General features: G+C 35.6%; 3 protein-coding genes across 4 annotated transcripts; all 3 read left to right on the top strand.

Moving 5' to 3' along the window:
- The first annotated feature begins 2,781 nt into the window (after window positions 1-2,781).
- Window positions 2,782-14,300, top strand: LOC106066887 (hydroxymethylglutaryl-CoA lyase, mitochondrial-like). Its single transcript, XM_013225989.2, has 10 exons — window positions 2,782-2,925; window positions 4,162-4,230; window positions 6,273-6,380; window positions 7,099-7,194; window positions 7,507-7,565; window positions 8,509-8,598; window positions 9,448-9,511; window positions 9,999-10,187; window positions 11,098-11,223; window positions 12,189-14,300. The coding sequence occupies exons 1-10, from the start codon at window positions 2,803-2,805 to the stop codon at window positions 12,291-12,293; spliced, it is 1,029 nt and encodes a 342-aa protein (XP_013081443.2). The 5' UTR covers window positions 2,782-2,802; the 3' UTR covers window positions 12,294-14,300.
- A 2,591-nt stretch (window positions 14,301-16,891) lies between these two features.
- Window positions 16,892-25,147, top strand: LOC106066888 (peptidyl-prolyl cis-trans isomerase G-like). Its single transcript, XM_056015909.1, has 3 exons — window positions 16,892-17,204; window positions 18,234-18,401; window positions 19,558-25,147. The coding sequence occupies exons 1-3, from the start codon at window positions 16,940-16,942 to the stop codon at window positions 20,925-20,927; spliced, it is 1,803 nt and encodes a 600-aa protein (XP_055871884.1). The 5' UTR covers window positions 16,892-16,939; the 3' UTR covers window positions 20,928-25,147.
- Window positions 25,148-27,364: 2,217 nt separating this feature from the next.
- Window positions 27,365-56,900, top strand: LOC106058583 (cadherin EGF LAG seven-pass G-type receptor 2-like). Of its 2 annotated transcripts, none has more exons than XM_056015912.1 (17): window positions 27,365-27,523; window positions 32,758-32,966; window positions 36,003-36,180; window positions 37,114-37,290; window positions 39,413-39,553; window positions 40,597-40,725; window positions 42,258-42,431; window positions 44,506-44,696; window positions 45,373-45,445; window positions 45,748-45,866; window positions 48,196-48,372; window positions 49,618-49,818; window positions 50,751-50,910; window positions 53,978-54,110; window positions 54,250-54,294; window positions 55,804-55,844; window positions 56,164-56,900. In XM_056015912.1, exons 2-17 carry the CDS (start codon window positions 32,892-32,894, stop codon window positions 56,442-56,444), a joined length of 2,295 nt encoding a protein of 764 aa, XP_055871887.1. In that variant the 5' UTR covers window positions 27,365-27,523; window positions 32,758-32,891; the 3' UTR covers window positions 56,445-56,900. The 2 variants fall into 2 exon arrangements, with proteins under 2 accessions (XP_055871887.1, XP_055871888.1); XM_056015913.1 differs by lacking the exon at window positions 27,365-27,523 and adding an exon at window positions 27,844-27,963.
- Window positions 56,901-57,713: the final 813 nt, after the last annotated feature.

Genomic DNA, 57,713 nt, shown 5'->3' with positions numbered 1-57,713 from the left:
TCTGTATAAGATTTAGAAAACACTTGTTTTAACGATGGAATCAGGTGGTTAAAAAATCTTGGCATTTTCAAAACTTTAACTTTGTTATTTTAGCAAGCAGAAAACAAAATATCTTATTTTAAAAATAAAGCTTATCTAAGTGGATATATATCTGTCAGTAATGTATCAGTTAGTTTCCTTAGTCGATATAAAAAAAAATTACCAATAATTAATTGAATAATTGGTAATTATTTTTTTTTGTTTTGTTAGCTATAACCAATAATTACTTAAAGTATAAACTTTGATCAGAGAATGCGTGTGAAGGAAACAGTGTTATGTACTATACAAGGGGACTAAACCCTACACATGTAGCCATTTATGTGAATGCTGAAAGATTAATTTGCCTTGCCGATATCAAACTAAATAATTAATTAATTTAATTATAAAAAAATAATTAAACAGTAATTAATTGACTAGCTGACTTTTATTTTATTTTTTTTTTTTGGTATTGATTCATGTCTTGTCTACGCCAATGAATAATTATGCAAAGTTTCAACATGATCTGAAAATGGGTGTGGAAGAAATAACGTGTACACACTTTGTACGAGACAGACGGATGAGATGATTTGATATAAACTTTGTAAAAAAAAACAATGTCCGATAACCCAGATTTTATCGTTTTGCCAGACATAGGCTACTTGTTTGAGTGAAGAAAAATAATAGAAGTACTGTATGAACGTAGGCCTACATTTAATCCATCCGTTGAGATCATGTAACATTTTGAACACACATTATAGACACACAATATATTCCCCTGTATGATTATGGGCCCTGTCTTACAATACCTTCTCCAACATAATCAAAAGATCGAGCAACTTATTTTTAGTTTTCATATACATTCATAATATATTCTACTATGGACAATTTATCTGGCTATAATTAGTACTGTGAGAACTTGTTTAAACTTTTCGTGGAACCTTGCCGTGCACCGTAGGCCTACATTGCGTGACACTTGTTTACAAAGATAATCTGCCTTCTTTTTTTTTTTCCTGACGAAAATATTTGTGTTGCTTTACATTTTTTCGGATGTTCTTTCATGATTAAGGATTATTACATCCCTAAGCCCAGGACGACGGTTGGGTTGGGATCATTGAAACCATCGATCGAGACGACAATCCGGAGCGCATACAACACGACCACGCAGGGATGTAGAGGGAGAGAGAGAGAGAAATTCATCACGCATAATAAAGTAAAATCTGCTGTACGGATACCGAGTGGTAATTTTTTTCTATCATGAAAAACAAAAATTATTAATAAAAAAATAGCTTTCACTTATGTGAATAGTGAAAACAAATAATTCACTGAATAAACAATTTAAAAAATGCAGTTTCCAGGCAAAGAGGATAGTCATTAGCAGAATTAGCCTACCAGGCACCAGCACGCCCATGGGATGCCAAAAAGGAAGACAAAGCTATCACAAAGGAGAAACCTTTAAAATGTCAGGGCTGTGTAAAACGTATAGGGCCTACTAAGTATCGTGGTTAATAGATGAAGTGACTCTCAAACTAAGTCCTGAACAGACTATTTCTGTGACATTATGTCCCAGAATTGCAAAAGAAAAAAAAATGCAAATCTTAAAGGCAAAGTAATATGTATTGTTGTTGTTTTTTTTCTACTTTTTAAAGAGCCTTGAACATACAAGCACTTTTTCACAATAAAGACACAATACACATCTTTATACTAGGCCTACTTTTGAGTTTGTGTGTTTAAATGAGACCATAGAAAGGGATTACTTCGATTGTTGGACTAATGCAATACTAATAAATAGCTAACCATGGAACTATACTAACCCTGAAGACACCAGAGGAAAACTTTTTTTTTCACTTAAAAGTCGCCAACATTACGATGTATTAAAGTCGGGAGAAATTCGACCACAAGAAGAATTAAGTTAACAAAGACGTTTTCAAATATCTTTATCAAAAAAAATTGTAGAGTCGACGTGACTTCAAAAAAAAAAAAAACAACATAATAACGTTTTACGCAGGGCCGGTCTTAGGCCACTGCAACCTATTCGGCCGCAGTGGGCCCCGCACTTTCATAGGCCCCGCGCGAATTCTAGGTGTAAATTTTTAAATGAAACCGTTTCAACTTATTACTTAAAGGGTGCCTGAATTTTCCTAAAGTTGCAAAATATACGAAAAAGTCATGAAAATCTCCTGAAATTATAAAAATCTCCTTTGAAAACTCATGCAAATCTCCTTAAAAACAGACAAAAATGTCATTTCGGGGTGATTTTGTACTTAGTAAAGAATAAACAAAATGGAAAGACGAATTTATTTTCTATTGCAAAATCTTTAATTTCGCGTATTATCCTTATCCTTACCCAGATTGGGCCCCGCGCAATCCATTTCGCATAGGGCCCCGCAATCTGTAGGACCGGCCCTGGTCTTACGCATTTCATGTCACTCATGTGTCAATCTGATCATGCATGTTCATCTGCTAAGTCGTTGGTTTTCTTTGCTGATTCGGGAAACCCTTTCCATTCTTGACATATATTTACTGCATTGCCTTCAGCTTATGGGATGGGCTGCCTGAATCAGCCGGAAAACTAATGGGTCACTTGGCAGATTATAATTTAAATCTCTATATAACGTGTACACATGGATTATTAGAATATATATATATATATATATATATATATATATATATATATATATATATATATATATATATATATATATATATATATAGTCTAGTAAATAGATATATCATTATCTTCATTTTGCAAGTAACGTCTTTTTTTTTTAAAGATTAAAAAAAAAGATGAGTTACCTACCTTTAAAAACAATGGCGACAGCCATATCATTTCTGTTAGGAAGACAACTTTCTAATTTTGGTTTAAAACGACTTTCTGCCAGATCTGGATCTACTTATGCTCAGGTTGCCGTAAGTAGGCCTAGACTAATATTTTAGAGACACTTCAGTACAGTAGAATAAAAAGTAAAGTATCTAGACTAGATCTACACTAGACTCTAGAGTAGAAGTGAGTCTACAGTTCTACAGTGACTACAGTAGTACATTGTCAGTGACAGTCCAGACAGTAACTTCAGACACTTCAGTAACAGTTTACTCATTACTGAGACTCACACTCACAGTGACTAACTCAGTCTCAGTAACTTGAGTAACTGTGACTAGTGTGACTTAGACTTAGTTAAAATTGAGTCTCACTAACTTAGACACTGTGACATACTAAACTAAACTTACTTCACTTAGACTTAGTGACTAGATCTAGACCTAGATCTATTCATCTAAGTTTAAGTACACTTAAGTCTAGTAACTAGATCTAGTCACTAGTAGTAGTTAGTCACACTAGTGACTAGTGTGAGTCACTGTGACTACAGATTCTCAGACAATTAAGACAGATAAAAACAATTGCCACCAGACACAAAGGGGAGCCAGACACACGCTGGAGACTCGACTCTCTGTTCGTCCTTAACTGACCCAATTTTGTTTTGCCAACCCAGACGCCCGTTGCGAGGGCCGGGTTTCTACAAGACCAACTATCAAGCTCTCCATGCCGCACGGAACTCTTTCCTTCGTACAACACGCTTAATGCGACCAACTATGGTCACCACACGTGCCCGCGGCCCCAAGAGCAAGGGGAGCCAACGAGCTACCATCTCTAGTGTCGATCCAAGTTATAGTATAGGTATAGGTCTAGAGTATACTAGAGATTCTAGTCCGACTGTCTAGATCAGTAGATGTAGTAATGTACTGTAGATCTAGACTATGATTAGTATGATATAATAAATAATAATACTAATATTACTATATAGTCTAGGACTCTAGATAGATGTACTCTGATCTAGATCTAATTCAACAATTCTGTCTAGAGGTGGGTTTTACAAGTATGAGGCCAGCTAGGGGATGATATATTATAATAATTATATTATCTGGGTTCTCCACCACGGCAGGCTAAAATGTGTTATATTAAATTTAAATAATGACAGCAAACCCAAATTACATTATAAATAAATAAACAAACTGTAAATGAATATATATACATGTGTATTTTTTATCCTGTAACAGTAGTTACTAACACATTTCTGGTTTTAAATTACTTTTCGAACTTTAGATTTTGGCAACTTGACCACGGTTTCTAAAAGATTTTTATTTCCTCAGTTTGCTGGTCTTCCAAGTTTTGTCAAAGTTGTAGAAGTAGGGCCAAGGGATGGACTTCAAAATGAGCAGGTAGGCACTTGATCTTTATGTGACAATGACGTACTTGTAGACTGAAGAGATAAAATCTCTACTTAGATCTAGTTGCCTTTAACCAATCATATATGTTTGTGTGTGCAGTCTTCTAGAAAAAATTTTTGTGGGCTATGCCAGTGCTGCCAACATTTTTCCATCTAGGGGCAATGTAAAATAACTGTATTGCCTCTATAAGCACTCGTCAGGTTCAGTGGAATCTATCTTCTGCTGTTTCTCTATCCAATGTGACCAGAAATTTGAAGGTGCTTTAAATTTAAAGCACCACAGGCCATAGTTTGGGCATCCCTTGGCATCGCATTCTTTAAAAAATTTATGAAACTTTATAAATCTATATATTAGAAATTAAACACAAAAAAAGGAGGCCTTTATTCAGTCATCCTTAAAAGAAAAAAAAAGCATTTTTGTATTCAGTAGTAGAGATCAAATCTTTTGGCAGGGTCTTTTTACACAATCCTACCTTTATAATAGCCTGCAATCTTCCAATATCTTCAGACTTGAAAATACACATTTATTAATTTTACTTTGAGATCAAATATTAAATTAAGCTTTGAAAAATTATAGAAAAATGAATATTATAAAAAACAAGTACTTACTTAGGTCCTCCCGCGCCGTTCGGCGCATTGGGCGGCAAGCTGTCTCCATAATGATCTGTCACTGGCAATGTCTGAAGCCTCTTCCCATCTGGTGTCCACTGTTCTGAGGTCCTCCATGAAGGTGTGTCGCCAGGTAATACGAGGACGTCCCTGTTTGCGCTTTCCTCGTTTTGGCTTCCATGTTATCGCAACTCTTGGTGTGCGTAATTCATTTTGACGTAGAACATGTCCCGCAAACCTCATGCGACGCTCAGTCACAACCTCACTAAGTGTTCGACTCCCAGTTCGGCAAAGGATTTCCTTGTTTGAGATCCGGTCTGTGTAACTGACTCCCAAAATCCGTCTCAGCCATCTCTGTTGAGCCACATTTAGTCTTTTCTCAATTTTGACAGATGACTTCCATGTCTCACATGCATATGTAGCAGTTGGAATGACGATTGTGTTGAGAAGGTGTATTTTTGTCTCGAGTCCAATGGCTTGGCTAGTCCAAATAGGCTGCAGCCTTTGGAAAATGCTCCCTGCCTTTCCTATTCGGCACGCTACATCATGGTAAGCATCTCCATCATTTGTTATGATGCTGCCAAGGTACGTGAACTTGTCCAGCTCTTCAAGCTTTGACTCGCCAAGTCTGACGGGGACACCCTTTGCCTTATATCCCACTCGCATAATTTTAGTCTTATCCAAGTTTATGCGGAGGCCAATTTTGGGTGCCTCTCTGTCTAGGCTCTCCGTCATTTCTTGAATGCATTTATTTGTAGCCCCGAGTAGTGCAACATCATCAGCAAAGTCCAAGTCCGTCAATTGGAGTTGTTCATGCCATGGAATACCAAAGGCAGTCTGGTTCATTGCTCTCCTCATTATGTAGTCGATGGCTAGGAGGAAAAGGAAGGGAGATAAGATGCACCCCTGTCTAACACCTGTCTCGATTGTAAAAAACTCTGTTGTTCCCTCTTCTGTTTTAATGCAGCAACTAGACTGACTGTAAAGGTGTCGTAGGATCTGGACGAATTTTTCTGGTATACCGTATTCTCTAACTATTTTCCATAGGACCACTAAATTCTGGCCATTCTATTAACTTGTAAAAGTTAAAGTAATGTTCCCAAGGCAGATTTTAACAATCTATTGGGCAGAGGATGTAAAGCTCATCTGTTTCTATGGATAGCAGTTAATGAAGGTGTCATATGGCCAGCACAATGCAAGTATCAATTAGATTTGGGTGGACTTATTGGGAGTTCTAAAAATCCCAAAGTTTAAAATCCTAGTCTTCCCTGGGTTTTGAACTGTAGACCCTTTAGTTTGATAGCCAAGTGCTTTACCACTTGTTACCACCCCATTTTGTATTAACTTAGGTCATTAAAAAAAATTCTCATGTATTTCATGTAAACTTAACCATCAGATTTCTCATTAATTTTATTTTCCTTCTAGAAAATAGTTCCGACAGAAGTCAAGGTAGAATTCATCAACAAGTTGGCTGATGCTGGGCTCAAGACTATCGAGGCCACTAGCTTTGTATCACCCAAATGGGTTCCACAGGTGAAATAGGTTCTTACCCTAAACAAAGCAGCCAAATTATTTTCTGATACAAATTATGGAAGATCACTTTAGGTGCATGTGTCCAGATTTAGATGTAATAGCCCAGCTTCCTGAATCACTAGACTCATTTTAATTACTTAGTTTTTGCAAATAGAAAAATTAAAGGTTTAATCTTTGTATGGAAATAATATCAATGAGTATAGGATACACTAAGATGTAATGTAATATGCTTTTTTTTTATTATGGCATAGTTCTTGAAGATTGAATTGTATATATCCCCGTGAAGGCTCAGAGCTTAGCTGGATGACTCTGTTTCTTGAGATTCATTTAGATAACATGAAAGACTAGAATTGGACTTGACCTTATTTTTCTACATTGTTGTATTTGGTAGCGTAATTAAGTCTAGCATGAGAAGATTATGAAAAGTTCCTTATGATGTTTTGTTGTGTTGTTTTTCTATATACTTATTAAAGTTCTGGTAAGTTTAGTTTCAGGCCTGACTGGTCGGTGCATCTATTGTTAAATAGGATGTTTATATGACCATCTCTATTTCTCCCCCCCCCCCTTTTTTTTTTTTCCTAAATAGATATCTTGTAAGAAAGGACGTAAGCGATGAATGGATACTCTGTCTTTACAACCCATTCTAGTTTTTTAACACTTTTTTTTTATGTTAAACAATTGACTAATCTTGTTTATTTTATTAAATTTTTTTTTTTAGATGGCTGACCATAATGAAGTCATGAGAAAAATAACCCGTAAGCCTGGAATTGTGTTTTCTGCACTGACTCCAAACTTGAGAGGCTTTCAATCTGCAGTGAGTTACTGTTGATATTTTGGGGAAAACAAAAATTATTTATTCACTCTTCACTTGTTTTGTGACACTTTCTTATTTTATAATTAATATAATATTATCTTTTTGAAATATTTGTTTTCTATTTGACAAATTGTAACATAGTCAAAAGATGTTAAAAGAATTGGATTTTTTGCATTAGAACTCTTAAAAATAATTATGCGAATGGATATTCATAAACATTCTGTGTATAAAAATAAAGCAGCAACTTTGTAGCACTGATTGTTATTCGCTAGTTTATTTATAAATCAAAGAAATGTTTTAAATTCTTTCTAGTTGGCAGCTGGTGCTCAAGAAGTTGCCATATTTGGCGCTGCATCTGAAACTTTTAGCAAGTAAGTTCTTGTGTTGTTGTTTTTTTTTCAATGTGCTAATTTCTTGCTCCTAAAATCTATTCATTTTGATGCAATATTAACAGCACTTAATTCCTGTCCCAAACATCAGATCTGAGTTCAGTGTTACACACTTTTATCTAGTGTACACAATTTATTTTCACTTTTTTTTTTTTTTTTTTTTTTTACTTCAATTTTTTTTTTCAATATATATTTTAATGTATTTTATTAAATTTAATCTTACTGGAATTAGCTAAAAGTATCATAATTAGCGATAGGAGAAGAGTTTACTTGGTTTGTTTTAAATCCTACTGTTGCCTAAAAATTAGTTTAAACATTTTAAACCAGACCGGACAGACAGGATGACACTGACAGGCAAAAATGTGAAAATTGTCAATAAGGCAAAGGTTGACTATGAAATGTTGGGATAAGCAGGCTAGATTGTTTATCAGGCTCACCATTTGACTTGTGTCATATTTCGTTGCATTTCTTGATAAGAGATTAAAGGTAACTTTTTCAGACCTTGTGATCTATGACGGGCAGATGATGTGAATGTAAAGTTCATCTGTTTCTATGACTGATAGTTGTATGGATGTCATGTGGCCAGTATAATGACAATCGCCTTTACTTCCCTTATGTAAGCCAGGTGCCCATTAGAATTGGGTGTCCTAAACATTCTGGATTGAATTATTGTCTTCACCAGGATTTGCACTTGAGACATCTTGGTTCAGAAGCCAAGTATTTTACCACTCTGCCACCACCACTTTTTACCACTTTTAATTAGTAGGGAGAAGCTGACCTCTAAGGCTCTACTTCTCAATTGTCATACTCTTAAATCTTTTTCTCTTATTTTGTATAATGTTAGTAAAATATTTAAACCTTGAAATTTCAACTATGTATAAATTATCAACTTTGACTTGTTTTATTTTGATGTAAACCTCAACAGAAAGAACATCAATTGTTCTATTCAAGAAAGCGTAGAAAGATTCCAAGAAGTTACTAAAGCCGCAAAAGAAGCAAAAATTCCAGTTAGAGGGTAAGGATTTTTTTTTTTCTGTCTAAACGGAAGCTTTCTTTAGTTTTAAACATAACCATGCCAAAGACTGGATAATTACAGTTACAGAAACTATTTTCATACTCCAAGTGTAACACATAATAAGTTGAACGTTTCAATACTTGAATACAAGTTATGTAACCATACCAATGTTGCATGATGAATCTAAATATACTGAATATAATCCAGTAATAACTCATAGGTTGTGATATTCACAGTGAGATGTCACTTTTTACTTTACAACTTCAAAATCATCATTTTTACTGACTTCTTTAATTACATTTCTCAGTCTACAATGCACATCATAATTTTACAAATAATATTTTCACTTCTGTAGATAAAGCTTCTCTTAGTTACATTTTACATAACTCTGTACTCAATACTCCTTCGGTAGACCATATACTAATTACTAGCTTGACTGCCTTCTAACTACTTCTTAACTCTATCTCTCCTTACAGACGATACCAAGGTTGATTCCACCAGAATGTGGTAAATAATTAGGGAGAGAAAGAGTTAAGCTTGACTTTTTTCCTATATGGCTCCTTAGTCAACTGACTAAAATCAATTACATCCTTTCTCTCATTCATCCTGTCATCTGATAACTAATGTCGATATATCCCATGCTTTTATGCTCTATTATGTTCAATAAATTATTATCAAATATAATGAAGTACAATAAGGTTACTATTTTAGCTGTGACAATTATATGTATGGATTCCTTCAGTCATGAAGCAACTATGGATCATCTCATATAAATGAGATGATTTTGTAATCCTATTTTAAATGATTATAATGTTATATTTAAAACTATTTTTCCCTTCATGTGTTCAGGTATGTGTCCTGTGTGTTGGGCTGTCCCTATGAAGGAAATGTCAAGCCTGAGAAAGTGGCTGAAGTAAGTGTTTTTACTAAAACATTTATTTTTTTTGAAAGCTAGTGAAACTTTCATAGTCTTTGGCATAGGAGGATGTTGTGTAGCCAGTACAATGACACAAGCTCTTCAACATTTTCATACAATTTTAGGTACTGGGCCAGCAGTATGGTGGCTGACTGGTTAAGCAGAACTGATGATTTTTCAATGTGAATCTTATCTCTATAACTAAGGATTTTATTTGTGTGGATGTATTAAGACATCCATCAAAACACAGAACTCTTCACAGCTTATTTTACTTTACCTAGCTAACTCAGATCATAGATGAGCAATACAAGAGATTGAAACTTGGACAGTCCCAGAATCCCTTTGACTTGCACTTGGTCTGTTTGCTGGTGACACACTCTCCATATCACCTTTCAACTCTTACTTCACTTGACCACAAACTTTTCAGATAGACTTCATAGAAATGACAACGATATAATCAAATAACATTTTCTTTGTTTGGCAGGTGGCCAAGATGTTACTGGATATAGGATGCTATGAGATCTCATTGGGCGACACAATAGGCGTAGGGACACCAGGTGCTATGAAAAATTTGATTGCAGTAGTGTCTAAAGTTGTACCGCTGGATAAGATAGCAGTTCACTGCCATGACACTTATGGTCAGGCGCTATCCAATATTTTAGCAGCTCTTCAGGTGATTCATTGATTTATTTGTTATCCAAATGAATGCTTCTTTTAAGTATAATACTCAGGACCATGATATTTTTTTCGATTAAATCAAAATCCTTGACAATAGGGTTAGGTGCAGACTATTTAGACCTTTCTTAAATTTTTAGTATTAAGCTCTAAAATGATATAAATAATTCAAGGATTTAGGTACTAAATATTATACCTATTTTTGTTCTAGAAGAAAGCTTTCATTGAGATTTAATAGCTTCTTTATATTGTATTCTCTGAAGTTTTATTAATCTTGTATTTCTCCAAAATTATTCACAAATTAGACTAAATGAAACATTAATTGCTTTAAATTTGGATTTTTTTTTATTTGAAGAAATACACATTGGCTGAAAATCAGATTTTAAAATATATATATTTTTTTTAGTGTTTATTAGTGATTATCAAAATGCTGCACAATTATTTTTTTTTATTTTTAGTTCATCTGTAAATATATAATTTTCCATGCATTTCAAAATGCACTGATTAGACAATGGCTACATTTGCCATATTTCTCATGGACATTACATAAAATACACAGTAGCAAAGTAGTCACATCCAGAAAATTGTTTGTCCTCTATAGTTTAGTGTTTAACCATTTGATGACTCAGTACAATAAGATACTACTTTCATACTACTTTCAGGCTTTCATACTCAACCTGGGATTATAAGTTAATAGGTTTTTTTGTAAATGGTTATTCGCTCTTAATAGCTACCATAAAGGAACAAAGTGAGGACATTGATTTTTCTATTATAGAAATCATATTTATTAATAATAAACTAAAACAATTAGTGAACCTACAGTCATATATAACATATTTAGTATTGCAAACCCTTAAGTTCTGATTCCAGTGTATTTAATTATTCATGCTGTGTTTGTCCTCCGACAGATGGGTGTACACATTTTTGACAGCTCCTCTGCTGGGCTTGGGGGTTGTCCATACGCTAAAGGTGCCAGTGGAAATGTGTCTACTGAGGATCTAGTTTACATGATGAATGGTCTAGCAATAAAGACTGTAAGTGTTAACTGTTGTCCTGATTATATAAATTAAATTAAGAATTATTATTTATAATTAAAAATTATCTGGTCTGTTAAATATGTGTTGTTTTTGGTATTTATAAGTTTATATATTTGAATAAAATACTCATAAAATAATGTTGTTCCGAAATTCTCCATTGTTAATTGGGGGGTCCTAGAACTAATGAAATGTAAGAATAGCCTACTGCCTGTCCTAAAATTACCCTTCCTTATGTGCTAAGATAAATACAATGAATAGTCCTGAATAGATTAGTCACGTTTTAGAAAGTTCTGTTAATTGCCAGAAATAAATCCTAGGCTATTACTTCATTATAACAAAATATAGCTAATAGCACTGCTTCTGGTTAATTTTTGCCCTGGAGGATTGCATGGCCAATAAAAAAGTTGCTTCACAATTGAGGGGGGGGGGGGGGGGAACCTTTGAAAAACATCCAGTTTATTCTATTGAAAATCCACAGTTTATGCTGTTAAAAACCATCAGCGGCACTGGCTTCTGGGTAGAGTATTTATGAGAAAAACAGAATTTCAAAATTTAGTATATAAAAGTATTCTTATTGAATTGTAAAATATGTGCAATAGTTTATTGAGATTCCAACTATCTCGCATTGTCTGTTATTGAGTCAGAGCTAACATTTACTAAATAATTTTTTTTCATTATTGGCATGAGCTTCCTTTTATTTTGAAGACTTAGAACATTTGTTTTTTAAAGTCTTCAATGTTGTTCATTTACTGTTGTCCAAGTCAGTGTCGGGACTATTGTTTGATTTCTGCTGGAAATGATATATATAATTTATTTTTAAATAGAAAATTAAATAGTATTTGGTCATTGTGCTGGCCTGTCAACTGTTGGACCACTAAGCTAAGAACCTCAAGAGTCTTACTGTAGTAATTTTAAGTATATTTTTAAGAATATTTAACAACAGAAACTTCTTTCCTTTCCAGGGTGTTGATATACACAAGCTAATTGAAGCAGGTCATTACATCTCCACACACCTAGGTAGGAAATCTGGCTCAAAAGTGGCTCAGGCCACAAAGTCATCACTGTAACAGACACATTATGCAAGAGCTCATTTCTGAACAGGAATGTTTTGCTTTTCAAGCTGTTTCAGAATTATATTGAAATCCAGAATATATTCAATGTACACAGAGTCCATAGCCAAAAACTAAAGTATTCACTTAAATATTATTGTTACTCAACCGATAGGCTCATATTATTTTATTTTTTTTATTAGTTGGCAAGCAAGATTGTTGCCAACTTTTTATCTAGAAAAAAAAAAAGAATTGATTGTCTTAAGGCAAACAAATTGAACCCAAGGAATTATTTTTTTTTGAAACAATAATTTGAAGTAAGTTTTGTCTGAACCATATATGATCCTGGATTGTTTATTGTATTTATTGGGCAACATTGTCATTATGAACATCACAAACTTTTTAACAAATCTTGACATGTTAACTCAATTCTCATCCTTTATATTTTGTTTGCTTGACTGTACTAATTGTAGTATTATTGATGAAATGGATGTACATTTAATATTTACTGCCGATCTCTTGATTTGTTTGAGATTTGAATATTTCTTAATTTTAATTTATTGATGTTATTTACATTTCTGATGATGGCTCATGGAATTAAATTTGGCTAAATAACATATTTTACGAGAGGCTTTTTATAAGTAAAGCATAGTGGTCAAGTGGTAAATCACTTGGCATCCTGTGTCCACCCAACTCCAATGGATAGCTGACCTTTGTTGGAGAAGTAAAGGCGGTAGATTATTGTGCCTCATGACAGCCGTGTTAACCATTGGTCAGAAACAATGAGCTTTACGTTATCCCTCATGGATCACAAGGTCTGAATGGGAAGGGGTTACTTTTGTTTTTTCTAGGAATGTCAATATAGTTTCTGAAGATATGATTACTAAAAATTCTCTTGCTAAGGAATAATTAAAGTTGCTTGAAGTTTATTCCTAACAAACATTGAATTTTGAACTTTAAATAGATCTTAAGAGAGAAATCAGTTTTTCCGACCTAAATGTTATTCCATAGGCTTTCATCCACTTTGTTGAGTTAGAGACTTTTACTGTGATAATATCTGTTATGTTGGATGCTAGAATTTTGGAACTCTTCAAGTTTGACTCATTAGGGTGTCAATTTATACTAATTCATCCATCAGGCTTTCATTGTCTGTACAAGTAAAATGTTATTGGGCTCAAGAGAAATGGTTATAGTGTTTAAGGAACTGTAGATTTAAAAAGAAGTAAACTTAGCTACATTGAATTGGACAGTCTTTTTTTTTCTTCGTCTAAGTGTTGCTTATTGACTTGTTCAAAGTTTTGGTAGATGTTAGATATAGAGCTCTTTAATTGTTTTGCTAGAAAATGAATTACCGGGTATGTGATATTATTTTTATGTACTGATTGTTTGATGTGTAAATATTTGTATTTGACTTTATTTTAATACACCATTTAGGGATGAGAGTTTTGCCAAGTCACATTATTACAGACTACAAGGCTACTTAATAACATCTGCTTTTTTTTTTTTTATTATTATTATAGAAGCAAAAATTATTATTCATTTTTTGCAAGAGCAATCATCAAAATAGTATCTACTAATGTTTAGATGAATCCAGAGTCATGTAGAAGTCTAAATGTGTGATCAAAACTCCCTATTTAAAAATAATTTTATAAAGTGTTTTAATTGTATGAGTTAGGCTTAGTAAAGGCCGGTGATGTTGCTATGGTCAAATGCAATGACCAACAGCCTTTACTTTACATATGTCAGGTACTGTAAGAGTTGATTCATCTTAAGGGCAGCTGAAAATTTAATTTTCAAAATTTAATTAACGTCTTGGTCATGAAACAAAAGCACTTTATAACCTGGCTAATACAAGCAACCTTATAATCCAATATAGTCTTGCGTTGGGTAACATAGAAAGACTTCAAAAACAAATTTCATATTCTTTTCAATATTTTATTGTTCTGAGATGAATCTGAGAAGATTGCATTGGACAAAGAACTTGTGATTTTTAAAACCTATAACAATGTCTCTGTAAAAACAAAAGGGTAATACTCATTTTGTGTTTTTATTTCTAAAATTAGAAAGTTTGTTGTATTGGGTTTTTTTTTTTTTTCACAGTCCTACCATGGAAACTCGGATATACTTTTTCTCCTTGTTTGTCTTCAGTTCCATCAATATTGTATTCTTCTTAGATAATGGCCTTGTGGAAGAATGCTTGATGGACTTTGTGGACTATTGTATTTCCAATTGTATTCTGAAGGTTGTTTTTTGTTTCACTTTGTTCTGTATGGAATGAAGGGCTGATGCTAGCCTGTTGGAGCTAGAGATTGATAGTCTCGCTAGCATGTTGTTTTATTGTTGTTATAATTGAGTAGTTATTATTCAGCTGTGTTATAGTTATTAATTGATCTATTTCCCTGTTGGGCTGTTGCAATCTCCCATGTTGGGAGTCACTGATTCTTGAAGCTATAAAAGACCACCATTGTTTTAATCAGCAATAAATGTTATCAGTTAGTTGACTATTTGAATGTTGTGTTTATTGATTTGAAACTTGCCCCCCCCCCCCTCTTTTGCAAACATGTGTTTATTTGTGTGTTTGTTGTTTTATGGGTAGTTGGTTTTAAAAAAGAAATTCTGTTCTACAATTCATTATTAATCAACCTAAATCAGCCCCAGGAAAACCAATGACTTAGAAGAGCTTAAGTCTCTAAGTATGAGCTCATAATTATTTTCTCTTTAGAAGGAACATATGTGATTTACTAAAATAAGATTTATTGTTAAGGACTTTAAAGTCCATTATGTATATATTATATGAAATAAGAAATGTGGCATTATCTTAGTATTAGAAGGCTCTGGTTGGCATGGCTGAATCTGTTAAACGCCTCCAGTAAAGATACTGTAGAAGTTTTCGACACAAGTGTTTCTTAATAAAACATTTGCATTTTCAATGTAAAACATTTGAGGTTCTAACAGTTTAAACATAACTAAAGCCACCAAAACTAAATGAAAGTACCTTCTAAATATCTCATTATTCCAAAAGTCGGCTAGTAAGGCACATGTTCTTGATTGTTTTTAGATTAGGCCTTCCCATCCACGTACAACGCAGGTAAAGTTGACATTTGTTTTGGTGGTAGAGGAACCAGCAATATTTCGTTTGGTTTGCTTCTCTCCCAGAGCAGAGGTCATTGCTTTTTCACTGTCCATTGCTTTCTTTGTCACCATCTCTCCCAACAAATGGGGTCAAGAGATATGTCTTCCATGTAATCAACATCAATGTCCACTGCATATCTGATGAAGGGGCGACCAGTTTTTCTATTGCAAGTTGTCCGTAGCTCATCAACCATGCGGCGGACATGACCAAGCCAACGCAGGCGGACGTGACCAAACCATCGCAGGCGGACGTGACAAGCCAACGCAGGCGGACGTGACAAGCCAACGCAGGCGGACGTGACAAGCCAACGCAGGCGGCGTTGCCTGTATGTGGAGATTACTGGGGGAGATTTAAGCAAGTAACTAGTGCTGCTTATTCTGTCTCGACATGTGCTCCTCAGGATATGGGGGACGCAACATAAGCGGAACACGTTTAATTTGCGCTCTAGCTTCTCATATGAGGTCCGTGTTACTCTACCATTTTAGTAAGGGTACTCGGGTGCCCTCTCTACCCATAAGAAATGATTTAGAATAAATGAGAATTGGACCAGCTCACATCCCAATTACATGAAAAAAAGGACGCCTATTATAAGCTATCTCGACATGACCAACGCATTATTTTTCGACTCAGAACCGGACACAACAGAATGAGATAACATATGTTCCGGAAGCTTAAAGTCGGGGCGAGAGAAACCTGCCCTTGTGGAGCATCACTAGAGAATGCTGACCATGTCACTCAAAGCTGCATACGAACAAGACTCTGGCCCAAAACCCTCCTATAGAACAAAAACTGCCTGGTCGTGCGTTTTGCGCGCTGGACTGTCGTTCGGACTTATCGATGGTCCCGGGTTCAAACCCTGCCCGCTCCCTTCCCCCGTCGTCCTGCGGGAGGTTTGGACTAGAAAGTAAACTATCTTCAACTCTGAAGGAACATCCGAAACATGGAAAACATCTTACAAACAAACTATACTGAGAACTGCCTGATTTGGAAACCACTGCGCGGTTCATCTCGGATTACTGATATGAACTCTTCAACATGTAAAATGAGAAAGAAGAAGATGCCTTTATATATGAAGAATGATACTAGGGTGGATCCGATATGGAAATACACGTTTACACGTGATTTGAGTGAAGAGGGAAGACTTTGGCCAAAACTATTATAAGATTTAAGTTTAAAGCCGTAAACAGAAAACAGATCACGGTTAGTTTAAAAAGAAAATGGCTGGGTCTATTTTTCATTTCTGTCAGTTCTCAGAAGTTATACCGGTACTTTGGAGATGCAACTTTAAAGCCTTACATAATATGCACTGATACTCAGTGATACGGTAGTTGCTGAAAATGATGCTGAATTCATCTATATTTACACATGCGAGCTAAGTAGGTCAGCAAAGGTATAATTCACACATGACCTGGTCGGGACTCAGGTAACTTTGACCCGGTCACAATTATGCCGACCAATCAAAATTCTGTTCAGTACAGGTTTCAGGCCAATCATGGGATGTCAACCTGTGTGACGCTGTCATGTCGCCAAGATGGCGATCAAAACGAAAACATTCACTCTGTGCGGTCTTATGTGCACGATCGCATGTCTGGTGTCAGTCATTGTTTCCTTCGCATCAGACAGATGGGTCGTCTCCACGGAAAAAGAGGTGTCTGGTTTTCAGAACCTTGGCCTGTGGTCAGCCTGCTTTTCGCGCTACAGGCCCCCCGCTTGGGCTCTTGTGGATAAATTTTATGATGGATGTTGGTGGCTGCTCGATAGAGAAATGGACGACTTGAGAGTTTTCCTTACACCAGGTAGAACTTTCTAGATTTAGATCTAGATATCAATAACAAAGGTGTAGAGATGAGCTGCGTTTTTTTTTTTGTGTCTGATGTATCCATTCAGTTTAAATAGACGTGTTTCAGTCAAGCGCCACTATCAAACTATTGCATGTTGTGTATCATTCTATCATGAATCATGCAAAATTATCGAACCAGGAAATGACTAGATCTATATCTATAAGTATAGTATAAATCTATAACTATACTAAAGACTATAGTCTAGTAATTAATATTATATCAATATAATAATCTGTTCTAGATCTAGTATTAGTAGAATCGTTATAGACCTATATAAAGTAAAGGTTAAGACAATTGATCAAATGGGTTAATCTTATCCATTCAATAGACAATGGTAACTTTATGGAATTGTGTTGTGAAGTAGATCTAGTTGAAATTATTTCACATCCCCTGACCTATATAAAATATACCAAGGATCACAATTATACATACAGACATGTATACATATATATCACGTATGTTTGCATATTTTAGATTTAAACTTAGATAAATATGGCTAGGAGAGGTGATCTCATGTGCTGATAGAACCAGGGCTGATGTGCATATTTTCAGCTTAAGGTCAGTTAATAAGCATTTCCATTAGATATGAGATGATAAAGGGAGGCAAGTCTAAAGTAAGCACAATCATTCTTGTTGGAAATTTTGTCTTCTTTATTTAGTTGGCGAAGAAAATTACAGTCTTGGAGTCTGTGTCAAGTGTAGGCATATTATACCTCATAGCCTTTGGGTGGGTGCCTGGTCGTGTGGTATTGTCATTACAATAGCCCAGACAGCCAGGGTTTGAACCCTTCCCACTTCCATTCTAGTCTAGTTTGTAGTAATCTTCCTTTCTGAAGGAGCATACACATTAGCAAACAAAAAGGAGAAGGATAGGATTGTTATCTAAAACACAGCAACCACAACAACCCAAACTGTAGTTTCACACATAAATTATGTTTCATAGTTTTCAGACATTGTATAAATTGTGTTTTCTTCTTTCCTCAGGATGGTTTGTAGGCACTCAGATTCTGGTGGCTATAGCACTCACTCTGCAGCTGTTGACAGTTATCCTCCTGATAGTCAATGCTATCAACTGTTTCCCATACCATCGTCTCAAGGAGATGATAACACGAGGCATATCACTATCAGCAGCCATTATGCATGGGCTCACAGGTAGATGTCTGGATGCTGTAGATACCATTGCAACTTGCTCAGCTGCTTTTTGTTGTATTGCTTTGACTGTCTTGACTCTCCACTTATCAGATGTTTTGACTGTCTTCATACTTTTCAGATGTCTTGACTGTCTTCACACTTATCAGATGTCTTGACTGCACACTTATCAGATGTTTTAACTCTACACTTAGCTGAAGTCTAAAACTCTGTCTATAGGCCTACTATCAAATATCTTGTATCCTGTCTCTATTGTTATCAGATATCTTGAATGTCTATACATTTATCAGACTCTTTACCACTATTAAACCTTTTCTATTTAAATATACATAAAACTTAACCACTACTGCAGCATTAAAATAAATAATGCATATTCTGACAGTCATATGTACCAAGAATTTTTTCCTGCTGCATGTATGTATGTTATGGATACACGAAAAGGAATGAGTGTTACAATGGATATTTTTGTGAAGTTAAATCTGATGCTTCAAATTCCAAAATAGGCCAGGGATGTGTGAAAAAATAGCAGCCAAATTCATCTAGTAGAAATCACAAAAAGATTAAATAGACATTATTTTAACACAAAATAAATTAATTTCAATAATTGGTTCACTAAGAAGACATAATTTGAAACTTGTTTATTGTCTCCCCTCTAAAATTAGATTTTTACAAGGAAAAAAAACACCTCATTTCTCAGTTTTGATTATGTGCAATTTTGTTTCTCTTGAACAGGCCAAAAAACTTTGTTGGTGGCAAAACGTGGGCAACTACATTCTAATCCATACATTTGCAAATTTTGTGTGTTTGTTTGTGTGTGTAATATTAGTTGTGAATTTGGTGTTCCCTTGTTAGAATGCATAGCATCATTTAACAAATGTTTTTAAAAGTGTGGGATAATGCTCTTGAGACATCAAATTCGTTCATTGGAGAATGTGATTGTTTCAGGCCATTTGGTACATGCTTCAAATTGTTAGCTAAAATTAAGTTTGCTGCCAAGTGTTGTCAATGTGTTAAATTGTTAGGTTTATGTGTAGACGTGAATCAGTATTTGATTTTTCAGGTATAGATTTTTAAAAATTTAATATTTTACTTAATATTATATTTTATATAATTTAATATTAAATTTAATATATTGCTTAATATTTGTTTCATTTTTCAGCTATTCTTCTCTCTGTGGCAGTCATCATGTTTGGGTCAAGAGCAGATAACTCTAGAACGTGGCTGGAAAAACCTGATCAGAATTACTTGTCCTGGTCCTTTGGGATTTGTGTGTTGGCAGATTTTCTTGCAATCATTGCAATGATGTTTCAGTTCCTTGAATTTTTCCGCCTTCGACAAATGCATGGCAAAGGAGGTGAAGGTCCTGTAGTCCTTTTGACTAACCAGCCTCCTCCACCCAGCAACTATGCCTACAGCCGCAACCCTCAAGTACAAAGCAGCAACCCTAGTTTTAAACAGCCTGCTTATGCAGACAGATATTCCACTAAGGGGTCTCAGTCCTCACTCAATGCTAGACCACCAACAACTCCCTTCGCTGTCAGTGGTGCTGGAGAAGTCTACATTAATGGTCTTGCTGACTTTGATGAAAACCGACCCCAGCGGGTCACTTCCAGACCCCCACCTTACCAAGAAAAAAGACCTGCAGATACTCTAGATTCACGGCGTGTGAATTACAACAATTCTTTTAAATCAGCAGTCAAAACAGAGCAAAATGATTATGAAGATTCAAAGAAAGTCAATCATCCTGTTTTACCAGAGTATAAGCCAAAAGCTAAAGATGACGTCAAAAAGAAACCACCTAGTACTACATCAGAAAGCTCTGATGAAGATAGTGATGCTCGCTCTGTTGAGAAACTGAAAAATGAAAAGTCTCAAACCAAAACATCATCAAAAACTAAAACGAGATCTAGCTCCGAAAAGCAAAGAAAGGGCAAAAACTCTGATGATAATAAAAAATCTGAATCTCGCAGTTCCAAGCGACGCTCAGATTCGAAGAAACGAAACAATAAAGATGAGGATTCTGATGACAGCAGAAGTCGGAGTAAAAGACGGTCTAGTTCCAAAAAGGGAAGCTCGTCTGGTTCTAAAAGACGAACTTCTCATTCCAGGGATCGAAGTCATTCCAGAGGTCGCAGCCACTCTCGAGATCGCAGTCATTCCAGAGACCGTAGCAGGTCAAAGGATTTAAATTCCTCCGACTCTGACACTGGTTCAGTTCATAGCAGGTCCAGAAAGAGACGTGAAAAAAACAGCACGCTATCTCGAAAAGATACTAACAGGCGATCAGCATCCGAAGACAAATCGCATAGCAAACATAAAAGTTCACATAGGACCAAATCAAGTGGGAACCGCAGTGACGACAATATCTCAGGCTCAGAATACAGCAGTAAACCTAAAACTAGATCAAGTGACTCTGTGAAGAAATCAAGGTCACGTGACTATTCAGACAATGAGAGCATCAAAAGTAAACAAAGCAAAAAGGGAGGGAATAAACCCAAAGGCACTTACTCAAGTTATTATGAATATTAATGTTGTTTTTTTCATAATGTTGTAATATAGTTTAAATTTAGAATACTTAATTATTTTTTACGTTTAAAAGCTGTATTTGCTATATGTATATATAAATACGTTACATATCTGTAAAATATTATTGACAAGAGGATTTACTTAGAGTGCCTTTAGGATGGAAGGCATAAATATTAATTTATTAAGACAACTCCTAAATGAAATTTTCTTAGGTCAAGGCCCAGATCATACCAACATATTAGAATTTGTTAGAAATTAAATGTTTGCAAAGGTTTATCATATTTTTGATAAGGAATGTTGTTTTTCTTTTTAAGGAATTTTTTAATGTATATTTTTTTAAATAAGGAATGTTTATATGTTTATGTTTTTTAAATTTATGATAAAAAATTTGGTTGTTAAAAAGTAATTTGTTGCCTTCCTCTTGATATTACTCACAATCCCTTGATGCCAGTATGACAAGACAATGACATGTTGGAAAGAATTTATTCTCAAGAAATTCACATGTTGTAAAGCTAATTTTCTTGTCTTGTTCTGAAATAAATTGTATTCAATATTTCATCTAGCTGTACAGAACAGATAATGTCATAATGTGTAACTGTTTGTGTTATGACTTTGAGTTTCATACATCGATGAGAGTTTTTTTTTTTGTTGAAGTATTTATTAGCAACATCTTAGTTCATTTTTTGTATATATACAATGTCTATAAACTTAACTCTTTCTCTCTGTAATTATTCTCCACGTTCTGACGGAATTATTCATTTTGTTCATATATATTTCACTACCCTGTTATGATTTAACTTTAATAACTTTTTTGTTTGTTATCAGAAAATGTTTTATTTGGTATACAATTAAAGGAGAATGCACACCCTTTTAGATAATTTAAATTGATGTTTATAAAAGTTTATTTGGCGAATGGAACTTAGACATGACTGTGGATAATTCTCCCTTAAAACTATATCTAGGCAATGTTTCATTATCCAAATTGATTAAAAAATCATTTTTATGATAGTTATTTAAATTTTTACAAAACTTTATAAATAATATATATAAAACATTTATGTTAATTGTCATAAAAGTCCCTATCCCATGTCACACCCCTATAAAAAAAAAATTAATATAGAAATATAGAGCCTTTTTTGGCCCCCACTCTTTAAAAACATCAGGTTGTTTTTTTTTGTAAAAACACAATGAAAATTGATCATTGATTAGATCATGATGATATTGATTAGGAGAGAAAGAGTAAAGTGAAACTATTTAGAAATTTCAAATTAGAAATACAATTTCTTTTTTCTTTAAATTCAGCGATACAATTCTTGTTACTAACTAACAAGTTATTCTCTTTACTTCTAAGAAGTATTGCTATAAACACCTCAGGAGTTTCTTTTAGTAATAGTTTATTTGATATGAAATAAAGTCTGCACAAACCTTTCTAGAATTATCTTGATTTGGTCGTGTCTGATGTGGTGAGTAAAATTTGAGACATTGAACTTTTTTAGTCTTCATTCTGAGTCGTCTGAAAATTGTACAACTTGGTCTCCTTATCACTTTAGCCTTGGCTCTCTTTGGATGCATGGTGGCTTGAGGGTTAAAGCCCTTGACTTCCATACCAAAATGTCTCCAGGTGAAGACTGGGATGTTGAACTTAGTATTTCGTTACCAACTCTAATGGGTAACTGACAGAATTTGTTGAAGTAAAGGCTCTTGAGCATTGTGCTGGCCTCATGAAATCCTATTTAAATCTCAGCCATAGAAACATAAGCATCTTCTATTCCCATAGATTGAAAGAGAAAACTTTTCTTTTTTGTTATTTTAGGATTTTCTTAACAATGGACAATGCTCATCACATCATTTGATAACAGAATAGTTTTCCTTATGAAGTGTCAATTGACTAGACTAAGAAGTAGATGTATATTACTGTCTATAAATTAAACTATTAATACTATTAGTGGTGCTATTGTGTTATCATTAGGTTAGAAAATCTAAATCGACCACCTGCGGACAATGGTCATGCTTGCCCTGGATGTGGTAAAAGATGTAGGCCACAGCTGGGGCTGTGCAGCCACGGGAAATACTGCATTCCTCACTAACCTTTGGACTCGAAGACAAGCCTTATTATTATTTGGTTAGACTATGTAGAATATTGGTATGTCTCAACCAGTGTTTCCCTGTGTTCAGTGGAATACTAAGACCTGAATAGCGGTTCCATGAACTACTGAAATAATTAGGTAGTAGGCCACAAGGCAAATTAATTTCTCTTTACAAAATAAGCAACGTGTTCTGCTAAATACTCAAATGTATGAAGTGTTCCATCAAGTAAAAAAATGGTCTAGACTGTTTACAATCACTGCAAACTTAATAAGTGAGATTTTTTTAAATTTAATTTTTTTACATTGCTTAGTTATCCAAAGTTTCTAAGTATAAATTTTTTCTTTGTGTATTCTTCTTTCAACCAATAGTTTAAAGTGAGTTAAGTTCTCACTATCACCATAGCTGAAATGATTTTTTCTAACAACATGTCAGGATTATAAACTGCTAGTCCTTTGACAGCAAAGGTTGAAATGGCACTGGAGTCAGTTCAGGAAATCTTTTTTATTATGGTCTTTTTTTGTACATCTACACTAGCAGATAATAACCTTGTTTATAATTATGATTACTTATAGTTTTTCTGTTATTTCCTCCTCAAAATCTGCTTTGTTGGTATTGTCAGACAGTGTCTCTATTATAATTATTATTGGGTTGTTGTTTTTTTTATAGCTATGGAACAAATATAATGAAATGTGTTTACGAAAGTTTGTATGACATATTAACAGTGTATTGTTTGATTGGTATTTATGATTAGAGAGTGAAATTGTTGTCAAAAAGTTGGTTTTATTTTTATTTTTTTATAAATGTGTAAATATGTTTCTATTTTTAAAACACATTTCAACGGTGTATCTAAATAAAAAACTATGCCTCATCTACATGTTTTTCATTTTGTAAGTAATTTAAATTTTTTTTTTTTTGCAAGACAGCAATAAGGTATGCTTAAACATAAACTTTTGTCAAAGTCATTCCATTCAACACATTCCCAGACAGCCCATATTTGACATGCCTAAGACACATTCAAATCATTTCAAAAGATTGTTCAATGACCTCCTGTACTATAGTTCATCCCATTCAACAGATTGTTTAATGTAAATAATCATTTATTATCATCTACACTTTGAAATATATATTTTGTAAGATAAATAAAAGTTTTTCTTTAAGAATATATTTATAAGCAATGTCATATACATAATTCTTTGAAGTTTGAAACTTGAAATTTTGTATATTTTTTCTTACTTATTTATCATTAGTGTCCCAGTCTCATGGAGTGATGCATTGCTTTTATTTTTATGTGACCGATTCTGTACTGGTGCACAGGTGTCTAAATGCTGGATAGTAAGTTACCTATTTCTCGAAGGAAAAGCTTTCACAAACTTGTTTGAACTCTTAATGAAAGTGTTCAGCCTGGGTCTGATGGAATGATCTGATAAATGTACAGTTTGATGGATTGTTTATTTCTACAGAATTTAATGCACTTGTGGGTGGCAGAAGTGAGTGTAAGGTGACTTATGGCCATACATTTTCTTGTATTGCTGATTGTGTATGTATCTATCAGATAATGTAGCTTAGGTTTGATAATGGAAATGATGTTAAATGGTATTACTAATATTTGTGAACAGTTTTACATGATTGGGGATAGATTATAATTTTGTTAAGTTAAAATTAATACAAATAAATCCAGCATATTTTAAGAATTTTAATTAGAAAAATTGTTTCTGCATCAAGAAATACTTCTGTCAGACAAGAAATTGAGCCAGAAATCTAAAAATTAAGTAAATATATTTTGACATACATTACCATTGTGATTTTCTTTTTAGTTTCAATGTAACACTTTCTTATTTACAAATTGCTGACATTTAGGTCTGTAGTTTTGAAATCTCTAGGTGTATATGTCTCATTTTGAAGGCTGACAGTAAAAGTTGGTACCCATAATTCATTGGTACCCTAAGTTTGATATATATTACTAGGGTCTGGAGACAAGGTAAGGAATCAACTTTCACTTTCCTATGTTATATAAAATCACTCTTTCATTATCATGTGCTCAATTTTTTATTGTATATTTTCATATTGTGAAAATTATGAATTTTGTGAATAATTGATTTTTTTTTTACTACTGAAATAAATTTTGAACTATTTCATTGTTTGTTATATTTTTTTTTTGTTCTTATAAATTTTCTTTTTTTATGAAAAGCTCTTTATAAAAAAAAGTTAAATAAAGGGAGACTACATCTCATTGCGTGTAATTTACAAAGAGAATGTATATTTAACAAATTGTTCCCCCTTTGAGTGGTAATTATTATTTAAACAATTATGATAGATAGATGTCCTCTTTTTCTTTGGTAATGGTGCATCCTGTGGGATACAGAGCTAGTTAGATCATACACGTCATTTCATACGACATTGGTTCCAAAAAAACTCATTTTCTCCTTTACCTCCTCGTTTCATTTCTGCCAGCTTCTCCTTCAGAGTGTGCTCCCTTGGACTTTCATCACCGAAGACATTTGGCGTCATCTGCTTGGGCTTAGAGTTAGGGTGTGGTTGTTTTTTTTTTTTATTTATTTCCCTGGACATCCTCCATACTTTTTTTTCTACATACTTCGTTACCATAAACCAGTTAGTCTGTTTATTTAAGGTCTAGTTTTTAGACCAATCACATTTATATGCTCCGATGGTTGGACTCATCTCAGTGTTTACAGTAGGGGGGCCTACAATACAGTATGTTTGAGATTGAAGCTATTCCTCTATGACCAACGCACGGTACTCCGCCTCCTCACGAGATACGGCAAGATGAAATACATGTTTTCAAAAAGATATAAACTTTGTGGAGTAGCGTTGTAATCTTTGCAGAATGCTGACCACTTCTGCTTAGCTTGACGTCTGTATCAACAGGTCAGTTTGGGTTACCGGTTCCAAAATAACCTTCTCAGTCATAAGATAAACTCTGCGAAAAGCTTTCTGATCTGGAAACAACTGCCCAGTTCATTTCAGATATTAAAGAATTATTTGACCTCACAGAGTTAGAACTAATTATTTGAACTCTCCAATGATAGAAATAAAGACGAAATCAAAGTCAATTTTACAATATTACATAGATGTATAAAGATGGTTAATCTCTCTCTCTCTCTCTCTCCTTTTCTTACTCTCCTAAAATAAGGAAACGCAATTTCATAAGTAAATGAATTATTTAAAGGATGATTTTATATCTGATATATGCATCTAATATATGGGCTACTTACATTCTGGATGAGTATATTTTATGCTTCATTTTATTCTTCTGAATGTGTATGTTTTATGCTCTACTTTGTTCTTCTAAATGTGTATGTTTTATGCTCTACTTTGTTCTTCTGAATGTGTATGTTTTATGCTCTACTTTGTTCTTCTGAATGTGTATGTTTTATGCTCTACGCCTATCTTCTACAAGGGGTTTAGTGAGAGCTCTCCAACTGTCTCTTTCAGAGGCCATCTACTGCCAGCTACTTTCCTCTATGCCAGTGGGGGGGGGGGGGGGGCGAAATGAAGGCTGCGGGTAAGGGGGGGAGGGGGGCACTGTAAATTTTGCAATGAATTTTAAAATACAGTTTACGTTCAATTCTGATGTTTAAACTATGCGTTCCACTCCAGACATATCGTTTTCTTTCAATAGACGTGTTCTAAATAAAGTTAGGCCAATAGATAAACGTAGACAAAACGTAGTCGCTGAATATATATATAGATAAATATATAAAGTAAGGCAATCGTGACAGACATTTCTACGCGTCCTTCGCAGACGCACTTAGCTGATGTCCACGCCTGTGCTAGCGTTTCTTCTGGGTGTATCATTCAAGACCTTCTAGCGGGGGTCTGAATAAAGCGGAGCCTTTTGAATCAGTACCAAGTAGAGCGTTCAGTCGAATAGTATCACAAGCAAACGAAAGGGTCAAACAAATGAAAGATCGATACTGTTTACTCAGATCAGCATTGAAGAAAGAAAAAAAAAAAGGGGGGGGGGGTTGGGGGTGAAACCAGTATGCTATCATTTATCGCCCTTTAAATTCCCACTCTTGTCTCTAAATGAAAAGGAACTTTCAATACTCGTTTTATTGGTGCCCTTTTTTAGAGTTAAAGGTATTCTTATATACGACATATTTTTTCTATATTGCCTTTTTTTTTGCGTTTAACCGCGTTGCTATTAAATGACACGTTGTAGATAATCAAATATGTGAACTCATCGATAAAATGTCATAGTGCTATATTCAAAGTTATGATTTCCATATCTCGACCTATCCAATCCCTCTCCTGTGCTTCATTTATTTTCCTCGACCCCCCCACCCCCACCCGGGTCTCATACTTTCTCTTATTAAATCGCACACTTGACAAAGAACCGTAACGCATTGACGCAAATAACGTGTCCGATGTAATTGCTTCCCCTTATGTGGTTAAAAATATCTACTTACTGTTTTGTTTATTGAAGCAGTTCCGAAGTTTATTTTGTGAGGACATACTAGTGCAACGATAGAGGGGCAATTATTTCATAGGTAAGTAAGAATTCATTTATCAAGTATTCTTTTTTTGATTGTCTTAATATGAATTCGATTTTTGTTTATACGAAGTCTTCCTCTTAATCATAATTTTTTATGATGATTCTTTTTATTCGTGAATTGTAAAAGTCTCTGTTCTGTTTTTGTTTATATCCATAAATTGTTTCATTATAACATTATTTCAACAACTAGTAAAACTGAACCCTTTTAAAAAATAGTATTTATTGGGGGACCATAAATATAGATATACAATTTAGTTAGGGTAAATTATCAAATAAATCATTCACAGCGTCCAGCGAGATTTAAACTCTGGATCCTTATTTCGAATGTCACACAGAAAGAAATTACTGAAGGCAAATGTCTAAGCATGGCAGGATTTTTGTGGAGGACCCTACACTTTTTCGATTAAGAAACTGGAACCGACACAAAATAGAGCAGTGAGATTAATAACAACCGATTATTCACTTTCTATTATAGTAACACCTTTAGTAAATTTCAAAATCCTTCATGATAGAAGACTTAACGCACAGATGTGTTGTTGTTCTAGAATCTAGATCGTTATCAAATTGAATCACGTGACCGATCCAAACTTATTGATACAATTACACTTCGTATAAGCTTGTTGTTTTTTTTGTTTCCATTTTTCCTTATGTTTCCCTTCTTCTAGTCAGATTCGTTTAAAATAGTTTAATTATCAGTTTATTTCATCTCAAGTTGGGTTTTTCTAGATCAGCGGTTCTCAACCTTTTAAGCTCGGCGATCCCTTTATGCAATCCCCCACTCTGCCACGACCCCCGCCACCCAGACACACATACAGCAAATGAAGAATAGACAAATAGCAATCCATATTTTCGATGGACTTAGGCGACCCCTGGCAAATCGTCAATCGAACCCCAAGTGGGCAGCTATCCACAGGTTGAGAACCCCTGGTCTAGATTGTAACAAAAGTTATATTTAGTTTTGTTCACAAAGAAGCTATTCGCGAGATTTCAAGTTTTACAAGTTAAAATATGAATCCCCTACAGCGTTTTAAGTTGTCTACCAGAAGTCTGGGGCTACAAGTCAACCGCCGTCAATAACAAGGTAGAATCACGAAAGTGATACGTCAGAGACAACGACATTTGAAATAAAAACATCATCGTCAAACGTTTAACTGTTTAGTAATTTCGATAATTAGCTTTTTTGTATTTGATCGAAAAGTTTGTTCTGGAAAGGGGTGGTTTCGCACCGGGTGACACCACCTCCAGCCTCGCCTCTGCAAGACCGTGAATAACACTGTTATATTAACAGATATCGGTCACAGTGGTAAACAAAGAACGTGTAAGACCTTAGAATGACTAGCCAGCAATACTTCTCAGTTCAGATGCTTGATAATATAGAATATTACGGCTAGGGTTCAAACCCATGCCTCGAAGTTCGGTGGCCCAGGGTTGTAATATTTAACCACTATTGCCAAATTTCGTAAAGTAGACCTGATTGTCCCCTCCCTTTTTTTTTGGCGACATTCTTCTTGGTGTCGCTAAGTCTACTGAGTATGATTTATATGGAGATTTATGTTTTATTAAAATACAAAGAAAAAAAAACACACAGACACATTGTAACAGAGACGTATTATGGTGTCAAGACATATATCAAATCTTCGATTACGTATGTTATGTTTACCTTGAATGAGTCAACACTAGCAGGGGACATTGCATGAAGGGTTTAAGAGGAGGTTGGTTTTTTTTAGTCTAAACTAGCATTTGCACAATTTATTTTTTTTAACAACAAAAAAAAGTTGGTCTCTCACCCTTTTCTTTTATTCTTTCTTCCATCCTCTTAATTTCATCTTCCTCTCGACTACAGTTTTCTTTCTTTCTCTCATTCTCATCTTTCTCTATTTCTCTTTCTCTCATTCTCATCTTTCTCTATTTCTCTTTCTGTCATCTTTCTTAATTTCTTTTTCTTTCATACTCATGTTTCTGTATTTCTCTTTTTCTTATTATCATCTTTCTCAATGTCTCTTTCTCTCATTCTCTTCCTTCTCTATTTCTCTTTTTTTCATGCTCGTGTTTCTGTATTTCTCTCTTTCATTATCATCTTTCTCTATTTCTTTTTCTCTCATTATCATCTTTCTGTATTTCTTTTTCTCTCATTATCATCTTTCTCTATTTCTCTTTCTTTCATTATCATCTTTCTCTATTTCTTTTCCTATCTTTTTTTTACTCCCATTTTCTATTCATCCTCTTCTTCTCTCCTCCCGTAGTTTGGGTAGTCCTGACTTACAGAAGTAAAAGAAGTAGCTGCAGCGCCTGCTTTTTTTTTTTTTTACATGCTACAAAATGTTGACCTAAACGTGACAGACCGACGAATGGACTGACAGATCTCACAAAATTAAGATACGATTTTCCCCTTTCGTCGTTAGCTAAATTAAAAAAAAAAAAAGAAAAATGCGAAATATATATATATGGATACGCTATTGTGATTTTTATGGCTCTAACTATTAGGTCCTATATTTATTTGAAAATAAATCGATCACAACGAGTGTTAGAAGAAGCCTGATGCTTAAACCAACTGGCCTGAAGCAAAAATGATTAGGGGTGGGATTAATCAATTTGTAGGCAGTGGCGTAGCATCCATGGCGCGAAGGGGTTCAATGAACCCGGGCCCACGACCATTAGGGGCCCATTGCGCTTGGCGCCATGACTCTTGACTTGATGAGAACTTGGGGGTGACACCAAAGTGAAAACATAAATTCACTTTTGTAAAAACCGATAAAAAAAAAGGGTATTTAAAAAGCTCCCTCAAAATATCTGGAACGTTGTACCAAAATTAATTTAAACTTCAAACCCAGTGTTTAATGTAAGGATTTGCTTTGCATCGGGTTTTGCCCTTAGCGGGCGTTTGAGGTGACAATCGTTTACATTTCGGCCCATTTTTTTTTCCTTGTCTGTTCATAAAAACCATTGGTAGTATTATAGGAATGGGGGGGGGGGAGAGAGAGTTTGGTTAAGTAATAGGGATAGCTCAGATTGTTACTAATTAAAATTTCGATACAGCTGCAAATTATTCAATTTTCTCAAAGCTTAATATGTTTTTATTTTGTATTGTATTTAAAATATGTAATATCAGCACATCTCTACAGACACTGAAAATGCAAAGGTCCCTATCTACCAATGTTGTAGATTCACTATATTTAAATACTAATTAAGTATGGATTAATCATATTTTAAAGTTTAATTTTAATTCTTTATACTTTAATATTTGTGAAATGTGAGAAGTTATAATAATAATAATAAAGAAGAAAAAAAAAAGCCCACAAAAGAGGCGAGAAGGCCCAAATAAGAGGCATATAAAGCCCAAAAAAAGAGGCGAAGAAAAAAGGCCCAAGGATTCCTATGATAAAGCTAAAATTGAATAGCGCAAATTCTGAAGTTTCCTTAAAAAAAAAAACAACTAGTGATGTAGATTCACTATTTTATATACTATTTAAGTATAGGTTAATCACATTTCACAATTTCTGTTTAATTCTTTATACTTAACTATTTACGAAATGTGAGAACTTATAAATTAAAATAATGATAATAATAATAAAAAGCCCACAAAAGAGGCAGGAGGACCCAAAAAAGAGGCAAAGAAAAGAGGCCTAAGGCCCAAGGATTCCTATGATGACAAAGCTAAAATTGAATAGCGCAAAGCTGAGGTTTCCTTTAAAAAAAAAGAGCAAAAAAAAAACAACAGTATTATATGGTCTGGATGTAAAACAGTATAATATGGTCTGGACGTAAAACAGTATAATATGGTCTGGACGTAAAACAGTATAATATGGTCTGGACGTAAAACAGTATAATATGGTCTGGACGTAAAACAGTATAATATGGTCTGGACGTGGATGCGTTAACCTGCTTGTCTTGTGTGATTTTTAACTTTACCCATCCCTTAGTCTGTTGGACCGTTGGGGCACCAAGCATGACTCGTCGACCGTCTTTCTCCATTCCTCCCTCTCTCTCTCTCTCTCAATGGCATGCTCGTCCATTCCTTTATGTTGTCCTCCCATCGCTTTGTGCCTCTTCTTCTTTTTCCTGGTACTGTTCCCTGAAGGAAGGTCTTTGCAAGCCCAGAAGATCTTGTAATGCCATAAATTTTGATCTTGCGTTTTTTTTTTTTAAATATAGTTAGCAGGTCATCATGGGGTCCAATCACTGCAGTAACGCTGTCTCTAATCTCTTGGTTTGTGATGCGGTCTTTGAATGTGATACCTAGGATCCTTCTGTAGCATCTCTATTCCATTGCTAGGATCCTCCTTGTGTGTTAGAATACATGAAGGTATAATCTGAATAATCTATTTCATTGGTGGCAGCGCTCAAGACAAATAAAAAGTTGATATCAAAGTCGTATTTTTTAAATATTTTTTTTTTTGGATACTGGTAGTGATCTCCAAAGAAATAGAAATTAGATAATTATTTCTAGTTTTTTTTATATATAATATATATATATATGTGAGAATCAGACGTCAGCAGAATTTGCTGAACAAATGCTTCAAGTAATTTATCCTTAAATAAATTACGAGGCTAAAGCTATGAAGGTGCTTCCAATATGATTGGATACTAGAATGGCTTTTGGGCATTATTTCATCAGAAGAAGCTTCTCGCGCATTAAGAAATAGCTGCACTGGTTTCTTACTCTACTACTTAGAAGGCCAGAGAAATGTTCAGTAAATAAATGTTCGATCTATATACTGTTAAATAATGGACGTAGAACTAGATAATAGTTTGTACAAAGCTTGACACCTAGAAGTGTTTTAGAAATGTAAATGTGTAGAATGGGAACTTGGACTCATAAAACATTTCTTTTATATATTTGAAACTCCGTTAACTCGTTTCATTCTGTTCAGAAATTGTACAAACATTGACTTTTAATTCGTGTTGGAGTTCCAACAGAGTCAAAGAAGATTAAAAAGCTTCTTTAATTGCATTTGAATGTCTTTTGGTCAATGTCAATACATTCAGATTGCTCAATTGTTTTGTCATAGCCTACATTGTATTCGTCTTATTGGGGGAGGGGCCCACCAATATATTCTTGAACCCGGGCCCACGGGTATCATGCTACGCCACTGTTTGTAGGTGGAAAGACCTCAATCAACTGGTTGAAAAGAATGTCTGTATCCTAAAGTTATAGTATGAAGTTAAAAAGACTAGACTCACTATTGTGATAGAAATTGAGATGACCCTCTTACTGGTTCTATGTTTCAGAGTTTAATTGAGCTAAGAATGTAGTTTCAGCCAAGGTTGATCGTTAGGACATACACTACAAGTTTAAAGTCATATTTCTTCAAGCGAGACCGTTAACACCAGACAACACACAAGTGGACTTACTCTTAGGGCCAATGAGGGCCATGGCCCCTCTAAAAAGCTCCTTCCTCTTAGGTTTGTTGATATTTGCAACGTGCAGAGCTGCAAAGGTGAGCAAAGTTTGTGTTTTTTACTTTGTACTTTTATAATTATTATAACTCTGACCCGTGTGAGAATTTTATAATTGTTATAACTCTGACCCGTGTGAGAATTTTATAATTATTATAACTCTGACCCGTGTGAGAATTTTATAATTATTATAACTCTGACCCGTGTGAGAATTTTATAATTATTATAACTCTGACCCGTGTGAGAATTTTATAATTATTATAACTCTGACCAGTGTGAGAATTTTATAATTATTATAACTCTGACCAGTGTGAGAATTTTATAATTATTATAACTCTGACCCGTGTGAGAATTTTATAATTATTATAACTCTGACCCGTGTGAGAATTTTATAATTATTATAACTCTGACCCGTGTGAGAATTTTATAATTATTATAACTCTGACCCGTGTGAGAATTTTATAATTATTATAACTCTGACCCGTGTGAGAATTTTATAATTATTATAACTCTGACCAGTGTGAGAATTTTATAATTATTATAACTCTGACCAGTGTGAGAATTTTATAATTATTATAACTCTGACCAGTGTGAGAATTTTATAATTATTATAACTCTGACCAGTGTGAGAATTTTATAATTATTATAACTCTGACCAGTGTGAGAATTTTATAATTATTATAACTCTGACCCGTGTGAGAATTTTATAATTATTATAACTCTGACCCGTGTGAGAATTTTATAATTATTATAACTCTGACCAGTGTGAGAATTTTATAATTATTATAACTCTGACCCGTGTGAGATCACTGAGATATTTCCCCAACCAACAAAAATATTGGCATCGTGTTTCTCCTTCAAAACCTTACTTTTTATTAGTTTTTTTTTTATTGAATTGGGTGAATTGTCAAATATATTCCAGTTAAAACAGTACACGACACATTGACTCGAGAATGTCGGGGAACAGTATTACGAACAGTGGTAGGGCAAGACCTCAATTTGGGCCAAAAATAGTTTACAAGGTCCTCTTGCGCACACAAAATGATGATAAAAATTTGAAAGACTCCCATTATGGACAAGAAAAGAGGAACGAAACAAACGCCCATGTCATGCTTTTGGGGGCGCGGTGGCCGAGTGGTAAAGGGCTTGGCTTCCTAGCCGGAGAGCTCAGGGCTCGAATCCTAGTGAGGACGGATTTTTAATTTTGGTATTTTTAGGGCGCGTCTGAGTCCACTCTGCTTTAGTTGGAAAAAAAAATAAAAAAGGTTGGTCGTTGTGCTAACTACAAGACACCCTCGTTAACCGTGGAAAACAGAAATAGGTCTGAAAGAACTTTACTTTACATGTCCTGCTTTTAGCCCTGCTGAACAGTGTTGTAATTTATCTTAAGGAACATATCTGCTTTGATAGATTAAACTGCAAAAGCTAAAAGTCTTTCCTGACCCACTTTGCGGGGTATTTTTTTTTTTAAAGATTATTATTAGTTTTACTGTTGAAAAGCTCTTTTTAGAGGCGACTGTAGGCTACTTAAGATTTTTTTTAACAACATTCGAACGACCATTAAAATATTTGGGTAAATTTTGTTTTGTTTCATGTATTGGTGTAGCTGCTTAACATCTTCAATGAAAATGTGTAAATTAGGGTTCAAGTTTTGTAAATTCCTAATATCTTTCGTTAGAGTGGCGTTCACTGAATCTCTCCCACTCGTAAGGCTAGTTCCTCTCTTCACATACTTTATAATTTGCTTAAATTATAGACTCAAAGGCGGCCTCAGGCGGTGGCGAGTGGGGCGACTGCTATTGAGAGAATCTTGTTGTCACCGCCAGCCCATCGTGTAAAGTATTCGTGGTCCTGATATTACACTCGCCCAGGGCCCCGCGCACCGCTAAGATCGCCTCTGATAGAAAAGACCAAAATGTTGATATTGTTTATTATAGAATCAATCATTGTATTTTAAAGAATCAATAACTGTATCTGGACGCTACAATAATAATGTAGCAATATGCGTGAATCAGGCTGGAGAACTAACAACTTGGCAGAATTTAAGTCACTGTTTATCTTCTTATCTTATATAATACAGACGTTACTTCAAAAAAGAAGATGATTACGTCCTACGCGTCATGCATTTAGTCATGCATATTAACCAATGACTTAAATCAAGCATGACTAGATTCATGTCTGTAATTTATACAAGTGCAAGAATAAAAATATCTAGGAACAACCATCAACTACAAACTGAAATGGAGTGAACACTGCCAAAACATCTACACAAAAATTCACCATCGACTCTTCTATCTTAGAAAGCTAAGCAAATTTAACATCGACAAAACAATTATTAAACTTTTTTATACAGCAACCATCAGCTGTCTAATTAACTTTGCCATCACCTGCTGGTATGGTAATACTTCACTGGCACAAAGACTTAGACTAAATAGACTAATTAAAAAAGCATCGCATATCACTCGAATACAGCTACCATCTCTTGAAGAGCTTTTTCTTGAAAGATGCCTTTCCAAAACACTCTCGATTCTTAAGGACAGCCTTCACCCATTAAACCACTGTTACATAAGATCTGAACGAAGTGGTCGTCTCCTTTCCATTAGGACTAAAACAGAAAGATTTTAAAATTCCTATATCCCACTTTCGGTCAGAGTGTTACAAGATCATATGTCGTCATCGAGAAGTACATAAAAGTCAAACTCATAAAGCGCTGGTTGTGAGTGTGTATGTGTTTCGTGTGTGAATGTTGTTCGAAATTTTCAACTATGCTGTTATTGCACAGTAGTTACGCTGATGTTGTCAATTGTTGTCAAACTGAATTTCCATTTGATTGGATCGATAAAATTATCTTATCTTATCTCTTATCTTATCTTATAAGACAAGAATAGACTTCATTAGCTACCGGTTAGCTCTGAAATTATTTGATTGGATCAATAAAATTATCTTATCTTATCTCTTATCTTATCTTATCTTATATTATATTATAAGACAAGAATAGACTTCATTAGCTACCAGTTAGCTCTGAAATTATTTTCAATATCTAACGCGATATTTTGTAACATTTTGACTTCAAACAGCCAAACATCACCATTGCTGAGAAGGTGGTCAAGCTGTACGAAGACGTCATGTCACCAACAGTCCTGACAACAGTCCAGTGCGAAGACCCGATCGACAAAACGGACCCGGTAGCCTTTGGGGCCATCAAACCGACCACAAACTGCGAAAAGTGTTTTCTTGTTCTGCCAGTTGACTTGGGTTCGTATGCGGTTTATAATTGTTATGGTGAGGGTATTGTTTATAATGTTGGTTATTATGTTTATATTATATTTATATATTTTTAATTAACGTACGTTTACAATGTTTAAAATATTTGGGGGATCGATATAGTTTAGAATGGGAGATTTTATAAGAATGGAAGATTTTATAAGAATGGGAGATTTTATTAGAATGGGAGATTTATAAGAATGGAAGATTTTAAAGTGGCTTGTCGCTATTGACTTTTTTTCCACTTAAAACTGCATTATTTTAATCTAATGATGCAATGAGATAAACAAAAATCGTGTTTGCTACCGGAGACTGGTAATTAATTCATGAAGTCCTAAGACCTGTAATGTTCTTCTTTGTGGAAAGGAGGAGGGGGGTTTAAAACTTTGCTGCCATAATGCCTAGATGTATATATATATAGGCCTAGATCAACAATAAAATACCTTTGATTATGATTACAGTAAATGAATCTAGCGGTATAATGAAGCAAGGGAAAGTTCCCCTTTCAGATCTTGCGAACAAAAGGGCAGACGATGTAAAGGTCATCTGTTTCTATGGCACACCTTTAACGAGGGTGTCATGTGGCCAGCACAAAGACCAACCGTCTTTACTTAGTTAGGGAAAAGAATAATGTAGTAGTAGACCCCAGCTAATGTATTTCTCCCTACTTTTTTTTTAATCTCCTCATCTATCATAATTAGATAAGCTATGTTTTTTTAAAGGTTAAACGATAATTTTTGTGCACTTTTTAGCCCTGTAGAATCAAATGTTCTCTCATGGGTCTCCAAGCTCTTCAGCTTTGTAGCTTTCATTTAGTTTGCGGTATTGACCTTCATTCGAGCGTCCTTGACATTGTTTTGTTTATGGTGAAATTCTCCAATGCTTTCACCTTTCATTTGCATTTTATTTCTTTCTCGGTGGCAGCTCTCGGAGAGTACGAGATCAAGTTTTTTCCATCTGTGGCGACCCTGGACTTCAACACCTGCCCGGAGTACAATCTGACCTTGACCTGTTCGAACAATGTTGACCCCGACACTTCTGACACCTTATACATCCGCCTTTATCCGAATTCGCCACCGGAGTTCACGCTCGGACTTGCAAGTAATAGAGCTAATAGAACTAATTGAACTAACAGAACTAAGACAGCTAATAGAATTAATAGAGCTAACAGTAGGCCTACTAATTGAGCTAAGAGAACTAAGATAGCTAATAGAACTGATAGGGCTAATAGAGCTAACAGAACTAATAGAGATAACAGAACTAACAGTTTTAGTAGAGCTAACGGAACTAATAGAACTAATAAAGCTAACAGAGAGTCTAGAGCTAACAGAACTAATAGAGCTAACAACTAACAAAAGTAATAGAGCTGACAGAACTAATATATACTTAGCAGAGTGATTAGAGCTTACATAACTAATGGAGCTAACAGAACTAATAGAACTTCTAGAGCTAACTGAACTAATAGAGCTAACAGAACTAATAGAGCTAACATAACTTACATTACTAAGTGGGCTAACAAAACTATGAGAGCTAACAAAGATAAATGAACTAATATAGCTGATAGAGCTAACATAGCGATTAGAGCTAAGAGCTAATAGAGATAAGCGCTTACAGAGCAAATAGAGCCAACACCGTGTGTTTGTTTTATATTAGAGTTAAAGAAATTGTAACTCATTTAGTATTTTGCTGTACACTACATAAGTACAGTTGACATACTACTGTTGGACCGAAGTATAAACACAGGACGTTTAGGCCACGAGGCCTTCATCAGCAACAAACAAAAAAAGAAAAAAAATTAACAAAAAATTGGCTTATATTTTAGATAGTACCTTATCGATTTTCACAGTCATGAATTCTGATTCCATATTTCTTATGAGAATATCAATATATCTCGAGTGTTGGGCCACCTTTAAGAGCGCTTTCAAACGCACAGATCTCCATAAAGAAGTCTCTAGCGGAGGTGATTGCATGACGTAGTAAAGTTCCCCTTGTGGTCTATAGGGCAGATGATGTAAAGGTCATCTGTTTCTGTGGCCTAAGGTTAACAAGGGTGTCATGTGACCAGCACAACGACCAACCGCCTTTACTTTTCCCTAACTAATGTCAGGTACCCATTAGAGCTGGGTGGACTCAGAGGCGCCGAAGATCCCGAAATTAAAAATCCCAGTCTTCACCAGGATTCGAACCCCGGTGCCCGGTTCGGAAGCCAAGCGCTTTACCGCTCAGCCACCGCGCCTCCTAAAAAGTAAAGTAAAGTTCCCCTTTCAGACCTTGTGGTCTATAGGGCAGATGATGTAAAGGTCATCTGTTTCTGTGGCCTACGATTAACAAGGGTGTCATGTGGCCAGCACAACGACCAACCGCCTTTACTTTTCCCTAACTAATGTCAGGTACCCATTAGAGCTGGGTGGACTCAGAGGCGCCCGAAGATCCCGAAATTAAAAATCCCAGTCTTCACCAGGATTCGAACCCCGGTCCCCGGTTCGGAAGCCAAGCGCTTTACCGCTCAGCCACCGCGCCTCCTAAAAAGTAAAGTAAAGTTCCCCTTTCAGACCTTGTGGTCTATAGGGCAGATGATGTAAAGGTCATCTGTTTCTGTGGCCTACGATTAACAAGGGTGTCATGTGGCCAGCACAACGACCAACTGCCTTTACTTTTCCCTAACTAATGTCAGGTACCCATTAATTGCATGGCGTACAAACTACTTATAAAATCTTTCCAAAAAATATTTTTAAAAAATTTCCATCAACATCGAAAAGAATATGAGCAATAGCAAGAAACTCTGCATCAGACCAAAGCGAAAATATGACTCCAAAGCCATTCTCGAAATCATAGGAAATGAGATTGACCACAAATTAGGTCAATTAGTTTAGAAAAGAATAACTTAGGCTGCCTGCTCTTGTCGTATGCTGGACTATCTTTTGGTGGTCGCGATGGGGTCACGGGTCTATAGTTCATACCCTGTCCGCTGCCTACTCCCGTCGACCTGCGAAAGGTTTGGATTAGGATGTTGGTTATCTTTATTTTTGGAGGAACATCTGAAGCAAGTAAAACAATTAAAATGTAAAACAGATTTCGCAAAATATGTGTTCATGAAATACTTGCGATAAAAATAATGGCTGTAACTCTTTTTTGAAGCGTCTCATTATTATTATGTCTACTGACCAAGGCCGTCTAGTATTATGCTCTTATACGGTCTTATCTTTTTTTTTTCTGCTTTCAGTTAACTTCGTTTTGGCCAACACCAAAAGTTATACCGCTAATCAGCTCATTTATCAAGTCGAGGCCACTGACCCAGACAATGATCCCATCTACTACACTATGAAGACGACGCCAGCTTCTTCAAGCTTTGCGATAGGATACAGTAAGTCACGTGATGATGTAGCTTAGATCTTTTGTTCAAAAGAAATATATCAGCATATTTAAACCTTTTCAGGACTGTGTTTATGTATCTCCCGAATAATGGAATAATACATTTATTTCTACAAAACAAGAAAAAAAACTTAAAAAAAAAACACATTTACAGCCATACATCTCAATGCTTTAAGATTTATTTATAAAGTATTTTAAATGTATCTAATTTCTCTTATTTTCTTAAATTTAGAATGCATATTTTGCGAAAAAAAAAATTGTTTAATGTGGAGACCTCTTTTAACTGACCACATTTGTTAGTGGTCATGTTGATCTCACGAACTTCGCCCAGTGCAAAAGAAACTAAGCCGCGTCAGCCAAGAGAAAGAAAAAGAAAGCTGTCCTGTCAGCTAAACCTAGGACAGATGCATATGCAAACTCTGCCGCTCCAGAATTGGCTTGATCCGGCACCTTCGACATAGTCGTCACGGAGGTCACGCTTGATCAGTCACTCCAAATTCTGCTCCATCTCAGGACGTAACCAAAGCCAGTCACTCACCTGGGCGCATCCATTGTCTTCCGAGACAGAAGGAGCCAAATATGTTGATCTCACAGATGTCTACCTTTACGCATTAGGACGGCCGTGGGCATAGACAAGCTATTAGCCGCCTAGGGCCTCCAATTGGTGGCGGCCTCGCAAATGTCACCAAACTATTTTTAAGAGAAGACATGGCTAATTTTGTGCCCTGTGATATTGTTGCAGTACTCTACGTTTTTAATCAATTGTGTCATTTTATTTTTCGCTGTTTTATTTTTTTCTAATTTTATTTTCGTTTGGGGCCACCAATTTCACCTGGCAAAGGGCCTTTAATTATCTAGAATTTAGGTCATTGGTTAATATGTATAACAAATGCATTCCGCTTAAGACGTGGCCCTAATCATCTTCCTTTTTTGAAGTAACGTCTGTATTATATAAGTATAAGATAAGAAAAAATGTAAGGCCGGCCCTGTTACTATCTTTAAGAAATAATCTAAACTCTTCTATTATTGTTTCAGCTTCTGGAGAGATTTACGCCCTAAATGACTTGGCCACTGAATGCTACAATTATACAACATTTGAAGTAACGTTATCCGATGGGAAACTCAACAGTGTGTCTCCACAGACCATCTCCGTGACATTAGGAGGTAAAAATAGACCTCCATTATTGTCAGTTTTTTAAAACTTTAAATGTAGACTAGAGACGCTGGATTCTCGTACAGATAGTATTTTACACTCTATTCCAGGGGTTCTCAACCTGTGGGTCGCGACCCCCTTGGGGGTCGATTGACCATTTACCAGGGGTCGCCTAAGACCATCGAAACTATGGATTGTTATTATCTATTCTTCTATTGCTGTATGTGTGAGTGTGTGTGGGGGGGGGGTCGCGGCAGAGTGGGGGATTGTAAAAAGGGGTCGCCGAACTTAAAAGGTTGAGAACCGCTGCTCTATTCAGACCTGTTTGTTGTCAAATCTCTATACTGGACACTTTTCTGAGAAGTTTGATAATCCAACTATTATATAAGTATTATAAAACACAAAAATAAAGACACATTTCTTATTTCATATGCTTGAACAAATTTGTACAAGTGCTCCTTCTTTCCTAATGCGATTAGAGAATGTAACGGGTTGCCTGAATCAGCCAGGAAAACCAACGACTTAGCAGAGTTGAAGTCATTGATTAACATGCACCACAAGGTTGACACATGACGTAGTTATCGTATTCTTTATTTAAATAACGTCTGTAATAAATAAGATAAGAAGATATACAAGCAAAAATATTTTTTCCAACTTCAGGATTTGAAAAAATGCGAATTAAACTATTTGATCCCTATGGCAGTAGCACAGACACACTCTCTCTCTCTCTCTCTCTCTCTCTCACTCTCTCACACACACACACACACACACGCACACAGACACACACACACACACACACGCGCGCGCGCGCGCAAGGACATCGCTGTTTGTAGTGCGGTCTTGCCACCTGTAAGTTCTTGATGGAGCGCAAGCATCTTTGGTGAAAGCGCTCAAGAAGTCTTAGTTGCTTTCTGTATAGTATTCATGTCTCTTGAGATGAACTCCATGGGTAGCAAGGCTGGAGGGGCCCGAAGAGCCTTGTATTCGTGTCTCAGATCCATGTAGAAGGATTGAGAGAAGTAAATGTTTATCGATGTGAGAGTGTGTGTGTGAGCGTGTGTTGTTTCCGACTTATTTCCCAAACCAAGTCATGTGGGTGTGTTTGAGTGAACATGCAAATATGACTGACTATGAGGATACGACTCGGCTGCTATGAGTCAAGTTCGCGAACTAACTTTTAGACATGCTGCTTGTCATTGTTTCTCTAGAAGTGAACAGTCGTCTTCAGGACCTCAGCGGTTCTCAACTTTTAAGCTCGGCGACCCCTTTTTACTATCCCCCACTCTGCCGCGACCCCCTTCCCCATTACATACACAGCAATAGAAGAATACACAAAATACAATCCATATTTTCGATGGTCTTAGGCGACCCCTTACAAATCGTCAATCGACACCTCAAGGGGTCGCGACCCACAGGTTGAGAACCCCTGACTTAGATGAAGCTTTCCTCAGAAATACCATTGTCCCAGACCTGACCTCCCCCCCCCCCCCATCTACACCTTCGTGGTCTGCTGATATTCAATGCGTTTTCTGTTTTCATACAGGTGCCAACAGATCTCCGTCAATCAAAAATTTAGATGCTGTAGGAAGATGGCCGGAGGATACTGCAGTGGGGACCACCCTACTGAACATTGACATCGACGATGACGCCCTCGCCAGTGTCACCCTCAGCTACACCACCATCCCGACGGACGCCATTTCACTCTTTGACTTGAACGGTTAGTGAGAATCTTACTATTCTTTGACTTGAACGGTTAGTGAGAATCTTACTATTCTTTGACTTGAACGGTTAGTGAGAATCTTACTATTCTTTGACTTGAACGGTTAATGAGAATCTCACTATTCATGTTAACATACTTTTGCCGTAATAACACTTGTGTCGGTGTGTCTTCAGATTCGTTATTCATGAAACCACACAGTGACACAGTAGTATTACAATGTTGTTGTTGTTGTTTTAATCTTAGAATTGAATAGTTGTGTGTCTTTTTCTTAAAATCACGTGATGATTGACCTAAAAGCATTTATTTAATTGTAACTAATGTTGGGCTCCTCCGCGCTGTCTTGTGTTAACACTCAAACAGTGGCGTAGCTAGGGTGGGTGGAGGAGGGGGGTGAATTTGAAAATCGTGCGGTTTGCGCGCTGGACTGTCGTTCGGATTTATCGATGGTCGAGGGTTCAAAACCTTTCCGCTCCCATCCCCCGTTTGGACTAGGAAGTAAACTATCTTCAACTCCCCAAATGAGTGGGTTTTTTTTACGTTACGTGTTGAATATTACGCAAATGCAGGGGCCCCAAAAGAGGTCAAGCCCCCGGGCCCCCAAATGATGGCAGATTCCTAGCTACGCCCCTGCACTCTAGTAACCCAACAAACTCGACGCTCATGACGATGACGGTTAATACGTTGAAAAGGTAACCGTGGCATGTGGTTCAGTTAAATATCTAGGTCAGTGGAGCTGCGGAGAGCTGAAGTCATCCTCTCACTTAAGCCGCCGAAAGTAGGTCTGTGTTTACATTCGTTACACCCTAAATTCTCTTTATTTTTTTTCAATTGTCACGTCATTGTCACGTCATTGTCGCCAAGCAAAAACTACTCTTTTTAGATGTATATAATTTAAAACAAGCAGTGTTGTAATGTCAACCATCGGAGAAGGGGACATAGTAACAATTTTTTTAAAGATGGGGAGAGGGGATAAAGAGAGAGATAGAGAGAGAGAGAGAGAAAGAGAGAGAGAGAGAGTATGTGAGAGAGAGAGAGAGAGAAGTCATACCGCTTCAACTTAAAACTCAGGGTAGAAGATGAATGTTTAAAAATATATATATGTAATTGGTCGATTCAGTAACTTGATTTTTTGTTCGGCTTCCTGTAGCCTGAAATCAGTGCCCGGACAGGGAGTTAGGGGGCTGTTCACAGGGTATGTAGGTATAGTTTACAAACTGTAAAACAGACGTCTGTCATGTTGTGGTAGCGTCTGTTCCCACACAATCGAAATTCCGTCAAAAACAAAATATGTATTAATTAGGATTTCCATGTTCTATTTTAAGCCATATTTAAAAGAGACGCCAATTGCTACAAGTCGATGGCGTTTTACTAGCTCAAGTTTGATTGTTTTTTGCTTGCAAATCATCCATAGTTAACCCAAAACATGAAATATTTTTCTTCTTCTTCTTCTAGCCAGCTTTATTGCTGCTGAGCTGTGAGCTCTTTTGTAGACTGTGCCAAGGAAAAAAATTGTGGTGTTTTCTTCAGTTGTTCAGCACTGCTGTACAGACTGTTGGTTATGTTGGGCTGTAGTGGAAGTAGGGTCTGCCTAAGGTGGATTAGGGAGGGGCATTCAAAGAGGATATGGTTTACGGTTTCTTCAGACCTAGATGTTTCCTTTTATGTCAGTATTGGAGAAAATTGCCAAGACCGAAAACTCCCTTAAAATGCGGGGACTATATATTTATATATTTTTAAAAAGCCTGAGGAAACACCCAGCCTACACTAAATGCCAAAACATGAGATATATAGTACTATATGGCTGCCTGGTCGTGCAGTTTGCGCGCTGGACTGTCGTTCGGATTTATCGATGGTTGGGGGTTCAAATCCTTTCCGCTTCCATCCCCAGTCGCTCTGCGGGAGGTTTGGACTAGGAGTTAAATTATCATCAACTCTTAAGGAACATCCGAAACATGTAAAACATTAAACAAAACATTTTTTACAATAATTTCTTGTTTTTATTTGTACACCCACGCGTATAAACACAAACACACTCAACCGAAACGTTAGTCAATGTTTTATTGACACACAGGAGTTCAGCTGAATCTGAAGTCTGCCTTGGACTACGAGAGCTACAACCTACAGCGCCCTCTGTTCATCGTGATCGCAGACGACGGCGCGTGCACGTCAAGGACGTACACCTACACTTTGAGTGTGACAGACGTCAACGAGCCGCCGGTCATTAAGCCCAAGAACCAAATTCTGTCTGTCTATGAGGGAAATGTAAGTGCATTTATTTCACGCAACAAGCAGTACAATAAAAGTCATGTATAATGATTATTGATTTTCTAACTAAAAAATAAAAACTTGCTGTGACCCCATTTTAAAGTTCCCATTTTCAGACATTGTTGTCTATAGGGCAGAGGATGTAAAGGTCATCTGTTTTCGTGGCCTACGGTTAACGAGGGTGTCATGTGGCCAGCAAAATGACCAACCGTCTTTACTTTTCCCTACCTAATGTCAGGTACCCATTAGAGCTGGATGGTCTCAGAGGCGCCAAAGATCCCAAAATTAAAAATCCTAGTCTTCACCAGGATTCGAACCCAGGACCCGCAGTGGCTGAGCGCCACTGAGCGGTAAAGCACTTGAACTATCTACATACGACATGAATCTTTTACATTTGATCCTTTAATTATTTTTTTTTCGTTCTTTTAGTTAATGTAATAATAATAACATTAATAGATCTCTGTATCCTTTTGTTAGTCGAAAAATATTGAAAATATTAAAACCTTCCTTTTTATCTGCCTGAACGCCGGTGAACGGACCACTGGGGCCGATTTTGAGTTTGTGTTTCCAAAAAACACTTTCTATGTAACCTTGTTTTCTTTTATTATTGTTTTTTTTTTATATTGGAAAAAAAAAGCTTATTCTATTATTTTTTCTTTTTTTTTTTTTCTAGATTGTCATTGATCCTGGATGGACAACCACTGACCCAGATTTTATTGACACCAAAACATATTCCATCAAAGGATGTGAGTTTCTCCTTTAATATCTATTTATCTTGGCATCAAATATATGTAACATATTATTCTTACACATTTTTTTTTATAATTTAAAAAATGTTGAAAAAGTTTCTTTTCATTTTTTTTTACACATATATTACGGACTCCGCCATTATCTAAGGAACATTTATACCAAGTTTCATCAAGATTGATCAAATGGTTTTGATTTCTATGCGGGACATATATACATACATACATACGTCATACACCTTACATTCCATTATATATACTAGATGTAATTTAAAAGGCGTATCTTTCATGTTTGGTTCCAGCCACTCCAAGTATCACGCGATTTGCTATTGAACCGGACTCTGGCATCATCAAATCCATCATAGAATACGACGTGGACAAGAACGTCGCCATGACACCCACTGTGACCTTGACCGTCCAGGTCAGAGTTCAATGAACGTAAAACTTAAAATAACCTATTATTTAATAAATTCAAACATTAGGCATTGATTGCTAGATATAACAAATGTGTACATGTTCATATGACTTTTTTTTTCTGGTCGATATTTTCAATCACACAGGTCATATTACAGAGCATTTATCAACTCTCTCTCTGTCTGTCTATCTGTCTGTGTGTCTGGTAAAAACTGTGTACACGTTATTTCAAAGACACCCATTCTCAGATCAAGTTGAAACTGCGCTCAATTATTCATAGGCATAGACATGACATGAAGCAATAATTTAAAAAGAAGTTACCAATTAGTCAATTAATTAGTGGTAATTAATTTTTTTTTTGTTTTTCCGCTTTAAATAAGCTTGTGTTTTTTTTTTTTTTTTTTTTAAAGATTTTAAAATATTTTTCTTTGTTAAGTAGACTATTCCTGCATTTCTCAAACTATGGGGCGAGTCAGAACGCTAAGCATTCTGTCAAATGACATACCATCGTTCTTTGGCGTAAACAAAACAGGCCCGCTACAAGACGTCCTGCTGAACACGAGAATGATCCTATATCAAGCCCAATACAAACTCTACTGCCTCGAATGTCTGTCAGTCTGTCACATTTCAGTATCGCGTTTTCCCACTGCTTCTTAATTCAACCATATTTGAGCTGATCTCTTCTTTAAAAAAAAAAAAAATAGTGTGTTTTAGACGGCCAGAAAATGAGTATCTGAAACTCAAAGTGATGGAAAACGCTTGAGGCTTTACTTGCTAAATTGGAAAGTTGGACGTAATTATCGCAAAGCTTATATCCATTCTGTCTGTCTGGTAAAAAGTTTGGACACGTTATTTCTCCCACACACATTCTCGGATCAAGTTCAAACTTTATACAATTTATTCATTAGCGTAGACCAGTGTTTCCCAAACTGTATTTCGCGGAACCCTAGGTGTTCCACTAACAACTGGAATAGTTAACTAGTAGGCCAACACGTGAAAGGATCTCTCTAAAAATAAGCAAAGAAATCCGTTAAATACTCAGAATGTGCAAAATTGTTCCGTTTAGGAAAAAGTTTGAGAAACACTGGCGTAGACAATGCATAAATCAATAAAAAAAATTCAACAATTAGTCAATTAATTACTGGTCATTAATTATTTTGATAGATACCAACAATGGAAAATGAATCCTACAGTATTCACAGATATGGTTAAAATTGTCGAGTTTTATCCCCTTTTAACAAAGGATTCGAATCAACATTGTGGGGTTCAGTCGCTGAACTAATCCTGTTTTTTAATCTCTTCGTTTGTGATGCGGTCTTTGTATGTGATACCTAAGATCCTTCTGTAGCATCTCAATTTCATGGCTAGGACCCCCCTCTCTAGTTTTGGAGTCAGCGTCCAACATTCGCAAACATATAAGAATGTGACCATGACAAGGGAGCGCATCAATCGGATTTTGGTGTCGAGGGCTAGGCCTTTGTCTTTTCAGATTGTTTTGAGTTTTGCAAGTGCTGCTGTGGACTTTGCAATTCTAGCCAGTAGTTCAGGTTTAGTTCTTTCATCTGAGACGATAAGTCCGAATTATTTAAAACTATTACACTTGTCAGTGTTTCACCTCAAATACTGACGTCCCTTTAAAAGCCCTGTTGACTATTGGTCATAGTTTGTGTTTTTTCGGCATTGATTTGCATACCATATGCTGCGGAAGTCCTGGCTCTCCAAATCATCAGGTCAGCTAATTCTTCTTCTGTCCCTGCCGCAAGGCGTATGATAATAGTTACAGTACCTTTGTAGCACTCGAAAGCATTAACCATTATCCTTTCAAGGAAGATATTGAAAGTTGGTGAAAGGTCGGCAGCCCTGTGTCAGTCCAACTTAAGCCAGTCCCCAATGTTGTTGTTGAAGTATACTGCACTAGTGGCCTGCTCATTGAGGTTCTGGATTACTTGTAGGATACTTTTATTTACATTGTACTTTTCCATTGTCGCCCAGGGTGCCCCAAGCCATATTCTGTCGAAAACTTTATTGAAATCAACATAGACTTAATATAGTGATGTAGGGCTATGTTAGTTCGAGTCGTAAATTAAAATTTAAGCCATAAAGAAAAAAAAGTAGTCATCTGTTTAAAAAAAAAAATATTTATTCCGATCTTTTGTGAAAATTAATCCTACACATTGAAACCAGCAAATGGAATATTACGTACACTAGTTACACTTATTGTAACTTTTTATATTTCATTTCTATGGGCCAATCTCTTTACCTACTCAAATATTTATGTAACATTTATATGGTGCAGCTGTTGATTGAGATAGTTGGCTTTATTTGATATACTACAGGTGAGTGATAAAGGCAACCTGAACGACACGACTACAGTCATTCTCAACATCAAGGACCTCAACGATAATCCTCCAGTCATAACCACATTGGACCAATTTTTTACTGTTACCGAATGTTCAAGTCCCGGGCAGCAGCTTGGAAACTTTGCGGCCACAGATTTAGACTCTAGCTTCCAGGTAGGCTTTATGCAATAAGTTTTTCACCTAGATTCTATGTTGTACTTTAAATTGTAACTAGTTCTCTATATTCTATATAGCACTCTGTATCATAACAGAGACCCTTAAACTCTAGCTTGCATTCAAGACTTTAGTTTCAATGTAAAACTCAGATTCCTTGTAATACATGTTGGACTCTTAGTTTTTATGTCGGACTTTTTAGATTCCATGTCACCTGTCTGACTGGTAAAAGGTGTGTACACGTTATTTCTCCCACACTCAATCTCGGACCAAGTTGAACTTTTGCACAATTATTTTATGCACATGACAAAACAAGAATCAATAAAAACTAATTAGTAAATTAACTATTGTTAATTAACTGTTTTGTGTGCGATCGAATAAGGGAAATAATTTGTACTTGTGGGATGTGGTGGTATAAAGCTTTTTTTTTTATTTAAAAAGCGATCACAGTAACATTCACACAGATAGGCCTAACCCCTTTTTCCTCCCCCTTCCTTTCCCAACTGGTCCTGACAAATGACTGGATCACAACGCACTGAGAAAGCGTGAAATTACGCTAAATAAAAACAAATGATTAAAATATTTCTAATCGCAGCCTACTGTAGGCCTAGATCTATTATAAATTTAATCACATGATTGGTCCAAACTAATTGATACAATTACAAGTCGTATTAGCTTTTTTTTTTATTTAAAGTATTTGTTTTCTTTTTCTTGTTCTCATCTTCATCATCTCTTCATCTATGTATTCTCTCTCTCTCTTACTCACTCATTCTCTCTCACTCTCTATCTCTCTCTCTATCTCTATTTCTCTCTCTCTCTCTCTCTATCTCTCTCTCTCTCTCACACACACACTCTCTCTCTCACTCTCTCTCTATCTCTCTCTCTATCTCTCTCTCTCCCTCTCTCTCTCTCTATCTCTATCTCTATTTCTCTATCTCTCTCTCTCTATCTCTCTCTCTCTCTCTCTCACACACACACTCTCTCTCTCACTCTCTCTCTATCTCTCTCTCTATCTCTCTCTCTCTATCTCTCTCTCTCTCACACACACACTCTCTCTCTCTCTCTCTCTCTCTCTATCTCTCTCTCTCTCTCTCTCTCTCTCTCTCTATGTCTCTCTCTCTCTTTCTCACTCTCTCTCACTCTCTCTCTTTCTCTCTATCTCTCTCTCTCACTCTCTCACTCCCTCTCACTGTCTTATTCTCTAGTTTGTTACTTTAGACTTGAATGTCGCCATTTATCTTGCAGGACAACAATGTTATATCGTTTAGCACCACCACCACCACCAACAGCGGCGGCATCACCATCACACCCAATGGCGACGTCATACTTAACAAGGTCTCCGCCGCTGGTACCAGCGAAACGTACACGGTTGTCGCCACCGACCACGGCCAGTACCCTGGTCCGTTGACCTGCCTAGTCCATGGCACTGTGACAATTACTTTTACGGTAAAAATATAACTTTTTTTTATTGAGTTTTTATCTTTTTGTGGAAGTTTTTTTTTTCCGGACCTAGAACACTTTGGCTAGATGGCAAAGAAATGTTAATTTGTAGCTCTAGAGTTAGAAGTGATTGACTTTTAAAAGAAATCTTGGTGCACAATAATTAGATTTAGAATATTGACGTTTCTGTTTGAACTCTAGCCTCATGAATAGCAACTAACTAGCGATAATGAATGAGATTTGATAAGATCGACTGTCACGCATTAAGATTGTGTTATACTGCTCTTTTTTACAAACAAATTCCACTCTGTCTGTCTGTCTGGTAAAAATTTTGCACAATTATTTCTTTTACCTGACAACACAAGAATCAATAATTAAAAAAATAACCAATTAGTTTATTAACTATTGGTAATAAATTATTTTGTTTGGTATCTCGAACAAGGGAAAGAAATTATAATTGACTTAAGTGGTGGTATAAGCTGAATTAGTCCCCTTTATAGGTCGTCGTCTGAGTCTTAGTGAACACAACATGACGAGACTATAGAAAGAATAGATAATTATACAATCTTCCGTGTTCATAAGACTTCTAATAGCAGAGTGGTTACCGTGTTGGCTTGAGAAGCCTGAGAAAGCTTGAGCCATCAGTTCGAATTCAGGTCGTTCCCCCTTTTTTTTTCTATAAATGCTTTTTTTTTTTGTTAGTCTAGAATCTAGAACTAGATCTAATATAAATGTAATTACATGACTGATCCAAACTAATTGATACAAGTACACTTAATATAAGCTTTTTTTTTTTTGTTTTAAAGTATTTTAAAAAATGTTTTCTTGCTACTTAGTTGTCAACAGGGAAATGTTATTTAGCGTCCTTGACATTGTTAAGTTTATCGTGAGGAATATCAAATACGTGTTTATAAATGCCACTTGTTGTTCACTTCTAGCCGTGCCCGACGACCACTACCACGACGACCACAACCACAACAAAAACTACAACCACACCGACCACGACTCCGACTACAACTCCGAAGGCACAATCTTTCTCCACATCAGACAGTCTGTGGTGGATTATACTAGCAGCCTTGTTCGGGACAATTTTTCTAGGTAGGTGATTCCACACTTCGCGTATTAGCTATTAGAGAGTTTCATCTATGGCGGAAAATTAGAAATAGGTAGCTTTTTTAGGTGTATCTGGTGTACAGAATATAGAAAGTGTTTTTTTTTAAGTTAAATGTTAATCACAGACCTATATAATATATATCTGTTTGTAGCTCATTTTTAAATATAGTTGACAACCATAGACATAAATAAATATAGACTGGCCAATTAAAGAGTTTTATGAAACGAAAATTTGTGACTTACGATTTTGTGTACTTTATTATACAGCATTTATGAGCAGTATAAAAGTTAAGTATTCAGATCTATTTCAGCCGTAACCTATATAAGTATTACAATATTTTCACTAGTGATTTTTTTAAATCTCTCAGCGTGAAGATCATGCAATTTTTCTTAATTCGGAAATCCGAATACAATAGATATACATGTTTTCAAGTTAAATGAAGTTACTTCCTTTTTCCAGTCTATATTTATTTATGTCTATGTTGACAACATTGAAGTTATCTACCTTAGTATTGTTTAGCTTATCACGAAAATCCAAAATATTGACTTTCGACTTCTTGTTTTCAAATTGTCTCTCTCTTGTTGCTCTCCCCCCTCTCTTTCTCTCTCTTTCTCTCTATCTTTATTACTGCCTCTCTATTTTTCAATTTATCTTTTCTTCTCTCACTTGTTGAGTCTGTATCCTCTTTTTTTTAATCCTAGTGCTAGCTATCTCATAATCTCTTTTTACAAAGCTTATGTCAACTCACTCTGTCTGGTAAAAAGCTAAAACTTCACACAATTATTCATTGACATAGAAAAGACATGAATCAATTAAAAAAAAAACAATTAGACAAATAATTTAATGTTAATTCATCATTTTGTTTCGTAGCAACAAAGGAAACTATTGTTTCAGTATTCAAAGAAAAATAGCTAAATTTGTTGGGTTTAGTCCCCTTAATGATTGTTAATGCTATTTCTCCCTCACGCATTTTACGATCAAGATGATATTTTAAACAACTTTTTTTTTATTGTACCCATGATTGTACCTAACAAAACATGAATCAATAAATAAAAATACTCAATTAGTCAATTAATTATTGGTAATTAATTATTTAGTTTGATCTTATAAGGGAAATAGCTTGTACATTGTTGGTAGATATAGTGTTAAGGACGGAATTTCTTTCCCTTTAGATAAGCTTTGTTTTTTTTTTTTTCTGTGTTTTTTTTTTAAGGATTTTTTTGTTTGTTTTGCTGGTGTTTTCTTGTTTCTGTCTCTTTGTCTCTCGTTCTTACTCCCTCGCTGTCTCCCAGTTTCCCATCTCTTTAGATCAAACTAACTCTCTAGTTAAGTATGTGTGGGGAAGCCTATACTGCCCCACACATTTCTAAACAGTCTTCCATAATATGCACTGACCTTGTTTATTTGCAAGTCAATTTCATTATCTGTGTTGCCTTATTCTGCTAAGTGTGGGCTACTTCCACTTCAATGATTGTGTGTTCGTCTGTTTTGTTTGTTAGAGCTGAGTAGTTTTTTGTTTTTTTTTTTCTGGAGCTGGTAGATACAGAACATACGTTCTCTTTTTTTTTTTTTTTTTATTGAGACAGAAATTCTTACATGCTCTTGAAAAGTTTCTGACGATGTTCTGGAGTTCAGTTTCCGAACATATAAGGAAGAAATTCTGAAAGCTGGTCCGAGCATTTTGGCAAGTACCAATAAATGAGTAAATAGACGATCTCCATACGCTGAAGGAAACTTTTCCTGCTATTAACCAGATTGCAAATACAGAAACTCACGGAGCTGGCTTCATTCCCACAAGATTTATAACCTGATCGAAAGATTATATGATCTGTTCTTATTTATGTAGAAATAAAAGACGACTTTAAGATGCTACAACTGTCCATTATGCAAGCGCAAAAGAAACCTTCAAATCTGCGACAACCACAGAGGAATATCTCTTCCCTCTATTACCGGAAAAATCCTAGCATGTATCCAAGTATATCGCCTCATGGATCATCTCAAACATGGAATACTATATTATAGCCAATGTGGTTCCACAAAAGTTCATAACTATGGTGAGACTTTCACACGGGCATGAAGGTTCGTGTTCAGGAGAGTGGACGTGTCCAGTAGAGTGGACGTGTCCAGGAGAGTGGAGAACTATCAGTTCCATCAATGGAGTAAAACAGGCTTGTGTCTTAGCATCCACTTGTTCAGCCTCATGATTTCAACTATGCTGACAGATGCATTCAGGAATAGTGATGGCTAGGTAACGTATCGAACTGATGGTGACCTATTCAACCTGAGACATCTGAAAGCGACTTATTATTTACTGACAAATGTGAACTATATGCCTGCTCGGAAACAAAAATGGTCATCATCGAATCACGACGGACGAATTACATATAAAGATCAAACTAGCTCTCTTTGATTACTTTCCCACAGTCCCGCCTCTGTCTCTCAATACAATATTTAGTTTTTCTTTTACTATTTCCTCTTTCTAGCACACAATGTAGGCCTAGGCCCTATAGGCCTACATAAAACATTGAACCTCAACTTACAAAAAGAAAAACAAAACCTAATGAAATACTCAGAAAGGCACAAAAATAGAGGCAAATTTCTTATTCCATAATCGTAGAAGTGCTCCTTCTTCCCTAGTGCCATTAGAGAATGGAACGGGTTGCCTGAATCAGCCAGGAAAACCAACGACTTAGCAGAGTTTAAGTCATTGATTAACATGCAAGTCTAGATTGACATATTAAATGCGTCTGTAATATATAAGATAAGAAGATTCTCTAAGTAATGCAGACTGTTTGTGATCGGGTCATTTTTCTTTCTCAAACTCAATCTCATCCCTTCATTCTCTAGTTATCTATCACTTTCACGTCCCCTCCCCTTTTTCTCTCTTTCTCATTCTCCCTTCAATTTCGATTGCTCTCTCACTCTCTCAATCTCTCTCTCTCTCATTCTGTCTTCCTCACTCTCTCTTGCTGACACTCATTCTCACTTTCCCTCCCACTCTCCATTTCTTAACCTCTCACTCTCAGACACGTCACATATGTATTTCTTCAGGTGTTACAGCCTGGCTTTGTTTGACACGTGTCAGTAACTTCTGTGCTGGGAACATCGCCAAGGGCCACTGGGCTCGGGGATGCAGTGGGCGTGGCATGTGCAATGGGGAATGCTGTCAAAGAAAGAAAGTTCCGTGAGTCTACTTACTGATTGTTTTCCCCCCTCCCTACCGCCATGTACCTACTGAAAAGTAGACGCACTATTAGGCCCTATTTGTTTCACTCACTACAGTTACCTATTTTTAAATTCATTTTTTGTCCTTTTTTTTTTAGAAAAGCACCAAACAGAGTAATTGAAATGCAGCCTAGAAATACAGGGTAAGTTTATTACAGGGTAAGCTTAATGCAGGGTAAGTTTAATACAGGGTAAGTCTAATGCAGGGTAAGTTTAATGCAGGGTAAGTTTAATACAGGGTAAGTTTATTACAGGGTAAGTTTAATGCAGGGTAAGTTTATTATAGAGTAAGTTTATTGCAGGGTAAGTTTATTACAGGGTAAGTTTAATGCAGGGTAAGTTTAATGCCGGTTAAGTTTATTACAGGGTAAGTTTAATGCAGGGTAAGTTTAATGCAGGGTAAGTTTATTATAGAGTAAGTTTAATGCAGGGTAAGTTTATTACAGGGTAAGTTTAATGCAGGGTAATTTTATTATAGGGTAAGTTTAATGCAGGGTAAGTTTAATGCAGGGTAAGTTTAATACAGGGTAAGTTTATTATAGGGTAAGTTTAATGCAGGGTAAGTTTACAATTATTGTAAGTACTCCTAATATTAATAAAAGACTTCTAATTATAATATTTTGTTTCAGCTTAACATATTCACATATTCAATACATGACAAATAGCTAATGGCCTTAAATCATTTATAAAAATGTTCTTTTTTATTTTGCCGATATCATTTGGCTTCTGAACCAGGGGTCCCGGATTCGAATCCTGGTGAAGACTGGGATTTTTAATTTTGGGATCTTTGGACACATCTGAGTCCACCCAGCTCTAATGGGTACCTGAAGTTATTTGGGGAAAAGTAAAGGTGGTTGGTAGTTGTGCTGGCCACATGACACCCTCGTGAACGGTAGGCCACAGAAACATGACTTTTACATCATCTGCCCTATAGAAGTCTGAAAGGGGAACTTTACTTTACTTTTATTGAGTAAAAAACATACATCAAAACTTTCCATCAGTTTTGCACTGTTACAGGTGTTATTTCTGTAGCTATTACAATAATTTACCCACAATTTTGATTTTTAAATTGACTTCTTCTTCTTCGTTCTCATTGTTATGTTGGAGTGTTCAGATGACTAGACCAATACATGAGATGAACTGCGGAGTGGTTTCCAAATCAGGGAGCTCTCCATATAGTTTTCTTTCTATTGGGGTGTTTTGGGGCCAATGTCTTATACAGGCCTCTTGGTAAAGAGAGCAGTTTTGGAGGACGTGGTCGGCATTCTCTGGTGATACTCCACATGGGCAGATTTCACTGGTTCCAATTTTGAGCTTCCGGTACATGTGCTGTCGCATTCTGTTGTGTCTGGTCCTGAGTCGAAAGATTAGACGTTGGTCTTGTCGGAATAGCTTATAGTAAGCGTCATCTTTCATGTGATTTGGATGAGAGCTCGTCCATTTCTCATTTATTTTATTTACAATTAATTTCTTCAATTCTTCTGGATAGAGTGCAGAGTTTATTTGTGAGTTAATTCTACCACTCTTGGCGATTGTATCAGCCTTCTCATTTTCTTCTAGTTGTATGTGAGCTGGTATCCATTGAATAACAGTTTTTTTGCTATTGTTGTTGAGCTTTGTAAGTGCTGACAATATTTAATTAATTTTTCCAGAATACAACCTGGCAGTGGCAATGCCGGTTTTTGGAAAGAACGTAAGTAAAATTAATATTTAAAAAATGACAATAAAACAGGCAATGTATACAAGTTCCAATCTGTATTTGCACTGCTTTTGTTATCTCATGTCTTGAACAATATTTACACTTTTTAAATTATAGTATGGTTAGAAAACATCAGTGGTTTTCTTCCTGTTTTCTGATTTTTTTTAAAACTATTTTTGAATATGCTAAATTATTATCACCAGTCACGATATTTGAATGTTTACAAATGAAAATTATTTTTTTACATGGCTATAAAAACAAAACATATCTTATATCCAGTTTAAAAATACTTCACCTATTTTGTTGAATGCAGGTTATCCTGATGATATCTACAATGATTTGCCAGAAAGAAATAGAACTCCAGAACCAGCCAACTATGATACAGTACCAGATGAAGTCGCTAACCCCAGACCTAGAAAAGACTCACTGCCTGCGGTGGATAAACCTAGAAGTGCACCCAGGAGTGCTCCTAGAGGGCCTGATAGGGGTGATGTTGATGACATTCTAGGGGAGAGAATCTGGAGCAGTGATGTCCCCATGAATTACAATCAGGGGCCAAGAGTTAACCCCCACTACATTGACGACATACTTTAGTCCAGTGCATAGTGATAATCCCTAGATAGCTCTTCCTTTAACAACCAATGCATTATCAATGCACTATATAAAATGAAAATGATTCTTATGTATCTAATTCAAATTTTGATAACTTTTGTTTGAAAAGGTTTCTTATGAAAGTACACACAGACTGTTAAAAAAGAAGCTACTATAGCTTAATCAGAGAATAATGTTGTGGCAAGGTAGTTAAAATATGGGGACCATGGACTAATTGAAGCAGGAATCTTTCAAAAACTTGTATCCAACAAAAAGACTTAACTCTACATTAAGAATACTTAAAACCATTGTTTAGAATATCCTTAGTTTAATTGCTTGATAGGATCAAATTATTACTACTTAGAAACCCCAAACAGCATGTCACATTTAAAAATGATAAATTTTAAGACCTGTTCTATTATTAACATAAAGCCAAGATAAGTTCCACATGTAAAGCAAACTTTAGTAAGCTTAAACACCATTTACACTGGCACATAGTTCATGTTGATTTGTTCATCTGTCATACATTTGTTGCCTGCCAACTAATTCTGTTGCCACAAGCCCAAGTCTGAAAACCAAAGCTTGAATTAGACTTTTCAAATGTTCATACCACAAGGAATTATTATAGTATAGGCTACATTCTAGATTTTTCATTTTAAAAGTCTTTCTTTTCTTATGTTGTTGGTTAATAAATACCCATTTTATTTATTTATTTAAAAAGTACATCAACAAAGAAAAAAATCATTATAAAAATTTTTCTTTTTTCCATAGAAATACTATTGCAAATTACATTACAAATTCTTGGATTCAATTAAACATCCTTTTAACAAGACTAACCTTTTTACAAATTATTTTGATAGCTTATTTATATTTTGTCATATATATATATATAGTAAATATCAAACTAAATAATTAATTGCCAATAATTAATTGACTAATTGGGTATTTTTATTGATTAATGCTTTGTTAGGGAGTATGCAAGGGAGCAATAGCATTAACAATTATATAAGGGGACTAAACCCAACAAATTTAGCCATAGCAGTGAATACTGAATAATTAGTTTCCCTTATAGGTATCAAACAAAATAATTAATTACCAGTAATTAATTAACTTATTGTTTACATTCTTTTTTATTTATTCATGTCTTGTCTACCCCAATGAATAATTGTGCAATGTTTCAGAGAATGGGTGTGGGATGTAGGCTACACATTTTTAACCAGATAGAAAGACCGACAAAGTGAGTTGATATAAGCTTTGTAAAAATCAATAAAG

Source organism: Biomphalaria glabrata, chromosome 17 (genome assembly GCF_947242115.1).
Source record: "Biomphalaria glabrata chromosome 17, xgBioGlab47.1, whole genome shotgun sequence".
Taxonomy (NCBI): Eukaryota; Metazoa; Mollusca; class Gastropoda; family Planorbidae; genus Biomphalaria; species Biomphalaria glabrata.
Note: the sequence above shows the minus strand (reverse complement) of the source record. Positions and strands in the feature narration are given on the sequence as shown.

What these genes read in the sequence shown, in the direction of transcription:
- LOC106058583 (XM_056015912.1), top strand. Translation starts at nt 32,892, where the DNA reads ATGAGGGCCATGGCCCCTCTAAAAAGCTCCTTCCTCTTAGGTTTGTTG. An exon ending in CATCTCCGTGACATTAGGAG is followed by an intron (nt 40,726 to 42,257) that starts GTAAAAATAGAC and finishes GTTTTCATACAG; the next exon opens with GTGCCAACAGATCTCCGTCA. An exon ending in CTGTGACCTTGACCGTCCAG is followed by an intron (nt 45,867 to 48,195) that starts GTCAGAGTTCAA and finishes GATATACTACAG; the next exon opens with GTGAGTGATAAAGGCAACCT.
- LOC106066888 (XM_056015909.1), top strand. Translation starts at nt 16,940, where the DNA reads ATGGCGATCAAAACGAAAACATTCACTCTGTGCGGTCTTATGTGCACG. An exon ending in GAGAGTTTTCCTTACACCAG is followed by an intron (nt 17,205 to 18,233) that starts GTAGAACTTTCT and finishes TTCTTTCCTCAG; the next exon opens with GATGGTTTGTAGGCACTCAG. An exon ending in CATTATGCATGGGCTCACAG is followed by an intron (nt 18,402 to 19,557) that starts GTAGATGTCTGG and finishes TTCATTTTTCAG; the next exon opens with CTATTCTTCTCTCTGTGGCA.
- LOC106066887 (XM_013225989.2), top strand. Translation starts at nt 2,803, where the DNA reads ATGAGTTACCTACCTTTAAAAACAATGGCGACAGCCATATCATTTCTG. An exon ending in CTACTTATGCTCAGGTTGCC is followed by an intron (nt 2,926 to 4,161) that starts GTAAGTAGGCCT and finishes TTATTTCCTCAG; the next exon opens with TTTGCTGGTCTTCCAAGTTT. An exon ending in ATGGTCTAGCAATAAAGACT is followed by an intron (nt 11,224 to 12,188) that starts GTAAGTGTTAAC and finishes TTTCCTTTCCAG; the next exon opens with GGTGTTGATATACACAAGCT.